At 35.3% G+C, this 72,089-nt stretch overlaps 5 protein-coding genes across 5 annotated transcripts; 2 read left to right on the plus strand and 3 right to left on the minus strand.

Moving 5' to 3' along the window:
• Positions 1-30,529: 30,529 nt before the first annotated feature.
• Positions 30,530-32,402, minus strand: LOC143078082 (uncharacterized). Its single transcript, XM_076253064.1, has 4 exons — positions 32,219-32,402; positions 31,551-31,642; positions 31,195-31,297; positions 30,530-30,857 (listed from the first exon to the last, which is right to left on the minus strand). The coding sequence occupies exons 1-4, from the start codon at positions 32,394-32,396 to the stop codon at positions 30,577-30,579; spliced, it is 654 nt and encodes a 217-aa protein (XP_076109179.1). The 5' UTR covers positions 32,397-32,402; the 3' UTR covers positions 30,530-30,576.
• A 181-nt stretch (positions 32,403-32,583) lies between these two features.
• LOC143078563 (uncharacterized) lies at positions 32,584-35,450 on the minus strand. The gene is made up of 4 exons (XM_076253423.1): positions 35,334-35,450; positions 33,749-33,829; positions 32,719-33,442; positions 32,584-32,595 (listed from the first exon to the last, which is right to left on the minus strand). The coding sequence occupies exons 2-4, from the start codon at positions 33,820-33,822 to the stop codon at positions 32,584-32,586; spliced, it is 810 nt and encodes a 269-aa protein (XP_076109538.1). The 5' UTR covers positions 33,823-33,829; positions 35,334-35,450.
• Positions 35,451-37,189: 1,739 nt separating this feature from the next.
• On the plus strand, positions 37,190-40,642 carry LOC143079361 (guanine nucleotide-binding protein subunit beta-like protein 1). Its single transcript, XM_076254634.1, has 3 exons — positions 37,190-37,270; positions 39,176-39,468; positions 39,843-40,642. The coding sequence occupies exons 2-3, from the start codon at positions 39,189-39,191 to the stop codon at positions 40,472-40,474; spliced, it is 912 nt and encodes a 303-aa protein (XP_076110749.1). The 5' UTR covers positions 37,190-37,270; positions 39,176-39,188; the 3' UTR covers positions 40,475-40,642.
• A 3,634-nt stretch (positions 40,643-44,276) lies between these two features.
• LOC143079363 (uncharacterized) lies at positions 44,277-53,775 on the minus strand. The gene is made up of 6 exons (XM_076254638.1): positions 53,691-53,775; positions 53,423-53,586; positions 53,042-53,209; positions 51,773-51,832; positions 49,949-50,527; positions 44,277-44,515 (listed from the first exon to the last, which is right to left on the minus strand). Exons 1-6 carry the CDS (start codon positions 53,706-53,708, stop codon positions 44,344-44,346), a joined length of 1,161 nt encoding a protein of 386 aa, XP_076110753.1. The 5' UTR covers positions 53,709-53,775; the 3' UTR covers positions 44,277-44,343.
• A 6,026-nt stretch (positions 53,776-59,801) lies between these two features.
• Positions 59,802-69,909, plus strand: LOC143079364 (uncharacterized). The gene is made up of 3 exons (XM_076254640.1): positions 59,802-59,957; positions 67,196-67,262; positions 69,433-69,909. Exons 1-3 carry the CDS (start codon positions 59,889-59,891, stop codon positions 69,519-69,521), a joined length of 225 nt encoding a protein of 74 aa, XP_076110755.1. The 5' UTR covers positions 59,802-59,888; the 3' UTR covers positions 69,522-69,909.
• Positions 69,910-72,089: the final 2,180 nt, after the last annotated feature.

Consider the following 72,089-nt stretch of genomic DNA (forward strand, 5'->3'; position numbering starts at 1 on the left):
TGAAAGACGGTATGAAAACTATAACAGTTCTTAATAGAATGAAATTCAAAACAGTGTGGCTGTGGCCATTGATTGACACATTAAATTCATCCATTAACTGGGACAATTTAGGTGAACGTTTGTATGTAACGACCACTGCTCAATATGTACTTTTTAAAGACACTTAAACTATGGGGTCACCAAAGGTTCTCAACACCTTAATAAAGTAATTCGAAAAATTAATCAGAAATAACACGATGTTTTGATTTATATCAATTATATAAATCAAAACATAAAGGTTATTCCTGATTAATTTTTCGAATTCTTTTATAATTAAAGGCGTTAAGAAACCCTTTGGTGACCCCACAGTTTAAATGTCTATCGTAGACCATGTACGTCGTGAACAGTGGTCGTTACAGACAAACGTTCAAGTAAATTGTCCAGGTCAATGGATGAATTTAATGTGTCAATCAATGGCCACAGCCACACTGTTTTGAATTTCATTCTATTGTTTTCTTTGGCACGAAAGACGACGACTCTATTTGTAATGAAGTGTTTTTATTTCAGGACTCACGAATACCCTTTTCCATCTAGGTACAAATAGTAATGTTGTTTTCAATAAAAGATCAGAGATCCAATGTCCCCCGCATCCAAGATACATTTTTATGTACAAGAGGGCCAAATTAAACAAAGCACTTTTTATTTTTTTTAAATTTATATCTAGAGAGCTTCCAGACAAATACAATGAGATTTGCATTTATAATTTATATTTCCAAGGGGCATATATTGGTTAAAAATATTTGATCAGGATTTATACTCGCATGTGTGAATTAAAGACATTGCTGCATGATGATATACGTTTCACAAAAATCTGGCAAGAATTGTACAAATGACAGGGATAACAAGACTGGACGGACGGACGCCCGGCATTTCCATATCCTCTCACAGCAATGAGTTAAGACAAGTAATCAAAACTCCCATTGGGAGGACGCAGTCAAATTCCAGGAAAGGAGGGGTGTCACTTCGGTTCCTATATTCCGACGTTCCATATACAGAAGTTCCGCTGTAATGGGTTTGTTTTTGAGATGTCAAATATAAGATTTGGTGTGAAACTTTTACATTAAATATTTCTGAATTTAATGACGTGTAGTATTGTTCATAAAATTCTGTTGGAAATATAATGTATACTGGTGGGTATTTTGGAATTAAACGAAAATCTAACCAGTATCGGATTCTAGGGAATACACCGACATGCATACAGGAAAAATTTAATTTTCTGCATAAAAAAGTCCCAAAAATTTTAGTTCGCATCCACATCGTTCCAACCCTGGCTACGCCACTGATTCCTTGTACTATTGGATGCTTTAGTTACATGAATGAGTTTTCAACGTATAGCCATGCTTACATGTATTATATTGATCTTCTTAGAGCTGTACGAACGAATGATATGATTATTCGGTCAAGTTTTAATCATTACTTTAAAGATATTTATATTTCTCAAATCTGATTGTTCTAATTACAATTTGTTAAACGACATAATATTGTCAGACAACTACCCAAAACGCTTTAACCAGTTTGCTTGAAACTTTTGGTGATTGTGGATCTATTGATTTTTTTTAAATCTTAGATTTTTCATTTCCAAGACTTTTGAACCAAACATTTTTCATCCAGACAACCAGATAATTAAAAAAGCACATTGAGATATACCAAACATTGCTACTTGGAAAATCATGCTTTGTGGGTTTGAAACACTTCTTTAACGATACGTACTGCCTATTGAAGAGTCCTTATTGCAACCAGTCAGCCATTCACTCAAACAAATGGACGATACACATAACTTGAGGCCTAGACAGTTCCTACAACTATCTTTTGCTTTTCAACTATTATCATTCATTAGTTCATTTTTCTAGATGTATGTTAATGTTAATTACAAGATTACAGCCTTGTTTATCTGTATACCACGACAAAACTGCATCCTACAAGTTTCATTTATATCGACATAGCAAAACCTTGCAACATTTCAAATACATAAATCATAGTTATAAATTATCTTTTATTGTATGTGTCGTAATTTATTTCTAGAAATTAAGAATCATTGACAAATAAATGTGTATACAATGTTATTAAAATTATTTCATACTGATAAATTTTTCTTAGTTAACTTAAACCAGGAGAATCTGAGGACATTTTCAAAGAAAAAATTATAAAGATGCGTAATACAACAAATACTTTTTTGCTGATGTAGAACAATGTGCATGCTTCGCTTTGAACTATTAGGGATTTTTTAAGAAACAATTACGAACATTTAAACAAAACCATTCACTTGTGATACCGGGTTGATGCTTAACTAAATTAATACATTGTAATGTACAGTTCCAAGTAAGAACTGACAACAACATCGACATAGATAGAACCATGCGTCAAGAAGAACATAGATCTACGTACTGAACCATCTTGCAGAATCACATAATGCGGAAATGCGAATATGCAGCTAATGTGTTCCTCTACTAATTTTGAGTTTTGCTATTATCCAAATGCACAGTATAACATTTTTAAAAGACTCATTTGGTAAACCCTACAACGTGTTTTAATATATTCTCCTCAAAGGCATAAATAACAAAAATTGAATGATCCACACTGCAAATGTTTAGTATTTCGTACCGGTCTGATATTTAGGATGGCTGTCACTGTAAAGCACATTTAAAAGATAGAATTCTAGGGACCAAAAATAATAGACAATTTTTTTGTCAGGAAACACTGTTAAACATTCAAACATACTATTGTTTTTGTACCATTTATTTGATTTTTGCTTTAGGTTCCAAAAAACGCCAGAATTATGGAACAAAATTATTATCAATCCTATACCTAAAGCAAACATGACAGATCCGCGCGACCCTTTGTCTTACAGAGGAATTGCATTAGCTTGTGTTTCCTATAAGCTTCATTGTAATATTTGAAACGAAAGGCTTGTGCAATGGATAGATGACAATAACATATTAGTCGACGAACAAAATGGTTTCCGTCAAAATCGAAGCACTATAGACCAATTGTCTTCTCTTACAAACCTAATTGAAGTCAGAAAGAAGCTTCGTAAATCTACTTTTTGTGCGTTTATTGATTTAAAAAGGCATATGATACCATCAATAGAAATATACTATGGTCCAAGTTAAATGTAATGGGGGTGGCTGAAAATTTTTGTGCTGCTATACAGTCTATTTATTCAAATATATTATGTTCAGTACGATTAAACGGCCATTTATCAGAATGGTTTAATGTTAACAGTGGTCTTAAACAAGGATGCCCATTATCTCCCTTGTTATTTAATTTATATATTAATGACCTAGTTTCATTCTTGAAATCATATGAGTGTGGTATTGATATTGACGATGAAAAAGTTTGTATTTTGCTTTATGCTGATGATGTGGTTTTACTTGCAAACGATGAAAAAGAATTACAAATTCTGTTAAATGCATTAGATATATGGTGTGGAGATAATTGTATGACCATTAATTCCAAAAAGTGTAATATTGTGCATTTTAGAACACCTTCTGTTGATAAGTCACATGTTGAATTTAAATGTGGGAATGATATCATTGAATATTCTACTACTTATACATATCTAGGTTTAGTTTTAAGTGAATTTTTAGATTATAATGTAACTGCTAAAGCTGTTGCAGCTTCTGCAAATAGAGCACTTGGCCTCGTTATTGCCAAGTGCAAAATCTTAGGTGGTGTTACTCATAATGTCTTTTCAAAATTATATGAGAGTTTGGTGCTTCCAATTGTTGAATATGGTGCTGGTATTTGGGGTTGCAAAAATTTTTCTTTTATAAATGCCATCCATAATAGAGCTTGCAGATTTTTTCTTGGAGTTGATAAATATACTCCAAATGCTGCAGTTGCAGGGGATATGGGGTGGATACCTATCTTTCAAAAACAATGGCAATGCTTAATTCGACTATGGTGCCGTTTGAACAATATGAGTTCTGATCGTTTAAACAGAAAAAATTTCATATGGGCAGACATTATGAGTAAAAAACATAAGTGTATAAAAATTTGGAATTTTTATGTAAGGAAAACGTTTTCTGAGTATAATGCAGAACATTTGTGTATCATTACAGATTATGTTGATAGTACCTCAGTTGTTAATACTGTTATGTCTAAAATGTTTAGTAAATTTGTCGAACAGTGGCAAGGCTATTTACAATCAGAGAAAGCTTTATCTGGTAAAGGTGGTAACAAACTTCGTACATATAATCTATTTAAGAACAGTTTTGAAACGGAAACTTATTGTAAAATTACAATGCCATTTTCGCAAAGGAGTTCTTTTGCCAAATTTCGATGTGGTGTAGCACCACTAAGAATAGAAACGGGGAGATTTGAAAAATTAATTTTAAAAGATCGAGTATGTGATAATTGTATGAATATTTTAGAAGATGAAGCTCATGTTATTTTATCGTGTCCTTTGTATGATGATTTTAGAAAAAAATTATTTGATGAAGCAACACATTTTAATAGTGATTTTATGTCTTATGATGATAAACAGAAATTAGTGTTTTTATTTACAGATAATAATATGATGCATAGCTGTGCCAAAGCCTGTAATCTTATTTTAAATAGACGTAGAAATGTTTTATACTGTAAATAATTTTAATGTCAAAATGTTTTATAATAGATGCATTCTTTATATAATTTTTATAATGACTAGTGTGGATCTAGCCGTCGATAGCAGTCGGCGTTAATATTCATGAGGCCAGCCTTCAATAATATTCATGAGCCGGCAATAATATTCATGAGATGACTTGCGTTCGAAGAAGTGTTGTTAGAAACTATGAACGATAACTATGATTAAATAACGTTCCTATTTATATGTGATATTACTTCAAACAGGTATGTCAATGGGTGTCTTCTTCGAGGTCCGCATTTACTAAATTAACTTTTGGTCTTCTTCAAGGATTTCTAGGTCTGCGTTTTTAAATAACATTGTAAATGTAATAAAAACAATGCAAATGCTTCCATAAATATAAAACAAAGTAATGGTCTTTTAACATTCTGTGATAAGAGAAATAATGTAAACTGAAGCAATAACAAGTTGAAATAAATATAATTAAATATAGAAATTTAATGGGACATTACAACAAACAAATAAAGTAAAGAACAGTTCTTATTAAAAGTTTGTGATTATTGAATTAATGTAAGCTACAATAAATAAAAAAAATGATTGAATACTAGTATAGAAATTTAGGAATTACAGAGAATTGCTGGTCATATGGGCATGCCATAATTTGTTCGTTGTTCGTTGTCTACAAATATAGTCCAATCATGAAACTAAAACATACAATACAGACAGTATTTTCTATTTAAACAGATCAGTAAAAACAGAAACATAGTTAATTGCAGAAATAAAAACAACAGAAAAATAAAAACTGTCAAGTACTATTTCAATGACATATAATTCTTCAAAATTACGGAGACCAATCTCAGTCATTAATCTTAACATTAACAATTTATATCATTGCCTTTAAAATGGCCCATAGCACTTATGCCCTAAACCCGTACGAGTTAGTCAGGAAAGGATAAAGGGGGGGGGTACCCTGGTATATCACAAATTCTAAAATGAACTATTGCCGGCTGGCCAAACAAAGAGATTCTCCACGTGGTCAATGATACCAGAGGAAGATGTACTTATTGCCTTTAAAATGGCCTATAGCACTTGTACCCTAGACCCGTACGAGTTTGTCAGTAGAGGGTTAAAAGGGGGGATATGGTAATCCGGTTTACAACGAATTCGAACTGAACTATTGCCGGCTGGCCAAACTAAGAGATTCTCCACATCAACCATCATACCAGAGGTAGAGGTTGGTATTGCCTATAAAATGGCCGATAGCAGTTATGCCCTAGACCCGTACGAGTTAGTCAGGAAAGGATAAGGGGGGTACCCTGGTATATCACAAATTCGAAAATGAACTATTGCCGGCTGGCCAAACGAAGAGATTCTCCACGTGGGCAATGATACCAGAGGAAGAGGTACTTATTGCCTTTAAAATGGTCCATAGCACTTGTACCCTAGACCCGTACGAGTTTGTCAGTGGAAGGTTAAAAGGGGGGATATGGTAATCCGGTTTACAACGAATTCGAACTGAACTATTGCCGGCTGGCCAAACTAAGAGATTCTCCACATCAACCATCATACCAGAGGTAGAGGTTGGTATTGCCTATAAAATGGCCGATAGCAGTTATGCCCTAGACCCGTACGAGTTAGTCAGGAAAGGATAAGGGGGGTACCCTGGTATATCACAAATTCGAAAATGAACTATTGCCGGCTGGCCAAACGAAGAGATTCTCCACGTGGGCAATGATACCAGAGGAAGAGGTACTTATTGCCTTTAAAATGGTCTATAGCACTTGTACCCTAGACCCGTACGAGTTTGTCAGTGGAAGGTTAAAAGGGGGGATATGGTATTCCGGTTTACAACGAATTCGAAATGAACTATTGCCGGCTGGCCAAACTAAGAGATTCTCCACATCGACCATCATACCAGAGGTAGAGGTTGGTATAGCCTATAAAATGGCCGATAGTACTTATGCCCTAGACCCGTACGAGTTAGTCTTGAAAGGATAAGGGGGGGTTACCCTGGTATATCACAAATTCGGAAATGAACTATTGCCGGCTGACCAAACGAAGAGATTCTCCACGTGGGCAATGATACCAGAGGAAGAGGTACTTATTGCCTTTAAAATGGCCCTTAACACTTGTACCCTAGACCCGTACGAGTTTGTCAGTAGAGGTTTAAAAGGGGGGATATGGTATTCCGGTTTACAACGAATTCGAACTGAACTATTGCCGGCTGGCCAAACTAAGATATTCTCCACATCGACCATCATACCAGAGGTAGAGATTGGTATTGCCTATAAAATGGCTCATAGCACTTATGCCCTAGACCCGTACGAGTTAGTCAGGAAAGGATAAGGGGGGTACCCTGGTATATCACAAATTCGAAAATGAACTATTGCCGGCTGGCCAAACGAAGAGATTCTCCACGTGGGCAATGATACCAGAGGAAGAGGTACTTATTGCCTTTAAAATGGCCCATAGCACTTGTACCTTAGACCCGTACGAGTTTGTCAGTAGAAGGTTAAAAGGGGGGATATGGTATTCCGGTTAACAACGAAATCGAACTGAACTATTGCCGGCTGGCCAAACTAAAAGATTCTCCACATCAACCATCATACCAGAGGTAGAGGTTGGTATTGCCTATAAAATGGCCCATAGCACTTATGCCCTAGACCCGTACGAGTTAGTCAGGACAGGATAAGGGGGGTACCCTGGTATATCACAAATTCGAAAATGAACTATTGCCGGCTGACCAAACGAAGAGATTCTCCACGTGGGCAATGATACCAGAGGAAGAGGTACTTATTGCCTCTAAAATTGCCCATAGCACTTGTACCCTAGGCCTGTACGAGTTTGTCAGTAGAAGGTAAAAAGGGAAGATATGGTATTCCGGTTTACAACGAATTCGAACTGAACTATTGCCGGCTGGCCAAACTAAGAGATTCTCCACATTGACCATCATACCAGAGGTAGAGGTTGGTATTGCCTATAAAATGGCCCATAGCACTTATGCCCTAGACCCGTACGAGTTAGTTTTGAAAGGATAAGGGGGGGGGGGGTACCCTGGTATATCACAAATTCGAAATTGAACTATTGCCGGCTGACCAAACGAAGAGATTCTCCACGTCGGCAATGATACCACAGGAAGAGGTACTTATTGCCTTTAAAATGGCTCTTAGCACTTGTACCCTAGACCCGTACGAGTTTGTCAGTAGAGGGTTAAAAGGGGGGATATGGTATTCCGGTTTACAACGAATTCGAACTGAACTATTGCCGGCTGGCCAAACTAAGAGATTCTCCACATCGACCATCATACCAGAGGTAGAGGTTGGTATTGCCTATAAAATGGCCCATAGAACTTATGCCCTAGACCCGTACGAGTTAGTTTTGAAAGGATAAGGGGGGGGGGGTACCCTGGTATATCACAAATTCGAAATTGAACTATTGCCGGCTGACCAAACGAAGAGATTCTCCACGTGGGCAATGATACCACAGGAAGAGGTACTTATTGCCTTTAAAATGGCTCTTAGCACTTGTACCCTAGACCCGTACGAGTTTGTCAGTAGAGGGTTAAAAGGGGGGATATGGTATTCCGATTTACAACGAATTCGAACTGAACTATTGCCGGCTGGCCAAACTAAGAGATTCTCCACATCGACCATCATACCAGAGGTAGAGGTTGGTATTGCCTATAAAATGGCCCAGAGCACTTATGCCCTAGACCCGTACGAGTTAGTCTGGAAAGGATAAGGGGGGTACCATGGTATATCACAAATTCTAAAATGAACTATTGCCGGCTGGCCAAACTAAGAGATTCTCCACATCGACCATCATACCAGAGGTAGAGGTTGGTATTGCCTATAAAATGGCCCATAGCACTTATGCCCTAGACCCGTACGAGTTAGTTTTGAAAGGATAAGGGGGGGGGTACCCTGGTATATCACAAATTCGAAATTGAACTATTGCCGGCTGACCAAACGAAGAGATTCTCCACGTGGGCAATGATACCACAGGAAGAGGTACTTATTGCCTTTAAAATGGCTCTTAGCACTTGTACCCTAGACCCGTACGAGTTTGTCAGTAGAGGGTTAAAAGGGGGGATATGGTATTCCGGTTTACAACGAATTCGAACTGAACTATTGCCGGCTGGCCAAACTAAGAGATTCTCCACATCGACCATCATACCAGAGGTAGAGGTTGGTATTGCCTATAAAATGGCCCAGAGCACTTATGCCCTAGACCCGTACGAGTTAGTCTGGAAAGGATAAGGGGGTACCATGGTATATCACAAATTCTAAAATGAACTATTGCCGGCTGGCCAAACGAAGAGATTCTCCACGTGGGCAATGATACCAGAGGAGGAGGTACTTATTGCCTTTAAAATGGCCCATAGCACTTGTACCCTAGACCCGTACGAGTTTGTCACTAGAGGGTTAAAAGGGGGGATATGGTATTCCGATTTACAACGAATTCAAACTGAACTATTGCCGGCTGGCCAAACTAAGAGATTCTCCTCATAAACCATCATACCAGAGGTAGAGGTTGGTATTGCCTATAAAATGGCCCAGAGCACTTCTGCCCTAGACCCGTACGAGTTAGTCTGGAAAGGATAAGGGGGGTACCCTGGTATATCACAAATTCGAAAATAAACTATTGCCGGCTGACCAAACTAAGAGATTCTCCACATCGACCATCATACCAGAGGTAGAGGTTGGTATTGCCTATAAAATGGCCCAGAGCACTTATGCCCTAGACCCGTACGAGTTAGTCTGGAAAGGATAAGGGGGGTACCATGGTATATCACAAATTCTAAAATGAACTATTGCCGGCTGGCCAAACGAAGAGATTCTCCACGTGGGCAATGATACCAGAGGAGGAGGTACTTATTGCCTTTAAAATGGCCCATAGCACTTGTACCCTAGACCCGTACGAGTTTGTCACTAGAGGGTTAAAAGGGGGGATATGGTATTCCGATTTACAACGAATTCAAACTGAACTATTGCCGGCTGGCCAAACTAAGAGATTCTCCACATAAACCATCATACCAGAGGTAGAGGTTGGTATTGCCTATAAAATGGCCCAGAGCACTTCTGCCCTAGACCCGTACGAGTTAGTCTGGAAAGGATAAGGGGGGTACCCTGGTATATCACAAATTCGAAAATGAACTATTGCCGGCTGACCAAACTAAGATATTCTCCACATCGACCATCATACCAGAGTTAGAGGTTGGTATTGCCTATAAAATGGCTCAGAGCACTTATGCCCTAGACCCGTACGAGTAAGTCTGGAAAGGATAAGGGGGGTACCCAGGTATATCACAAATTTTAAAATGAACTATTGCCGGCTGGCCAAACGAAGAGATTCTCCGCGTGGGCAATGATACCAGAGGAAGAGGTACTTATTGCCTTTAAAATGGCCCATAGCACTTGTACCTTAGACCTGTACGAGTTTGTCAGTAGAAGGTTAAAAGGGGGGATATGGTATTCCGGTTAACAACGAATTCGAATTGAACTATTGCCGGCTGGCCAAACTAAAAGATTCTTCACATCGACCATTATACCAGAGGTAGAGGTTGGTACTGCCTATAAAATGGCCGATAGCACTTATGCCCTAGACCCGTGTGAGTTAGTCAGGAAAGGATAAGGAGGGGGTACCCAAGTATATCACAAATTCGAAATGAATTATTGCCGGCTGGCCAAACGAAGAGATTGTCCCCGTAGGCAATGATACCAGAGGAAGAGGTACTTATTGACTTTAAAATGACCCATAGCACTTGCACCCTAGACCCGTACGAGTAAGTAAGTAGAGGGTTAAAAGTGGGGATATGGGATACCAGTTTACAACAAATTTGAACTGAACTATTGCCGGCTGGCCAAACGAAGAGATTCTCCACGAGGGCAATGATACCAGAGAAGGAGGTACTTATTGCCTTTAAAATGGCCCATAGCACTTGTACCCTAGACCCGTACGAGTTTGTCACTAGAGGGTTAAAAGGGGGGATATGGTATTCCGATTTACAACGAATTCAAACTGAACTATTGCCGGCTGGCCAAACTAAGAGATTCTCCACATAAACCATCATACCAGAGGTAGAGGTTGGTATTGCCTATAAAATGGCCCAGAGCACTTCTGCCCTAGGCCCGTACGAGTTAGTCTGGAAAGGATAAGGGGGGTACCCTGGTATATCACAAATTCGAAAATGAACTATTGCCGGCTGACCAAACTAAGATATTCTCCACATCGACCATCATACCAGAGTTAGAGGTTGGTATTGCCTATAAAATGGCTCAGAGCACTTATGCCCTAGACCCGTACGAGTAAGTCTGGAAAGGATAAGGGGGGTACCCAGGTATATCACAAATTTTAAAATGAACTATTGCCGGCTGGCCAAACGAAGAGATTCTCCACGAGGGCAATGATACCAGAGGAAGAGGTACTTATTGCCTTTAAAATGGCCCATAGCACTTGTACCCTAGACCCGTACGAGTTTGTTAGTAGAGGGTTAAAAGGGGGATATGGTATTCCGGTTTACAACGAATTCGAACTGAACTATTGCCGGCTGGCCAAACTAAGAGATTCTCCACGTCGACCATCATACCAGAGGTAGAGGTTGGTATTGCTTATAAAATGGCTCATAACACTTATGCCCTAGACCCGTACGAGTTAGTCAGGAAAGGATAAGGGGGGTACCCTGGTATATCACAAATTCGAAAATGAATTATTGCCGGCTGGCCAAACGAAGAGATTGTCCCCGTAGGCAATGATACCAGAGGAAGAGGTCCTTATTGACTTTAAAATGACCCATAGCACTTATACCCTAGACCCGTATGAGTAAGTAAGTAGAGGGTTAAAAGTGGGGATATGGGATACCGGTTTACAACAAATTCGAACTGAACTATTGCCGGCTGGCCAAGCTAAGAGATTCTCCACATCGACAATTATACCAGAGGTAGAAGTTGATATTGACTCTAAAATTACCCATAACACTTATGCCCTAGGCCCGTACGAGTCAGTCAGCAAAGGGAAAGGGGTTAATTGAACTGTTGCCGACTAGCAAAACTAAAAAATTCTCCACTAGGGCCACCATAACAGGGACAAAGGTAGTTATTACCTTTAAAATGGATAAAAGCACTGATGCCTTAGACCCGTAAGATTTTTCAGAAGAGGGTTAAAAATGGAAGTTTACTATTGTTGACTGGCCATACTAAGAGATTCTCCACGTTAGCCATTATTGGTTAACCTATCGCGGGAGCATAACGTCCGATTTATTGTACTTGTCCATTGTCGACGTCGTACTGTCAGTGACTTCGCCTTAGAATACGAATATGTATATTTAATGTACTGACTGAACAGTTATTGTAGTACATATTGCCTTAACTATCATCTTTATTTATGATACCGTGACCCGGATCTCGAAAAAATGAAATCAGTCAGATCGGAGAACAGAAGACAGAAGCGCTGTTACCAGACTGTTCCAAAATAGAATTACCGGAGAAATAATATCTCGGAAATACGTTGTGTGTCGCTTTCTCAAAGTCGCTTGCTACAGTAATCCTTAGAGTTTTCCGAAACGTGTTTATCCCAATTCAATCCACTTTTCCATAGATGTATGAGCTTCTTTGTTCGTATTGTGACCGGGCTAAGTATTCTAAGTGGATCGTATTTTTTCGAAGAATTTTCAAGATCTCACTTTTTGTTACAATGTCTAGTATTGGAATATCACATTTAGTCCGGCGGCCACAAGTATATTTCAGACGAGTTGTGCACATCCTGATATAAGCATGAACATTGGCATAGACCTTCCTGAAATATTGCTCTTTTATTTCAGATAAGAAGGCATTTGAAAAAAATGTCTCACTGCCGGTTAAATAAAAAATGGCGGACATCATACTTTAATCGGCCCAATATAGAAGGCTAGTACTATGGATTCATTTATTTTCGTGGGTACCAATTTAGAAGGCTAGTACTATGGATTCATTTATTTTCGTGGGTACCAATTTTCGTGGATTCAGGGAAACTTACATATTCGTGGATATTTAATTTCGTGGTTTTACCGAAGTCTGCATACTAGTACAAGCCTTTGTAAAATTTGTCATTCGTTGAACATCAAATTTCGTGGTTTGCCTGTACCAACGAAATCCACGAAAAATTGGTATCCCACGAATAATAATGAATCCACAGTATGTGAAAAGGATCTATCAGCATGCTGCTATAATAATATTTGGTACAAACCTTTGTTATGTAATACTTTTGGATATATTATATAGATAAAATGTCTCTAAAAACCCTAATTTCGGTAGAATCCAATATGGCGGACATTGACTAAAATAGCTTATTTTTTAGGGAGGGGGATTGAAATGTGTTTTAACGTATTGTTACTATCATTAAATTGTACAGGAACATTTCTTTGATGCTTCCAAGGGATACAATGTATAAGATATATGTCTTAAAAATCCTTTCTTCCGGTAATATTCAAAATGGAGGACATAAATATGTCATTTTTTTATTTTGATATTTATCTTTTTTTCAAAATGTGAAGAAAGTGGGTTTTTTTTGTGGTGGTCATCAACTTTAGGCTTTAATTTATCCTCTAAACCACTTATCATATTCTGTAGTTAGTATTTAAATACAAAGTTAACACTTCCGGTAAAAAAAAACAATATGGCGTAAATGTCAAAGATGAGTCCTCACTCCATATGTTCGATGTAGAGCTTTGGATAGATTGATTTAATCAAAATAAAATCACTTAAGTACTAAACCTTTTAAAAATTACCACTATTTGGCAAAAAAAACCTTGTAAATTCCCAGTTACCACCACATGCACACGACGCAGGGCACGGGAGACTTGATTTTTCTCATAAAAACATCCGCGACAACCTTTCTTACATCCACAATGTGCAAGCTTCTGACAACATGATGAGCCCTCAGAAAGAGTTTTTTTAAAAGTGATCCTCTTTGTCCCGTCGTCATCCATTAGCGCCTGGACTTGGTAGCATACGAGCCAATTTCAGGCTCGTCCCCTAAACACGTGTCTTAGTATATTGTACATTTTACATGCTGGAAAAGACTAGACTAAGTTGATAACCTCAATTAACCTACCCTTTTGCGTAAATAGATATTTCTTGCTTTGTTAACCATGCTAACCCCATATGATTATTTTTTGCTATCTTACAGTAAACACCGGTGATTTAGGCGGATCAATTATCATTCTTTAAGTTAAAGTCACATCTTCAAATGCTATCAATGTCTCCCAAACAGTCTTTTTCCCCCTTTTCAAGAAAACAGAGAACCGTATCACAACCGGAAAATGGATCACAATATTTGTGTGTGATCCCTAATCGCGAGTGCATTTGTAAGGTCATTTTTATATATTTATCCAAAGCTTTTCCTCCTCTTAAACGCAATCCATAGTTCGTCTACCCCTATGTCACGGAATAGCGAAACAGTAATGACAGCATCATCAGTAACGACTGTTCGAATAATGACTTGTTTAATTTCGTGTTTCACTGCATCAGACACATGCACCATGATTCTAGTGTCAGCCTTTTAATACATATGTATTAATATGGTGTTTAACTTGAAACGCATCACGGCGGTAAAGATAGAATATCCTGAACATGTGTTGCTACAACTGTCATATGCATCCAAGACTTTACCATAACAGTTTCATGCTTTTTAAGATAAGGGTATAATACCCTATCAGCATACTCGTTATGAAACAACTTGAAACTGTAACAGTGGATGAATGCATATATAGACAATACCGGTAGTTTGAATGCTGCCACAAGAAAAAAGAAATACACTTAGGGGTAAGAGAATACAAAGACGAATCCAGAGTCGAAACAAATCTCAAAATTGGTAAAGTTTTCTGAGAGATGACGACATTAAGAAAGAACTTTTTAGTTCTTATTCACAGGCGCTTGCTCAATAGATTTTGAGGAAGAGTTAGTTGTAGCAACAAATGCTCAGGATGTTTTGTGTTATTCACCACATGATGGTGTTTCAAGTTTAGCCCCATGTTAAAATGAATAGGCTTATACTATAGAATCAATATACAAAAAAAACATGTGTCTGATGCATTGATTCACAGACTTGACTGACTCATGACTTGAACAGTCGATACTGATGCTGCTGTCATTGCTGTGTCATTATTCCGTGACATGGGGGCAGATGAACTTTGGCTTGTATTTGGAAGTGGAAAAAGCCTTAGATATAATCTATCCGTGACCTTTCAAGTGCACGTTTACTTGAAAGGGAACTTCGTTGTTGACATGGATGGCGTTTGAAGATGTGACTTAATGATTTATATTGACTTTAAAATGACCCATAGCACTTGCACCCTAGACCCGTACGAGTAAGTAAGTAGAGGGTTAAAAGTGGGGATATGGGATACCAGTTTACAACAAATTTGAACTGAACTATTGCATGTCAACAACGAAGTTCCCTTTCAAGTAAACGTGCACTTGAAAGGTCACGGATAGATTATATCTAAGGCTTTTTCCACTTCCAAATACTATGGGCCATTTTAAAGGCAATAAGTACCTCCTTCTCTGGTATCATTGCCCTCGTGGAGAATCTCTTCGTTTGGCCAGCCGGCAATATTGATTCTATAGTATAAGCCTATTCATTTTAACATGGGGCTATATATATCTCCCAATTGATACGATATTCCCGTGCTTGCATTTCCTATCATGATTTTCTTGATAGAGGTTTGCTGCTCACAAGGAAGCTATTAAACCAAGAGTTCCAAATGGTGAAGTTGAAATCATCCCTTCGTAAATTTTACGGACGCCATCACGAGTTGGTTGACCGTTATGGAATAACCGTTTCACAAATGATATCGGATATGTTCCTTACGTCGTAACTACAATCCCCTTCCCTTTCATGAATATGACCTACCGAATTAGACTATTTACCGGATTTGTAATCACTTAAGCAACACAACGGGTGCCACATGTGGAGCAGGATCTGCTTACCCTTCCGGAGCACCTGAGATCACCCCTAGTTTTTGGTGGGGTTCGTGTTGTTTATTCTTTAGTTTTCTATGTTGTGTGGTGTGTACTATTGTTTTTCTGTTTATCTTTTTTATTTTTAGCCATGGCGTTGTCAGTGTGTTTTAGATTTATGAGTTTGACTGTCCCTTTGGTATCTTTCGTCCCTCTTTTAGAATGATGATTGATCAGCAAACATCACCAGATATGGATTTGATAATGCCATTGATAAAACGATACGTGGTTTTGTAGTAAGATCGAACAAACTTATCAGATGGGGTTTAAGAAGCCAGAAAACATGTTTTTGAAAGTGGAAAGACTTATTGATGATATTTGAACGACTCGGTCTAATGTTTTTCATCATATAAAACGTGCAATATACCATGGCGGGTGTGGATGAGTAACAAGCTTGAGATTTGGTTTCTATGCTTACTATTCCAGACGCTTATAATGGCGGGGAAAATATGAAACATTGGAACCCCTTTGGACAACTCTTTGTGAGGCCTCTTCACCTTATCAGGAGCTTGTACATTATTGATGTAAAAACCAATACCGCCGCCGTCTTAGTAAATGAGGAAAATCAGCTTTCCGATTGTGAATATTTACGGCCATAAATTATCTGTACTTTTAAAGATGTTTTAGTACTACAGTGATTTTATCTTATTTTCATCAATCTATCCAAATAAAAGCTCTATTTCGAAGATATGGACTGAGGACTCATCTTTGAAATTTACTCCAAATTGGTTTTATATACCGGAAGTGTTAGCTTTGTATTTAATCATTATCTATAGAATACAATAGGTGGTTTAGAAGATAATTTAAAGCCAAAACCAAATGGTAACTGACCAGCACAAAAAAAACCCAGTTTCTTTACATTTTGAAATAAAGTTGAATATTAAAGTAAAATAATGATGTTTCATGTCCGCCAGTTTGACTATAACCGGAAGTAATGCTTTTAAAGACATATGTCTTATGTATAATTTGTATCCATTAGCAGCATCAAAGAAAGGTTCCTGAACAATTTAATGATAGTAGCAATACCCTCCTTTAAAAATAAGCTTATTTTAGTACAATGTCCGCCATGTCGGATTTGACCGAAAGTAGGGTTTTAAAAGACATCTAATCTATATAAAATATCCAAAAGTAGTACACAACAAAGGTTTGTTCCAAATATTATTGTATCAGCATGATAAAAACCGCTTTTCACACACTTACACTAGCCTCTGATATTTGGATGATTTAAGTATGATGTCGGCCATTTAAGATTTTTACCGGATGTGAGACATTTTTTTCAAATGCCTCCTTATCTTGAATAAAAGAGTAACAGCTGAGCTGAGTCTATGCCAAATTTTATTCCTGTAGCATGATTTGCACAATTTTTCACAAAGCAGCCGTATTAATTTCTGGTACATCAGATTATCGAATCAGCTATTCCATAACATACCAAGTACTTTTGTGTTTTGTCCGCATATAGTAGTACTTTTTCCGTTTTAGCTAGCTTACATATATCCACACGGTTTGACGTCCAGGATCGTAGATAGAATCCAGTTTTCTCCATCATTGATCTCCCTTCCTTATAGTCAGCCCACCCTCGTTCTGTAAACTTAACAGAATGTTGTCCACATACAAATCAGTCATTCAAACTTTGCGAATTATGCGATGTCGACAAATGCAGTCGTAAACAATTTTGATAGGCATAGTGCTTGATTCCTTCTGTACAGGATGATAAGGAATGTAGTGATACTTTTCTTAAGTTCATCTGTTTCATCTACCTTCTCTATGAATCCTCTTTGTTCCTGTTCTTGTATAATGTGCCCGTACTTCTTTAACATATCTGAGTTTTGAGTAAGTCTTTGAAGGACGTTTTCTGTCCTTCTGTTCGTGACTGCTTAATTTATAGGCAATTCATCACGTTTTCAAGGTAACATAGCGGAATATTTGTTTTCTCAGAACTCAATTGATCTGTCCTGATAGACTTAAATATATGCATTGTCGTCTTCGTCTACCTCCCTACTATTTATTCCTATTGAATCTAAATTCCAAAATCTCTCCAGATTGAATTCTTTAACTTTGTGTGATACTAGAACATTACACATACTAGTCTTCGACGTGTTTGTTTTCTTACCGTATGTAAGTACCGAAAGCATTTATCCGATATTGGATTTCACGGCGGTCGGATCGTTTACACGGACTATATAATCTTTAACAATGTCCCCGTAGTGATATGCGCCTACCAGCAACGTTATCTCGAATGAATCGTGCTTTGTCACCGTGTGCGCTATCTTTAAACCACGCAAATAACCGTTCTGTGTATCAATATTACGTAAGTGATTCTGTATAGGCATGCCGATTATCTGTACTATCAGTACTTTGATTGACAATACGTGTCCTACATCGGTTTTCAGATAGATTGTTGACTTTTCTATGTGTCTCACGTTTTTCTCTGCACCTCCAAATGCCGATTAATATATTATTTATGTTCCCGCTATCTGTAAATTTAGTTAAGTTTTGCGTTTCAAAAGATGTTTGCCCTCCTTCGTCAAAAAGAATATCCGTATCGATAAAGAACTGATTTGAGCCTACTTGTGCCACGGCAGTTTTCAAAAGTACATTCGATTGCAATTCTGTCTGTTGAGAATACAAAATAGTAGTATTATGTTCCGTATCATCAATGTCATTCACGAGTTGAACGTTGGGCGAATTCGAAGATAGTGGGTTTAACGTGCATTACATTAGTTTGTGTGGTGTTTCTCATTACATTCGTTTAGTCTGTGATTACCAAGGTAGTTAAAGATAACAAATTTGTTCATACGGCATTATGTGTCGGCTGTTTTACTGCAATGAGTTGGTGGATGTATTTCGTGACATTAAACGCTAGGTCTAGTCTCAATATTCTTGTAAGATTTAGATTTCACCAATTTCGGATGTCGACTCTTTTGTTCTGTGTCCGGTATAACGATATCGTCTAATATGCTTTCAGGGAGGTACGTTATACCAACGATTTTGTTCTATGTCCTCGCGCGAGATATTTCTGACTTCAACGGGTAATTTGTAGACAATAATGGGAAGAAGTAGTGTGCCGTATGTTTCATGTGTCTTACCCAAAGTTTCTAGACCTTGACGCTACCTCCAATTTGATCGTAAAAAACTTCGTAAGCTTGTTTACTGATTTATAGGCGAAGGAATTTCTAAATCTAGTGCTTCGTGTTCTACTTCATTAGCTTTCAAGCAGTTACACTTTTGTATATTTGTAAGTAACTAGTTAAGATATACGGACGACTCACATGAGTCCCAGAAGGTTTGCCATTCTAAAATCGTGCCTTCGAAAGTTGGATGCGTAAGTTTTGGTACGTTACTCTGATTAAAAGTTGCAGGAAATGTACTTTATTGCGTGTTGCTTGTGAGAATGGCTTGGGCAAACTGGTTTTCAAACGACAGTGCGTTGTGTAGGTTTGCTATGTTTTGCGTTGAAACAAACGGTATAGTTTTTGGATTTAAAGTGTGCGTTTTAGTACTTTAGTATTTGATTCAATGTGACGGGACTGCAGGATTTTGGACATTTGTATGAACTTACGTACGTGTCAAATCAAGGTTATCATATTAACCGAAAATTCATCTGAATGAAATAATCTAATTTACCACATCTTCCGGTTCTGTTAACTTTCGAATTTGTTCATTCAAGTCCTAAAACAATGTTTGTGTTTGCACAAGTTTTCCTAGTGTTGTAATGACTTCTACTTGATCGAATTTTGTATTCTCCTTTGTTTCATCTAATCTTCGGTATACCTTGCACTACACGTATTTTGCGACTGACTATCTGAACAACGGAACCGAAATTACGTTAGTGATTGCGAAAAGCAGATTAGCGCAAGTGAAACCCCTTACATAACCGCAACTAGAACTTATTGCCGCAGTTATTGGAACTAGACTAGCTTTTCATGTAAAATCGACCTTCTAATGTAAAAACGTGGCTTTCTGGTCGGATAGCTGTATAGTATTGCACTGGTTAAATCATCGAAACTGTTTAAACGATTTATTGTGAATCGAGCGCGAGGAATAACAAAATCTACAAAATCAACATTAATGGAGATAATGCCCAAAAGAATGCAACCCAACCAATCTCTCAACACGAGGAATTGACGTCGATCAATACATCGATAGTGTCCTTTAAAAAAAGACAGAATTAGTTAACGGTATTGACAATTACAGAAAAAAACGAAGACGAGGAATTTCTAAACAATGAAGTTCATACTGATCACTATGATATCAGTAACGTTATAGACAATTGGAAATATTGAAATTTTCAGGAAAGTGATTTGAGTAACTGCTTACGTTCAGCGGTTCATATTTAACTACCAATATACCGATACACCAAACATCTGAGATAAAAACACAAGGCAATATCCTAGCACTAGACAATTGTGACTCTTCATAGATGACGGTAGCTTTTTGAGATGCAATGGAAGGATTCACAGCGGAATCATTTTCGAGAATACCAAATTTCCGTATTTATTACCTGCGAATCATTTACTTACCAAACTGATAGTGACAGACGCACACGAGCGTTCACTTAATTCGGACTCAATGCTACGCTTACTTACGTATTACAATCGTATTGGGTACCGATACTTAGACAATATGTTAAGGAGTAATTGATCAAGTTTTCGATGTTGTTAATCATTGTAATCTTACGTAAGTGTCACGTGTTGACATTATAGTCAAAATAGATATACATACATTCTATTCGCTTTTGTTATTGTTAGCTATATAGTTGTCCGATGTAACCTCTTAACGATATTGGTGTCAAGTGAACCTCTTAACGATATTGGTGTCAAGTGAACCTCTTAACGATATTGGTGTCAAGTGACCAGGATGAATTTACAGCTGAAATCGATACTAGCAGGACATAGTAGTGCCGTCTCCGGAATATTGCAGAAATTCGACGAAAAATGGGGAGAGCGGCACAAAACCTGTTGATTCCAATAACCTTCGAAACAGAAATCGTTAACTCTGATGATTATTTATTTAATTTAGAACAAAAATACAGCCAATAGCAAAATTTATCTAAGTACAAACATCAACGCTAAACACAAATGCCACAAGTTCGCAACATCACGCAAACGTACATGAATGCATAATTTTACATACCTTCATACAAGAGCTTACGTTATTTTTTACGACAAAATTGAAACATATGTACGTGGTTTAGAATCCCTTGGTCAGACAGAGAATACATATGACCCATTATTGGTCCCTATCATATTGAAAAAGTTACCGGGGACGTACGCATAAATCTTACAAGACACCATGAATCAAATAGTTGGCAATTAAATGAACTACTACATATACTATCTGAAGAACTCAATATTATGGAGAGAGGCAATTCCTCTGATCATACGGAAATTTAAACCACTACAGCAGCATTTCACACCAATGCAAAGGTACGTACAAAATAAATCAACACAAATAAACGTAAAATCATGTGTACTTTTGTAACGAATCACATGTTCCCGTTAATTGCACTAAGATAATTGATCAAACAGCAAATATTTCTGTTGTTAAACAACATCGTTTATGTTTTAACTATCTTTGACACCCAATATAGCTGATTGCAAATCACACAAAAGTTGCAGGAAATGTAAAATAAAGCAGCATACTAGTTTATGCAAAGACGAGGTTAAAAAGCTGAAAAACAGAGTAACACTAATGAATATATTACTAGTAACACAATTCAGTAAACACAACACAACGCGAAGAAAACGGGTACAGTTCTTCACTCACAGACACAGACTAAAAACTGTCGTAGCGCAAGTAAGTTCGGGCATTCAATGTACTTACACAAACACATTATTTGACAAGGGCGCATAGATGCCCTCATCACAGAAAAATAAGCTATAGAGCTTGATTTGACAATTACCAGACAAAAGACCATAAACTTGTCAGGATTTTGTGACACAAGTGATGGCACAGACAACGGCAAATTACCTATCAACGTTTTGATTGTACATGTACCAGAAATAGCTGTACCAATGAAGACTTATGTACGTAATATAACAAATTTAAAGTATTTGTTTGGCTTGAAATTAGACCATCCGGTCTCACATGACCCAATGGTTGAAGATTCTCTATTGAATTATATCTAATATTGTCGATGATAGAATAGTATGAGGAACAGGACCTACTACCGTCAAGTCGGAAATCCGTAACCTTCTGTCCGGCACAATCAATTGAATACCTGCAAATCCAGATCACACAATTACGTCAATGATGAACATATTAGTAGGTCACAAAGTTGAAGAGTAGAACTTTTATAATGGAGAAATTTATGGAAGTTGAAGCTGCTAGTATAAATAATAGTGACAACAAATCTGAAAACAGACAATTCCAAGATGTATATAAATCAAATGGTAGAGGTTACCATATGGAAACATAAAGATATGTTGATAAGTTACCTTGTAAGGAGGAACACCACACCTTACTAGACAACAGAAGTATTGAATAACGGAGAACAGAAAATGTCATTAAGCGTCTTAATCGTGAACTTACACTTTTTCAGAAAAACGGAAAAATTATTAATGAACAAGAAAAACGTAGATTTATCGAAAGAGTTGATGAACGATCAGCCAAAACAATTGTTCATTCCATACCGCACCATCATTTCCGTAAAAAGTCGTCAACCACGCCAATCAGAATTGTATTTGACTGTAGCTGCAAACCTTCACCTATTAATCTAAGCTTAAATGATTGTTTGATGGATCTTTGGCCAAACTTTAATGATTTAACCGGAATTTTTCTCCGATTTAGAATGCACAAATACGCCGTCTCGACCGGTATAGAAAAAAGCCTTACTTATTATGGGCTGGAGGAAGAGGATCGTGATGTTACCAGATTCTCTTATGCGTAGTAACCCGGATGACCCAAATAGTCAACTAACCGCAAACAGATTCAAGTCAGTATAATTTGGAGCAACTTTCTCTCCGTTTATCCTAAATGCTGTTATACGTAAACATTTCACTGCAATTCAACAGACTGGACAGCAATGTTAAAGAAATACTTTTATGTTGACAATATTATATCGAGCTTTAATTAACAAAGAGCTTTATTAGACCTCTTCCATGCATCACGTTTATTATTTGTTAATGATTTGTATGATGCGAGAGCATAAGAAATTGAACATTTATCAAAATCATCATGTAACCGAGAAGCTTAATCCTTATGGCACAATTTTGTTCGGTGGATGGTGGGAGAGATTGAGAGGAATAACCAAAAACTGCATTAAACGAGCACATATGGACAATAAAACACTCAACACGATAATGACTGAAGTAGAACGTTTACTCAGTGATCGCCCACTAACATACGTTTCATCGGATCAAACGCGGACGACGAACCCCTTACTCCGTCACATTTATTATATTGAAAACGGACCAAGACGCTACCGTATAACGGCCTTAAAGACTGTAGTTTACAACCAGGAACCAAAGACACTACGCATGAACCAGTAACTGGCTAGACAATCGAAGTTTCTTTCATTAATTCTTAAAAACTACATAAAAAGATGGAAGCAGGAATACATAAATTCGCTTAGGAAATATTACCGATACACAGATCGAAACACATAGAACATTAACGTCGGAAATATGTAGTTCAGATTCAGGACTATGTATCTAGAGTAAATTGGACTTTGGTGATCATTGACAAATTATTTTACGGCAAAGATGGACTTACACGATCAGCCATAATTCGAACAAAAACTGGTTTGATATCTAAACCAATCATCAAACTTGAATTCTTTGGAACTTGAAAATATAGCAGCTCAGAGTGAGGAAAAGACGAAAATAAAAACATAGACTAACATGTGTTAAATATAAATCGTGAAAAGTAAAATGATAACGTGCGATAGCCTATGGACATTAAAATGAATTTAAACCGTGGGCTGTTAAATATTTTACATATAAACTTTAAAATTTTACTAGTAATTTATTTTATTAGAACTTTAATAATTAATGTTGTGATCACTTTCATTTATTTTAAAGTAATTCATGTGCGGCCCAAGTATGTTAAGAGCAAAATCACAAACGCAACGTTCTCGCTGCCCATATTCATTGTAACTAACATGTGTGACATGTTGACATTAGAGCTTGAATAGAAAGAATTATTCACACGAGTCATTATATCAGAGGGAGAGGTATCCATTGCCTCAAAAATGACAAAAATCGTTAATGCCCTAGACTCGTACGACTTAGCCAGGAAAGGATAAGGTTGGTACCTTTATATATCACAAAGTCGAAATGAACTATTGCCAGCTGGCCAAACCAAGACATTTTCCACATGGGTCATGACACAAGAGGTATATGTAGTAGTTGTATAATGGCCCATAGTACTTATGTCCTAGACCCGTACGAGTTTGTCAGGAGGGGATAACAAGGGTTGTGGTCCTCCGATTCATCACGAAGTCGAAAAAAACTATTGCCGGATGACCAAATTAAGAAATTCTCCACGTGGGTCATTATATCAGAGGAAGAAATAGAAATTGCCTCTAAAATGACCCATACTACTATACCCTAGACCGTACGACCTAGTCAGCAAAGAGAAAGATGGGCACCTTTATATATCTCAAAGTCGAATTGAACTATCGACGACTTGTCAAACTAAAAGATTCTCCTCGTGGACCATGATACAGAGGTTAAGGTACTAATTACCTTTAAAATGACCAGCAAGTAAAAGTATGTTTGAATATTTTGATATACAAGAGTACTTCCCTTACCCTTTTCCTACCAATACGTACGGATCTATGATATACGATACATGGGCCTTTTTAGAGAAAACACCTACGCTAATCTTTTTGTTAGCCCACAAGGAGAAACTCTTAGTTTGGTCTTTGTGATATACAAGAGTACTTCCCTTTGCTGTTCAACAGGTACGGGTCTAAGACATAAGAACCATGGGTAATTTTCGAGGCAACATTATTCAATACATCTGATATGTTTGACAACGCAATCAGGATTAGTGCTATGGCCCATCTTAAAGGCAATGGCTACCTCTACCTCTGCTAATATGGTCCACGTTTAGATTATCTTAGTCGGTCAGCTGGCAATATTTCATTTTGACTTCGTTTGGCCAGCCGGCATACTATATCCCCCTTTAAACCGTCTGCTGACAAATTTGCACAGGTCTAGGGCATGATTATTATGGGCCATTTTAGAGGAAATGCCTACCTCTGCCACTGGTATAATGGCCCACGTGGAGAATCTCATAGTTTGGCCAGCCGGCAATAATTCAGATCGAATTCGTTGTATACCGTGACACCATATCCCCCCTATTAACCCTTTACTGACAAAATCGCACGGGTCTAGGATATCAATGCTATGGGCCATTTTAAAGGCAATAAGTACCTCTTCCTCTGGTATAATTGCCCACGTGGAGAATCTCTTCGTTTGGCCAGCCGGCAATAGTGCATTTTCGAATTTGTGATATACCAGGGTACCCCCCTTATCCTTTTCTGACTAACTCGTACGGGTCTAGGGCATAAGTGCTATGGGCCATTTTAGGGCCAATACCAACCTCTACCTCTGGTATAATGGTCGATGTGGAGAATCTCTTAGTTTGGCCAGCCGGCAATAGTTCAGTTCGAATTCGTTGTATCCGGGATACCATATCCCCCCTTTGAACCCTCTAGTGACAAACTAGTACGGGTCTACGGTATAAGTGCTATGGGCCATTTTAAAGGCAATAAGTACCTCTTCCTCTTGTATCATTGCCCACGTGGAGAATCTCTTGTTTGGCAAGCCGGCAATAGTTCATTTTCGAATTTGTGATATACCAGGGTACCCCCCTTATCCTTTTCTGACTAACTCGTACGGGTCTAGGGCATAAGTGCTATGGGCCATTTTAGAGGCAATACCAACCTCTACCTCTGGTATAATGGTCGATGTGGAGAATCTCTTAGTTTGGCCAGCCGGCAATAGTTCAGTTCGAATTCGTTGTATCCGGGACACCATATCCCCCCTTTGAACCCTCTGCTGACAAACTCGTACGGGTCTAGGGTATAAGTGCTATGGGCCATTTTAAAGGCAATAAGTACCTCTTCCTCTGGTATCATTGCCCACGTGGAGAATCTCTTCGTTTGGCCAGCCGGCAATAGTTCATTTTCGAATTTGTGATATACCAGGGTACCCCCCTTATCCTTTTCTGACTAACTCGTCCGGGTCTAGGGCATAAGTGCTATGGGCCATTTTAGAGGCAATACCAACCTCTACCTCTGGTATAATGGTCGATGTGGAGAATCTCTTAGTTTGGCCAGCCGGCAATAGTTCAGTTCGAATTCGTTGTATCCGGGACACCATATCCCCCCTTTGAACCCTCTACTGTCAAAGTCGTACGGGTCTAGGGTATAAGTGCTATGGGCCATTTTAAAGGCAATAAGTACCTCTTCCTCTGGTATCATTGCCCACGTGGAGAATCTCTTCGTTTGGCCAACCGGCAATAGTTCATTTTCGAATTTGTGATATACCAGGGTACCCCCTTATCCTTTTCTGACTAACTCGTACGGGTCTAGGGCATAAGTGCTATGAGCCATTTTAGAGGCAATACCAACCTCTACCTCTGGTATAATGGTCGATGTGGAGAATCTCTTAGTTTGGCCAGCCGGCAATAGTTCAGTTCGAATTCGTTGTATCCGGGACACCATATCCCCCCTTTGAACCCTCTACTGACAAAGTCGTACGGGTCTAGGGTATAAGTGCTATAGGCCATTTTAAAGGCAATAAGTACCTCTTCCTCTGGTATCATTGCCCACGTGGAGAATCTCTTCGTTTGGCCAGTCGGCAATAGTTCATTTTCGAATTTGTGATATACCAGGGTACCCCCCTTATCCTTTTCTGACTAACTCGTCCGGGTCTAGGGCATAAGTGCTATGGACCATTTTAGAGGCAATACCAACCTCTACCTCTGGTATAATGGTCGATGTGAAGAATCTCTTAGTTTGGCCTGCCGGTAATAGTTCAGTTCGAATTCGTTGTATCCGGGATACCATATCCCCCCTTTGAACCCTCTACTGACAAACTCGTACGGGTCTAGGGTATAAGTGCTATGGGCCATTTAAAAGGCAATAAGTACCTCTTCCTCTGGTATCATTGCCCACGTGGAGAATCTCTTCCTTTGGCCAGCCGGCAATAGTTCATTTTCGAATTTGTGATATACCAGGGTACCCCCCTTATCCTTTTCTGACTAACTCGTACGGATCTAGGGCATTATTGCTATGGGCCATTTTAGAGGTAATACCAACCTCTACCTCTGGTATAATGGTAGATGTGGAGAATCTCTTAGTTTGGCCAGCCGGCAATAGTTCAGTTCGAATTCGTTGTATCCCCCCCTTTGAACTCTCTACTGACAAACTCGTTAGGGTCTAGGGTATAAGTGCTATGGGCCATTTTAAAGGCAATAAGTACCTCTTCCTCTGGTATCATTGTCCACGTGGAGAATCTCTTCGTTTGGCCAGCCGGCAATAGTTCATTTTCGAATTTGTGATATACCAGGGTACCCCCCTTATCCTTTTCTGACTAACTCGTACGGGTCTAGGGCATAAGTGCTATGGGCCATTTTAGAGGCAATACCAACCTCTACCTCTGGTATAATGGTCGATGTGGAGAATCTCTTAGTTTGGCCAGCCGGCAATAGTTCAGTTCGAACTCGTTGTATCCGGGACACCATATCCCCCTTTGAACCCTCTACTGACAAACTCGTACGGGTCTAGGGTATAAGTGCTATGGGCAATTTTAAAGGCAATAAGTACCTCTTCCTCTGGTATCATTGCCCACGTGGAGAATCTCTTCGTTTGGCCAGCCGGCAATAGTTCATTTTCGAATTTGTGATATACCAGGGTACCCCCCTTATCCTTTTCTGACTAACTCGTACGGGTCTAGGGCATAAGTGCTATGGGCCATTTTAGAGGCAATACCAACCTCTACCTCTGGTATAATGGTCGATGTGGAGAATCTCTTAGTTTGGCCAGCCGGCAATAGTTCAGTTCGAATTCGTTGTATCCGGGACACCATATCCCCCCTTTGAACCCTCTGCTGACAAACTCGTACGGGTCTAGGGTATAAGTGCTATGGGCCATTTTAAAGGCAATAAGTACCTCTTCCTCTGGTATCATTGCCCACGTGGAGAATCTCTTCGTTTGGCCAGCCGGCAATAGTTCATTTTCGAATTTGTGATATACCAGGGTACCCCCCTTATCCTTTTCTGACTAACTCGTCCGGGTCTAGGGCATAAGTGCTATGGGCCATTTTAGAGGCAATACCAACCTCTACCTCTGGTATAATGGTCGATGTGGAGAATCTCTTAGTTTGGCCAGCCGGCAATAGTTCAGTTCGAATTCGTTGTATCCGGGACACCATATCCCCCCTTTGAACCCTCTACTGTCAAAGTCGTACGGGTCTAGGGTATAAGTGCTATGGGCCATTTTAAAGGCAATAAGTACCTCTTCCTCTGGTATCATTGCCCACGTGGAGAATCTCTTCGTTTGGCCAACCGGCAATAGTTCATTTTCGAATTTGTGATATACCAGGGTACCCCCTTATCCTTTTCTGACTAACTCGTACGGGTCTAGGGCATAAGTGCTATGAGCCATTTTAGAGGCAATACCAACCTCTACCTCTGGTATAATGGTCGATGTGGAGAATCTCTTAGTTTGGCCAGCCGGCAATAGTTCAGTTCGAATTCGTTGTATCCGGGACACCATATCCCCCCTTTGAACCCTCTACTGACAAAGTCGTACGGGTCTAGGGTATAAGTGCTATAGGCCATTTTAAAGGCAATAAGTACCTCTTCCTCTGGTATCATTGCCCACGTGGAGAATCTCTTTGTTTGGCCAGTCGGCAATAGTTCATTTTCGAATTTGTGATATACCAGGGTACCCCCCTTATCCTTTTCTGACTAACTCGTCCGGGTCTAGGGCATAAGTGCTATGGACCATTTTAGAGGCAATACCAACCTCTACCTCTGGTATAATGGTCGATGTGAAGAATCTCTTAGTTTGGCCTGCCGGTAATAGTTCAGTTCGAATTCGTTGTATCCGGGATACCATATCCCCCCTTTGAACCCTCTACTGACAAACTCGTACGGGTCTAGGGTATAAGTGCTATGGGCCATTTAAAAGGCAATAAGTACCTCTTCCTCTGGTATCATTGCCCACGTGGAGAATCTCTTCCTTTGGCCAGCCGGCAATAGTTCATTTTCGAATTTGTGATATACCAGGGTACCCCCCTTATCCTTTTCTGACTAACTCGTACGGATCTAGGGCATTATTGCTATGGGCCATTTTAGAGGTAATACCAACCTCTACCTCTGGTATAATGGTCGATGTGGAGAATCTCTTAGTTTGGCCAGCCGGCAATAGTTCAGTTCGAATTCGTTGTATCCCCCCCTTTGAACTCTCTACTGACAAACTCGTTAGGGTCTAGGGTATAAGTGCTATGGGCCATTTTAAAGGCAATAAGTACCTCTTCCTCTGGTATCATTGTCCACGTGGAGAATCTCTTCGTTTGGCCAGCCGGCAATAGTTCATTTTCGAATTTGTGATATACCAGGGTACCCCCCTTATCCTTTTCTGACTAACTCGTACGGGTCTAGGGCATAAGTGCTATGGGCCATTTTAGAGGCAATACCAACCTCTACCTCTGGTATAATGGTCGATGTGGAGAATCTCTTAGTTTGGCCAGCCGGCAATAGTTCAGTTCGAACTCGTTGTATCCGGGACACCATATCCCCCTTTGAACCCTCTACTGACAAACTCGTACGGGTCTAGGGTATAAGTGCTATGGGCAATTTTAAAGGCAATAAGTACCTCTTCCTCTGGTATCATTGCCCACGTGGAGAATCTCTTCGTTTGGCCAGCCGGCAATAGTTCATTTTCGAATTTGTGATATACCAGGGTACCCCCCTTATCCTTTTCTGACTAACTCGTACGGGTCTAGGGCATAAGTGCTATGGGCCATTTTAGAGGCAATTAAATGGACTGGTAATGTTGAGATTAAAGACTCTTATTGATCTCCGTAATTTTGAAGAATTATGTCATTGAAATAGTAATTGACAGTTTCTATTTTTCTGTTTATTATATTCCTTCAATAAACTATGTTTCTTGTTTTTCTGATCTTTTTAATTGTGTGATACTATCGTATGTATTGTATATTTTAGTTTTAGAATTGGACTATATTTGAAGACAACGAACAGATTATGGAATGCCCATATGACAATTAATTCCATTTAATTACCCTATATTTAATCATCTTGTTTTAATTACTATAGTTTACATTGATTCAATAATAACAACATTTTAATGTTCATAATTGTTTTGTGTTGTGTGAGGCAATGCAATTAAACTTTTCATTTACTTTCATTTTAAATGACGCGGACCTTGCAGAAGACACCTATTGGCTTACTATTTCCTAATTACTTTATATTGCTATAAATAGCATAACCATAATGGATATTAACAGCAAAAGTTATTTTATTGTCACAATCTAATAACTACCCTAAACATTTCATCGAACGCGGTTTTGATCTCATGAATATTATTGACGGCTAGCCTCATGAATATTAACGCCGGCTAGATCCACACTAGTTTTATAATGTTATAGTTTCTTGTAATTCTGTACAGAATGGCTCTCTTTTTATATTTATATATTTTTACATTTAATGTAATGTTGTATTATATACTATTGAGAGATGAGACTTAAATAAAATATTGAATTGAATTGAATACTATCCACACTGATCTGTGTCCACAATGTCTGAATATATAAAAAATAAGCGATGTGGATTACAAAGTGTGAAAATATTTGAAAACTATCTGTTAAAACAAAAGTAAAAAAAAAAATGACAAACAGCAACCACTGAATTACAGGTACTGAACTTGCTAACCATTATCATAAATCTAAGATTTAAACAATATAAAAATTTTATTAAATAATTGAACAACAAAAACATTTATACATAATTGTCAACATTTTCATTAGGTTTGCTATGACAACAAAATAGTTGACAGAACCACTGTCGAAATGCCATGAATCCACTGTTAGGTTTAGATTTAAAGCCAACTTCTTTCTCTATTGCAGATTCTTTTGTTTTACTAGGAATCGTTGAAACATGTATTTCTTCCACTAGTGGTGAAAAGAATGGCCTTAAATGTGGTCTTGGAGTTTCTTCTGTGTCACTTAAACTGATACTGAACCATTCACTGTCTGACGTCCTTGATGTGTCTGGTATATCTAAAAGAAAACGGAAGTTATTTATACATGTAGTAACATTAGTTGAAAATCAGACTGTTTTCTAAATACTCGCTCTTCACAATCTCATCTTTAAATACAGCAAAACTTCTTCGCGTGTGCATGTTGAAGATATAATTTTTAAAATTAAAAAAAAAAAACATTTTGTATTTAAATAGAAGATTTCAGTGTTTAATTTATAAAGTTTTCGTGTAAACTATTAATTACAGTTAGTCATGATATCCAACATTTGGCAACATTCAGTATGTATGGAGAAGCCACCAAGGTTAAAAAAATTGAAACTACGTTAGATAGAAAAAGGTGATATGATATAAATTACCTTCATCCTCAGTTATATCATCCAATGTCGACAAATCTAACTTTAGTTCTTCCTTTAACGCTAGCTGGTTATCATTGATGTCTTTTGCTGAAGGCTTGCTTCTCTGAAAAATAAATTAAAGTGAAGTGTTATTAGGTCCTTTTAAGCCAGTCACAACTTACTAAAAATTTGGAATCTCAGCTTGGAAAGACCATCACGTGAATCAACAAGAATATATCTGTATAATATTTAATGTAATTTTGACGCTATGTTTTAATGTGACTAGGCTTGTAGACAGCGTACATCAGTACATGTGAATCAATTTTGTAAAATTTCGTTTCTTCTTTTTTTGAAATTTCATATATTAAAAAAAATACCTTAAATACTTTGTTGACTATCAGTTGAAGAGAACTGAGTCTCCTCTTATTGGGAACAGTTTCACTAATTGTTACTGCTGTGTCCAGTTCTCCTGAAAAGCAAAGTAAGAATGTATCTCAATCAAAAACTTGAAACTCGATAATGCACACCGTTGTAAGGGTGCTACCATTTGATTTTAAGGGTGGTCGGGGGCTAGGACGAAATTTAAAATAAAAAGGCAGGACAGAAGGTTTGAGGAAAAAGAGCAGACTGAGGCACCTTGCAAAAGAAGGCAGGATGACATTTTATGTAAAAAGAAGTCAAGATAAACTAATAAAAAGACAGGACAGATATTGTACAACTAAAAAAAATGCAGGACAATTTTTTTTCATTTTACCCCCCCCCCCCCCTTTTTAAATTGATTATTTCATATGTCTGATATTTTATTATTTCATTCATTCATTGAATATAAATTTTCTAATAAGACGAGTCAATAAAAGCATCCTTTACTATATTTGCTTTATTCAAGCTTTCCGTAGAGAACAATTATTATGTTTAATTTTTCGGGGATTTTCTACCTGTCAGGCACGAAATTTTGTTTATACATGTATTTCCATTTGTGTTCCTCGATCTTTTTAAAATCCCATATTTTCGTACTATATAGAAGATAATATCTATATGTGCTTACTATTGATCGCTGCATTCCTCATGTCTGTACTTTGGAAGCTTTGATAATTGTAATGCTGTTCTCTCACAAATGATTTTATTCTTTCCTCTTTTACCGGTGAAAGGAAGGGTCCTTGTTGTCTTTTCTCTGCTTGTTCCACTTTAAGATCCAGTTCTTGTTGTGAAGTACAAGTATTCATTTCACTGTCCTTTGAAAAAAAAAATTATGAAGATGTGAAAATTACGAAAAGTAAACAATTTTTTCTCTATACGCACAATATTGAAACAGGTCAACTAAAAAAATATTAAAAGGAAAAGAAAAAATATGAGCTACTGATTGATTGGACGCTTGCTTCCAGAGGAGTACAAAGTCAAATGTTTCTAATGTTAACGTTGATACTATAGTTGTATATACAAAAATAAGCAGTGCTGTACTTTTAGTTAGAATACTACGTTCCTTATCACCTAATACTCAGACAATCATGTGGAAGAAACATAGAATACAAAAAAAAATGTAAATACCTTCTGGGAAACATGCCGCAGAGAATCAATGTCAGCGGCTGGTTTCCAGAATTCTTCAAATTGTTTCTTTATCTTTTCCTGTTCTCTTGTTATCCTATTTTTCTCCTTTTCTTCTTTGATTATATTTTCTCTGCCATATGATTCAACAAGTTTGTTGTATTCAGCATCTCTGACGGACTTGTAGAAAGCAGCACATTCGTCTTCGTCTGATATGACTTCAGACGAATCTACATTTTCTTGCTCTCTTGTTTTCATATTTGCCTCCTTTTCTTTTTTCATTATCCTTTCTTTGACATATGCTTCAACAAGTTTATTGTATTCAGTATCTCTGACTGATTTGTAGAAATCAGAATATTCGCCTTCGTCTGTTACTTCTTTGGCTGATATGACTTCAGCCGAATCTAACTTTTCTTCGTCTCTTGATATCCTCTTTCTCTCCTTTTCTTCTTTGATTATCTTTTCTTTTTCATATGCTTCAACAAGTTTATTGTATTCAGCATCTCTGACGGACTTGTAGAAAGCAGCACATTCTTCGTCTGTGTTTGTTGCTTCCTTTTCATCTTTAAGATCCAATGCCTCAATAAGACTGTTACTTTCTGAGTTATTTACATCCTTCAAGAAAGCGAATCTTACATACTCGTTTCCCTCCCTTTCTGATTCTCTGTTATTCTGAGGCATTTCAATCTCTTTGCAATTACGAGACATAACGTTAGCTTCTATTTCGCTGAAAGTGAAAACAATAACTAGTCAGAATTAATGTACCGCTGTTCATCCTGCAAAATTACCACCCATTCAACAAAATAATTCTCAAAGACAGTATAAAGTCACACTGAATGCTATTCTTTAAAAAAGGAATAGAATAGTTTTAAAATGTTATATAAATATGCGAATTTGACTTTTACAATTAATTCAAGCAATGGTATTCAGTCTTAGATTAAAAATAGTAAAACGTAATGCCAGAAAATTTATATCTATTCAAATTTAACAGCAGTGCCGACATATATCATAAGAAATGGAAGTGATTGCTTACCCGAAAGCAACGTGCAGCAACGATAACATTAAATTACGGACATTCCATTCAAGACTGCTACTATGGATCTCCATTTCAATTCTGAAAAAAATATAAGGAAATATTACACTAAAACTGGTTTATTTTCTCTTCTTTGTTGTAATTAAATCTCGTTTTCTATTTTTTTTTTTCTCTCTCGCTCTCATATCTGTTTTACTCTTTTGTGATCAATTAACTCATTACTAGTCTGGTTCAGTCACTCAAATGTTCTTTCGTTCCATCTCTTGTTTTTTAATATTTAAAAGAAGATGTGGTATGAGTGCCAACGAGACAACTCTCCATCCAAGTCCCAATTTGAAAAAAAGTAAACCAATATAGATTAGATTAAGTATGAATTTAACTTACCAAGTCTCTATATAACTAAATCTTCGACAAATGGTTAATTAAGTTCCAAATTTTCAAAAAGCGGGTACACTGTCGAAGTCAGTTTAATAAACTGACAACGTTGCCAAAGAAATACCGTAATTATGACGTTATGCCATCTAATGTCATGTGACACAGTTTGTATCTGTAAATGGATGGAGAGCTGTCTCATTGGCACTCATACCACATTTTCTTATATATATCGGATCCATGTTCTTAGAGTACTATGTGTGCATTGATAACTAATTGTATTCAATAGAAGGTTTTCAAGGGTTCAAACTCCCTTCAGGCAAAGTTGACCTTAAATGCCGTTCTTTTATGTCCTTTTGGGGTCAAGTAGCAGTTCCAAAAATATCGACGTATTTATACATCAATGATGCATTCGAACGTTACTGATGAAGGTAAATCCATGCATAAATTCGCTTATAGCGCACGATATTTATAAAGAGTTACTTATATGTTTTTATGTGTTTCAGCGATGATCCTTTTGTATTGGATTATATACTGAATAAAATTAGTTAGTTAGTTTACTTGTGTTAACTTATAAAATTTGGATTAAATGCATACTACTGCTAGAGAAAAGACTACGGTACCATCAACTTACTTTATAATTATTTTATATGTTTATGATGGACTTTAACACAAATTTACATGCAATAGTCATTGTTCTATATTCCAGAAAAAAAAAAGAAACAATAGCCAAACATAAATAAATCAATAAATAGATGCTGACGGCAGTGGTGGAATTGCTACTACTTTTCTAGAATTACAAGAGCCTTTTTACATGATTTCTTTTGGGTAAACGGTTCCATGAAATAACCAATATTGAAATAAATCGCTTATTTTAACTTTGCCGCTTTGTTGTCAAAGAGAGGCACAAGATATCAAAGGGACGAACTTATAAGTCGAAAATAAACTGACAATGCCTTGGCTGAATAAGAAAGGACCAACAGAAAAACAATAGTACACAAAACACCATTGCAACTATTAAGTTGGATGAACGTAATATGTAGATTCTCTTTGAGTTAGAAAAAAAAAAATCATATTGCAAAGTTGCATAAAATTGAGGTAGGAGAAATGAAATACTTGATAAATGGTATACAGGAATTATTTTTCGCTAATTTTGCATTAGATTTGCATAATTAGGGTGCATAACGTGTAAGACAAATAAAATTAGTCTTACCTCACAATGAGATGCCAACAATCTTCGCCAAACTTTCAAAATTCAACTTCAGATATTCAGCAGTATAAAAGCGGCAGACAGATAGGCGGCAACGTTCTAATCTGATACACGGTTGTCAGAGAGGTTTATGACGTTTCGACGTTAGATATCATGTGGGGTCATTTACGTTAACTGATTGGTGGTCAATAAACTCCAATCAATTCAACGATGGCGAGTCTTTGTGGATATTGCCGCCGAATTGTAGTATTTGCTTTGCCTGAAGTATAAGACATATTTCTTGCAAAATGTATCAAATTTTGGTTGCAGCCAACGCCCTGGTAGTAAATTTATAAAATTGGAAGTTATACGAGGAACGCTTTCTTGCTTTACACAACTATCATCAATCTACAAGTGTGTAGGCTTGTCTGTTGTACTGGATTTTTTGACAGTTAAACCCAAATTGCTACTGCTTACTTACACAATTTAGTTAATACATTTCTTATTTTATTTCATATTCGTGTATTTACAGTATTATCATGCATGCAATAGTTTAAGGCTTCGAATATAGATAAACTCAGTGTGCGACAGTAAAACAACCGATCGCCGTCTGTAAAGCTTTAAATACAATATAGATCAATATACTCTCAGTCTTAAATCATGAACTCGACACAAAAACGTACACTAGTTGTTTCAAAAACATAACGGTTATGAAATGTATGAATAAAAGTTTTGACGAACTCTAAGTTCAGTGTAATAAATTATTGTTTTGACTGTCTCGGGGGGGGGGGGGGGAGGGGGGGCCTGATTTATTCAGATTACGGTCGGGTTTAGCTTTGGAATAGCTTTTAGTGACAGCTATTACTCTTAGGTACGTACCTTGTATTGCTTTGTTTGCGTTTCGTTAGTTTTTATGTTAGCTTAGTGGCTTTTTGATGAATAAACTTTGTTCCAACTATTTGTTTTTTTAGAATTTCCTCTCTTGTGATTTTAACCATTTTTGAAACTGCCTCGCCAAATTCTATGTACGCTGTTTCAAAGGTTCTACGTGCTGTTCGCAGTGAATTAATATTTTTAATATTTCCCTGTTCAATAAATAGTTTTTAATAACTTTGTTATCATCGTCAATAACCACATTTAGAGCAGTAATCACACAGTTGACAATTATTTCAAAACTCTGTTTACTGTTCATTTATTTAGACTCGGAATCAAAGTGTACCTAAATCTGGCAGGTCTATAACTACTTTAAGTAATAATTGTTCGATTGAAAGAATCACATTTATCATTTTCATCCTGCAGATCAAGCAAGTTAAATTCTTATTTTATATTATATTTAGATTTCAGAAATCATTGTTTTCATTTGATTTGATCTGAGACTACTATAACACATATGTGTTATAGTAGTCTCAGATTTGATTTTTCATTTGGTTCCGTTCCCTTCTCATTCCGTTTCGCCCTTGTAACTGGTATTCACTTTTTAGTCCTTTCCTCTTTCATATCATATTTCAATAAAAAAAAATCAAAACATTCAAACTTTCAAAAAAAACCAAATAATAAAAACTGTACGTCCAGTTTTAGTATTATTAAATTTGGTAGTTTGCTATTTTAAAACTTTGATAAAAAAATCCTAAAACTAAAATTTGAAAACTTTTTTTTTTTTAATTTGGAATTGAAAACATAGCTCTATTGACAGTCCTTTGAATATTTTTTTTGCCATACATCTATGGTTATCAAATATCAAAATCATCAAAAGGACCTAAGAGCTACGTATGAATTCACAGCATACAAGAACCCGAAAAGATGTTGATCCGGTAAAAGAAAATCATGTCATGTCCGTAATTGATGATTATTTAGACAAACTTTCACATTTCCTTTGAAAATGAAAGTAGAACACATGGATAAAGTGAAAGTTAAAAAACTTGAGAGAAAATTGTATGTAGACAGAAATTGTGACTCTGCATGCAAGTATTCTTTATACATATACAGATCACTTAGTATTCCATTATTTAACCACATTTTCTGTTGTTTCTAATAAAACTAGGCATCTCATTATTGTCGGACAAATATAGTTATTAAAGATTTGGAATATCTTTTTACATATATTTATAAGTATCAGAAAAATGCTCTTAACATTTGTAACATTTCTTTGAAAATAGTTTATATACAAAAAAGAAAAGTAGATGTGGTATGATTGCCAATGAGACAACTCACCACAAGAGAACAAAATGACACATAAATTAACAACTAAAAATGTATACATGGTATAGGTCACCGTACGGCCTTCATTGATGAGCAAAGCCCATATCACATAGTCAGCTACAAAAGACCCAGAAATAACAATGTAAAACAATTCAAACAAGAAAACTAAGGGCCTTATTTATGTACAAAAAATGAACGAAAAAAAATATATAATACATAAACGACAACCACTGAATTACAGGCTCCTGACTTGGGACAGTCACATACTTTCATAATGTGGTGGGGTCAAAAATATAAGTGGGATTCAAACCCTCCCCCTAACCTCGGACATTGGTACAACATCAGTACGAACTATAAAAATCAGTTGAAAAAGGCTTAATAACTCATCAGATGGACAAAAATACAATTGGACGTGGTGTAGGTGGTTTATGTTTATTATGTTTATAATATTTATCCTTTTTAGAAAAACTAACAGGGTGTCACATTTGAAAAAAATTAAGACAATTAATATTCGTACATAATTAAGCTGGAGGTAATTTGAGGAGGGTCAATATGTGGTCCGAGTACACAGTTATCGTCCTTTGATTTTCATTGTCCACGAATATAGTCCTTAGTGTGGACAGTGTGTTACTTGCCAATTTTTGTTATACCCCTTCCAAATTTATTTCTCCATGTTTTATTCCTCATATAGCAAGTAGGGGGGTGAAATGACACTAAAAAAATTTGGGTCATAAATATTAATGTAAAGTAGTGATTAGGTCCACCTGAAAAAGGTCCAAAATTAGCACTTTGGATGCTGTCAAAAGATTTCAAGACCCCCTTAACATAAAATTGTCCATATTTTGAGTTAGAGCTGATGAAGTTTTCTATAATTTTGATATAATTTGTCCCAAAAGTAGTACAACACACTGTAAAAATATTATTGAGAAAGCGCAGGTGGGATTTTTTTTATTTTCATTTATTGTCTAAAAGAAATGCACTACGAAATAACTGTGTACTCTGACCATGTTCTTGTTATCAAGCTGACAATTAAAATTCATCTTTTCCCAATTTGTTATATTTTCTAAAGTGGAACTGAACATCCCTAAAATAACTTGTTACCTCAGCATCGATATTGACTCCAATAAACTGAATTGTATGACCTTAATTAGATATCATAAGATTTGGTAAGTGTGCCAATGAATCAACTCTCCATCAAAGTCACAATTTGTAAAAAAATAAACCATTATAGGGCAAAGTATGGCCTTCAACACAGAGAATTGGCTTGGCTTAAGCATGTTTTAAAGTGACCATAAATTTTGTTCTTGAACAGTTTTTTTTTTATGTTATTGTAGTTTCGTTTTTGTTTTGTCAATATTTTGGTTTTTTTAGGGGTGGGGTGGGGGGTCATGTCACTACCCTCATATTATAAATTGTATACATTGTATATATACATTCATTCATATAAAACAGTTATATTTGCTCCCATGTTTAAGTCCAGTAAATCATTTCTACCCAGTTATCATGGTTATGTTTTTGTTTCTTTGCCTTATACAAAAATGTGCAAGCATGGATGACCCTTGCTGCCTCGTCAGTGTTTCGTCAGTTTTCTACTTGTTGTGGTGATTCTTCATGTTCTTTGGCAGAAAAAAGTATGTGTGATTGACAAATATTATATAATTTTACAGTTTTGATTACACAATGGCACATGGACCAGATCCACTTTACATATTACGTGGAAGTGAGAGTGCTGTGACGTGTTTAAAGCATTGGTCTAACGATGTTCTCTACTCTGGTGATCAGAATGGGAATATATACATCTGGGACATGGAAACAAAGCGTCCAGTTAATAAGATAATCAGTCATTCTGGACATTCTGTGTTATGGATAGAGTTTATAAGTGATTGTACAATGGTTACACAAGGTAGAGATGGTTTTATACAGTTTTGGAATAAAACAGAAGATGTTTGGACAAAATCAGGTAATATGAATTTTCAATTTAATGCATGCAGTCCACGGTCGGAAAACTAGAACAATTGATGATAATACAAGATTAATAAAAAGCTACTTCTTAGAACATTTAGTTGAATATTTTCTTGCAAAATAAATTGCTAATTCTTCTTAGTACCTGGTATTGTGATTTTTATCTTGTTATATTTATTTGTTAACATTAGACTAATAATTAAGTGAAAACAAAAATTAATTGGTTTAATATTGAACATGTTGAAGAATTTGAAAAGTATCATCCATACTAGCATGACTAGTTGGTATGTGAATTGACTTAAGCAAAATTTGTCATTTAATATTTACTTATAATTAGAAATGTTATTTTAGGATGATTTATTTTTATTACAGATGTCATAAAATCCACAAGTTTTGGATACTGCGCCTGTTCCATAGTAGACAATAAAATTGCTATACCAACTGAAAGTACCTCTACAGTACAGTTATATGACATGAGTACAATGCAATGTATAGGAGAACTGAAACCAGATATTTCAGGGCAAAAATATGGAATGTGCATGGCTGTAAAATCTGTTGAAAACAACATTTTCATTGGATATGAAAATGGATGTATTGCATCATGGGACGCTAAGACTTTTAAGATGGCCAACAAGTCACAAATACACAAAGAATCTGTCATGTGTCTTGATTACTCATCACAATCAAACTTAGGTATATCAGGATCAGCTGATGAAAATCTTGTGTCGTGGTCAATTAGTGAGAATAACACAATAGTAAAAGGAAAAGAAATAACTGTAAAAAATCCAGGATTTACTAGTGTTTCAATAAGACATGATCAAAAGATATTTGCCTCTGGTGGATGGGATTCTAATATCAGAATTTATTCTGTGAAAAAATTAAAACCTTTAGCCGTACTGTCATACCATAAAGAAAGTGTTCAGTGTGTCACATTTTCATCTGATAATATTTTGGCATGTGGATCTAAGGATGCCCATATTAGTTTATGGGACATTTATAGATAGTTTTATTCTTATTAAACACATAACCTTCATAAGAAAATTGGAAAATACCATTTGAAATAATACAAAAAAATGACCAGTGATATAGCACAAATATGTCCCTAATGATTTCTGACTGATGAACAGCTTGATAATTACCCCTATCCAGGTGTTAAAGTGAACCACAAACATTATAGTATGTCACATCCAGGATTTGTATAGTAAGATACTACGATGTACTATACAAATCCTTGATGTGACATACTATAATGTTTGTGGTTCACTTTAACACCTGGATAGGGATATACTATACAAATCCTTGGTCACATCCAGTTGCTTAATACAAAAAAAGGGTTAGAAAAATAATATTTCCTTGAGTTTGACAGTTGTAGGAAATTAATCCTTCATTTCATTGCAGTAAAGAAATTCTGAGTCATAAACATATATCATGTATATCTTGGGTGTTTCAAAACATCATTCTTTTTTTATTATAAATTTTTTGGCCCCCTATTTTCTCATTTTATAAATTTTGTTTTGGAAAGCTACTTATCACGTTAAAATATTCCCTTAGGTTTGAATGAACTTCAAAACCATTAATTTCAGAAAATGGGTGAGATTAGGAGGTTAAAAGGGCATCAAAAACGTCAAAAGAAGAAAAAATAACTATTTTTGGCCATTGTTTCTTAAAATTAAACAGCGTGCGCCTACGTGACCCAGAAAAAATTATGGCAATTTAGACAACAAAAACAGTTCTCAAGACATTGGAATAAAAAAATTCCTGGGTCACATTGGCGCAGGAACTAAAAAAAATTAAAATTTGTGGTAAAATTACCTGCAAAATGAATAATAATTACAATATTTGAATAATAACAGAAAGTTAACCCCTCACCTCACCAAGTTGCGAAAATTAGTGGTTTTGAAGTTCATTCAAACAAACTTCAACCCTTAGGGAATGTTTTAACATAAAAAGTAGCTTTCTAAAACAGAATTTGAAAAATGAGAAAATAGGGGGACCAAAAACAGGCCTTTTCGTAACTTGTCCTTTTGTCTGTAATGTAGTACTGGACAGGATAAAAGTGTAATCATGCCAAGTATTTATTTATTTGAAACAAAGATAAATTCTGCATATTTTTTTTAAAAGTGCATATATTGGAAAAACAATGGTGGTGTTATACCTCAAAGCCACCAAAACGAGACCATGTTTTTCTATTGAAAATATATTGTCGCTGGGCTTCTAAATGTTGTATATGACTTTTATGGCTAAAAATACTTTTTGACACCAATGGTCTGGGCGGGAGGAAATCTTTGGTATTCCAAAATAGCATACAGTTAGACCAATCAAAATGTGTGAAATAAGACATATTACAAAATTTCCTATGTCAGTTGTTTGTAAAGTTTGCTTCCAAAATGTTGTATGAAAACTTGAAAATCGTTGTAGAATGGCTTTATTTCTGTGAAAATAATTTAAGTTCTTAGATAATCCAGAAATGTCAAAGTTTTTATTTCACTGCTATTTACAAATATGTTCAAGTTCACATACAACATTTTGGAAGCATGCATTTTGCCAAAATTTTCAAAGCCTGTTTGTGAAATATTTTTTTCTTGAAATTTTGTAATTTACAACATTTTAGAAGCCCAGCAACGATATGTATAAAGTTGAAGATTGTGTGAGGCCCTCTAGATGTCCTATGATAGTACATGAAGTTACATGTGTAAGTATAAAAAAAGAAGATGTGGTATGATTGCCAAGGTCTATTTAATATTTTCTCTAAAAATGAGAAAAATAATTTTTGTAATTGACACCAAAGCACTTTGCAAGATAATGAGAATGGTATGTTTTCCATTATTTCATATGTGGATATCAGGTGATCTTTTGTGGTCCTTTATATATCGTCTCATTCTGATAAAAGAAATGGTGATCTGTAACATGTGTTACATCGATATATAGGTAAAGGGTTGTATAGAATGGTAATTCTCTATGGTAAAACTCTGTGGTGCTGTTAATAATGTGGACAAAGATGGAAATAATCGAACACATCAAATGTAATGTGATGCGAGACGAAGCAGACTAGATTACGACGGTGGCTTCGGCAATGTAAACTCTCGTTTATGTAGGCAATGATTGGGATCTTTGCAGGATATAAATGAGAGGCAAAATATAACTAAGGGGAATTCAAACTCAGAATTTGAAAACAAACTAACGATTTTATGCTGGGTTGATTTCAGGTGGTCAAGAGGGTAAGCAGATTCTGCTCCACATATGGCACCAGTCGTATTGCTCATGTACACACCCGTTGATATTTCCAATATAATAGGTCATTTTTAAGAAGAGAGTAGTAGGGGATTGTGGTTACGGCAATTGGAAAACCTGTCGTCTGTGAAACATTCAATGACGGTCCAGTAGACATCCGATTCGGGATGACGTCTGTAAAATTATGAAGGGACAATTTCAACTTGACAACTAGGAACTCCTGATTCATTAGGTTTCTTGTAAGAAGTGACAATGCTTAGTCTCTATCAAGAAAATCATAGTAAATGAAAGCTCTGGAATATCTTATCAACTGAGAAATACATAGTGTATATACAGGCGTTGGTGTAATTTTGCTACACAAAAATGGAAAGTCCACACTTGTGAAGCTGAATTCATCCCTTTAGTCGATCGACCGATCCTCATGGTCAATTTCTAGATGTAAGTCAAGATATGAGGCTAACTTTACTGTATCTGTTGTGTCCTTTATTTCAAGTTCGATGTATAGAAGCTTTCAGAATGGTCACCAAACTTTCGGAATAATTTAGTTAAAGTGCAACATCTATATGCTGTAATGTGAAGTTAAAGATAATGCTACCTTCTTTTCGGTCTTCCTAAGAAGCTCCTATATGCAATCGGTTACATATGAATAAAGGAACAAGTTGACAAGAAAAAAGATCACAGATGGTTCCCATAGGAATGATTAACACGTCCTCCTTAGTGTCCGTCAGATAGGGCCCAGCAGACCTCAACCTGATTTGATGGGTCTGTAATTGGATTAATTTTCATGGTTTATTGGCCTATGTAAAGTTTTTATGGTTTCGGCAGTTTCTCATGTACTTTACGCGACATTTTAGCAGTGGTTTGGTGATATGGAACGATTGTAATGTTGGCAAGTTTCATGAGACATTGACCTTTTTTTAATGCTTAATTTGATTTATAAACATGCTAGATCATGTTGGTCTTTATCTCAGATACTTTAAGCAATAGGGACATTATATTTGGTGTTTGGAATAATTGTAAAGTGTACTTGTCTGTTTGGCAGCTTCATCTGGCCACTTATTTTGATGGTTGGTTCGTCAATGTTGAGTCTTTTTAGTTTTTTCTGTTTATCTGATGCTATAAGCAATAGGCCAATTATATTTGGTGAATGGAATTATTGCATGGTGTACATGTTGTCTTTCCGGGTTCATCTGACCTTGGCCAATTCTTATAGTTCATTGGCACCGTCAATGTACAATTTTTCGTAATTAGTTTTGTTTCTCATATATACAATAAGCAACAGATAAATGGTTTAAGAAATTTCTGTCGCATTTTTCGTACAAAATTTGTACATTTTGTTTTTTGTCTAAAATAATGTATGACATTAATTGTACTTTGCCCTTTTTGAGTCTATTTAGAAATAAAACATAGTCTATGGTGTGTAGAAATTATGCATACATAGGAGCATGGCCTGCAATAATATATGAATTTTATAAGTACAAAGAATGCACACGTGGGACTTAAAAATACTGCCTCAAAAGATTAGCCATTAACTGTAGGTAGAAAATCTCAAAAATAAAATAAGATAAAACCACATTTTCAATACATTTCAAAGTTCTCCCAATGAATAATGTTTTATTAGTAATGTGTAAAGTAATTCGAATCAACAAGTCCTGCATTCACAATTGTGAGCTAAATTGAACGCCATTTTTCGATACCTTTCACCAGGCTCTAAATTTGGACAATAAAACCATATAACGTGTGTAGAATGCTTTCCAGGATAACAATGGGACTGCTTCCTGAATAATGGATTTGATGCATGACACACTCCAGGCCTGAAAAGAATGAAATAAAGATTATATAGATGTTCATAAAAACTACTACCTAAAGAACCGTGACTGCATGGCTTTGAAATAGGACTCTTTATCAAATTCCTTTCACTGAATCAATCATACTTTCACAATAAATCACTAAATCTTGACTATTATATCTGTAGTATTTTATTGAAGTTTAAGAAATAAATTTTCATTCATTGGAATATGTGACGAAACTGCAAGTATCCTCAAACAAAACGAGAAATAATCAGAATTGTGGGCTCTAAATGCAAAAAAAATAAAATCAAATGCATCGCTATATGCATTTAGAACAGAAATTCAAGTATAGTTACAGGTGTACCGTTTGTCATAATTTTTGTAATGCAGATATTACTGCGAAAAATCAATTACAAAGTCTTAAAATCTTGAACGATCACATGTATCTTCGACATTTTCGCGCACACTTTTGAAAATGCCCCGGCTATCGATACGGCAGACACAATATGAATCTGTGTTCCCGATTGCTATCAAAATAATTGTGTTGGCTATCGTGTAAATCAGATTATTGTCAGTGTTTCCGATTGCCTTTGCAATTACAATGAATTTTGCTGTCATGTTCAGAAGAGTGTTGTCTGTGTTACCGATTGCCATTGCAATTAAATGAATTTTGATGTCGTGTTCAGCAGATTGTTGTATGGTTTCCGATTGCCATTGCAATACAATTGATTTTGCTGTCGTGTTCAGCAGATTATTATTTTTTGTCGATTGCCTTTGCAATACAATGAATTTTGCTGTTATGTACATCAGATTGTTGCCTGTGTTTCTGATCGCCATTACCACGGTGGGTATGGTTGTCCTGCGAGAGAACGTACTGTGCTGGTGATTTGGTCCTGACGGGTGCTGGTGGGTCCTGATTCTGTGCTGGTGGGTTTGTTTACATTGTATCAGAACGGCAATAAAACGACTGTTTTGTTGCTTAGTTTTTCTCTGATGTGTCATAAGTACCATGCAAAGTATATTACAACAATATTATATTGCAAAAGTCGTGCAAGTTCGTTAAACGGAATTGTCCTGACGCTGTGCTGGTGATAAGAAAAACGGTCCTGGTTCTGTGCTCCTATGTCCTGGTTCTGTGCTTTTATATTTAAGTTAAAAGTGGCATATATTCAAGAGCATTGATGCTGTGCTGTTGTTGACTAATTAGCTGTTGTCTGCTTTCTTGAAATTGACATTGTTGTGAATCTGTTTACTGCTATTATGAGAGAAAAAATACCCCTATTTAAAAAAAAAAATGAAATTAACTGTAATCTTATTTATTGGCCTGTTAATGGAACCCTTCTTGCCCCCTTTTAAGATAAGAAAATATGTTTACGATTTTCGGGATTACGATCATTTTGCAAGATCACCAAAATACGTTGTAATTTATACAATACTTAATATAATGTAGATGATGTGGTATGTTTGTTGTCAATGGACAAATTTCCATAAGAAACCAAAGGAAGTATGTGTTAACAACCATACGTCATCGTACGACCTTCAACAATAACCCATAAAATAAAAATGTGAAAGGTTTTGCATAAATATAGAACAAAGAACTTTCTGAGCGTTTGAATCATGTCTTTAGCAGCTTAAAACACATTTGTTTGTGAACAATTGAGTGTTGACTATAAGAATGACAATAGTATTGCGGGTTTGTTTGTTTGGTGTTTTTTTGGGGGGAGGGTGGGGGAGGGTGGGGGAGGGAGGGGGATAAGTTAGAGCGAGGTTACAGTGAAAGCTTGGAATAGTTTCCCGTAAAATTTTAAAGGTGGATTGTAAAAGAAAAATGTATCTTATATTAGCCTTGGTCACACCTTACCGGATAGCTCGAACGGACGCCTAACGGATAACTTTTTCTCAATCCGTTCATGTCCTTTGGACGTCCGTTCTTATCCGTTAGGCGTCCGTCCATATCCGTTGCATGTCCGTTAAGCGTCCGTTTTATCCGTTGACGTCCGTTCTGTCCGGTGGAAAATTTTTAGCATGTTCAAACTTTGAACGGACCAACGGATAAAATGTCCGTTGAACGTCCGTTAGGCATCCGTTTTGTACGGTACTCGTCCGTTTTGTATCCGTTACGTATCCGTTATGCATCCGTTGGAGATCCGGTAGACCAATTCACCAACGGATGTCTACCGGACGCCTAACGGATAAAACGGATATTAACGGAAGGATAACGGATAAAACGGATGACTACCGGATGTAAAATGGACAAATGCCAATTGAAATTTCTCATGGTTTATTGCCTTTAATTTTTAGATGGTTTATTGCCTTTAATTTTCAGATTATTTTGTTCATCCGTTTTATCCGTTACGCTTCCATAGCGGTGTCTGTTTTATCCGGTACTCGTCCGTTGGATGTACGTTCGACATCCATTCTGTCCGGTACGTATCCGTTTCACGTACGTTCAGTGTCCGTTGTGTGTCCGTTTGGCATTCGTTACATGTTCATTAGTACACCAACGGACTCCCAACAGATACAAATTTTGTCAACGGATAACTTTTTTTTTATCCGTTAGGCGTCCGTTCGAGCTATCCGGTAAGGTGTGACCGAGGCTATAGCTATTAAGAATCACTTGCTGTAAGATTTTTCCAACATATTTTTTTTGTCTAAGCGGTTATCAGGTATTTGTTTTTCGAAAATTCGATAAAACACTAAAAAATCACTATTTTATGAAAGGGCAAGCTAGAATATGTCAGAGAATGAAGACGAGATAACCTAGAAAACACTAAAAAACCTAAGATTTCTTAGCTTTTTCATTTCAAAATAAATATTTTTGATAAAGAATTACGGGGGAGGAAGTGAACAATGTGTCCTACTTTTCTATATTTAAATATTTTTCATGAATAAAAATCAAATGTGCCTTGATTATAATTGAAAATGAGTAAATGGAAAAAATACCCAACTAAAATACACTTTTATTTTAATATTGGTAATATCACTAAGCTTTTAAGTTTTGTGTGTCAAACACACCATCTCTGTAGTTATGACTCCTTACTAAGATATTTCACTTCATTCATTTTTTTTCTGCATTTTTTTATATTGTGAATTCATAGAATTATTATATTAAAATGTAGCCTTAATTTATATTTAAAAAACATAAACACGCCTGGAAAGTAAAATGCGTACTCGGCTGTCTGTAATCGACCATTTTTAGACACCCCAGGCTCCTAAAAAACAAGCCGGGGTGGGGGTTCAAAGATGCAAATTAAGTACTTATATCAATATTTTATCTTTTCGTGTACGGTTTATGACAATGTCAATTACGAAATGTCATATATCAAGGGGAAACTTCTTGCAAAGCATTATTATTTATTATAGTTCATTATTGTATTTAGTAGAAAAAAGAGAATTTAGTGAAAATAAAATCACTATTTTTGTAGAAAATTCACAGACCTTTGTACAGAGATTTTTGTTATGTTTACCATGGGATCAACGCAAGGGTTCATTACCGAGTAAACAAATCAAAATGTCTATCTACCTTGCACATTTCAGAAAATTCGGATCAGATAACGAAACTAGGTCCAGCAACATTTATAAGCAATTTAAGATTTTGACCCTCACAGTTTCCATTCACCACAAATATTCTCGTTACAACGAATCATTTTAAATACAAAAATACCAGTTGCAGCCTTTCGTTTATCTATTAATATATGTATACGGATGAAGTTATGAAAGGCAGCAGGGTCATCAGGGTGAGAAGTCCATGTCATCTGAAATAAATGCTAAGCATAGATCTAGAAAGCGACAGATAATCATGACATTAACTTAAACTCTCTTCTTTTCGACTTTTTTCGAACAAATTGACACATAAAATGAATTATATAGTATTGTGGAATTTTTAACTTATTTTAGATACTATATATTGTTATCTGATATTGGACGAAAGATGTTGCCCTTTTATGTTATTATGTAATACAAGTTAAGATCATTTGAAAACACATATTAAACAGCCAAATGGATGCACAAGAGCTAAAATAGGAGTCATAGATCCTGTTGGCAACAATTATCTGCCCAATTTTATTGATTTTGTAACATTTGTTTCAAATATGACCAACTTCTTATCCAAAATCACCAGCACCGTATCAGGACCCACCAGCACAATGACAGGACCCACCAGCACAGTATCAGGACATGCATAAATTGAGAAAATGCTAAATTTTAAGAAATTGCAATGTTTTTTCACAAAATTGTTTTGTCGTGTGGATTGCGGTATAGAAAGCGGACTCTATGAGCATTTTTGTTTTATTTTTTCAGTTCGAGATTTTCTGAAAATGAGCATTTTTGTTTTACGCTTACTGAAACAGTTTAGAGGGTCAATTTTTTAATGGTTTATATATGAACCCATAAGAAACGAAATTGAAAAATCTCTACTGTTTTCTTCCATTTTTTATGAGTGAAAACGTCAAAAATCATCATTTTCGTCTTTGTTTACATTTTTTCATTGATCACCAGCACCCGTCAGGACCGAATCACCAGCACAGTACGTTCTCTCGCAGGACAACCATACCCACCGTGATTACAATACAAATGATTTTACTGTTGTGATCTGTAGATTGTTAAAATTGTGAATGGAAATGGGGGAATGTGTCAAAGAGACAACAACCCGACCATAGAAAAGACAACAGCAGAAGGTCACCAACAGGTCTTCAATGTAGCGAGAAATTCCTGCACCCGGAGGCGTCCTTAAGCTTGCCCCTAAAGAAATATATACTAGTTCAGTGCTAATGAGGGCCATACTTAACTCCAAATTGTACACAAGAAACTAAAATTAAAAATAATATAAGACTAACAAAGGCCAGAGTCTCCTGACTTGGGACAGGCGCAAAAATGCGGCGGGGTTAAACATTTTATGAGATCTCAACCCTCCCCCTATACCTCTAGCCAATGTAGAAAAGTAAACGTTGTCTGTGTTTCCGATTGCCATTGCAATACAATTTGTTTTGCTGTCGTGTACAGCAGATTGTTGTCTGTGTTTCAGATTGTCATTGCAATACAATTTGTTTTGCTGTCGTGTACAGCAGATTGTTGTCTGTGTTTCCAATTGCCATTGCAATACAATTTGTTTTGCTGTCGTGTACAGCAGATTGTTGTCTGTGTTTCCGATTGCCATTGCAATACAATTTGTTTTGCTGTCGTGTACAGCAGATTGTTGTCTGTGTTTCAGATTGCCATTGCAATACAATTTGTTTTGCTGTCGTGTACAGCAGATTGTGGTCTGTGTTTCCGATTGCCATTGCAATACAATTTGTTTTGCTGTCGTGTACAGAAGATTGTTGTCTGTGTTGTCGATTGCCATTACAATACAATTGATTTCACCCCCATATCGTTCTTTTTATTTTAAGAGAAGGTTTTGTAACTGTATGGTTTATTCGTGTGAAATCCGAGAAATATATATATGGAATATTTACTTACATGCAATTTGAAGAATAGTAAGACTTTCGAGAAAACTTTCCCAGCACCCAACACATGTCGTCCATGTACTCAACAATGTCCTTGAACCAGAATAACTCATAATGAGGAAGACATGCAGAATGTCCAGAAACTGTGTGGTCAACATTGCGTAAAGTGAAAATCTGCTCTGTACTGCGTTTTCGTCTTCCAAACGATACCACTTTGGATGAATGTGGATCGACAAAATCCCCTCCATTCCACTTAATAATTTTAACGTCTGGGTGTGTGTCGTCAGCTGGTGTCATCTTAGCAGTATTGTCTGGTTCTACAAAATCCCAAACTTTTGCTTCTGGTTTATTAAATGGTTTTTCTTTCAATTTTGTAAGGACCTCTGCTGGTTGATATTTTTTCACATTTTCTTTCTTCTTTTTCTTCTTCTTTTTCTTTTTCTTCGCCGGAGTAACATCTTTAACACCATGTGATGGAATAAAGGTTACACCTTCATGAACTGGAACAGTGTCGCTCCTTTTTCTTTTTCTTTTCTCTTGTTCTTGAATTACTGTTTCTTCGTTGGTTTGATCCTGGTCGTTACATATACCCCTACATAAAAGAGAAATAAAAAACGTCAAATGTTATAAAGATACAAGTATATTTACTATTGCATAGAACACGATAACATAATAAATTTAAAGTCCAGTGCCGGATCCAGAAATGTTCTGGGGGCCCACTGACTGCCTAAGAGGGGCCCGCTCCAGTCATGCTTCGGTGATTCCCTATATAATCAATCAATTTTTCCCAGGACTGAAAGGGACCGGGGCCCCTCAAAATCCGCCTCTGCAAACCGACAGCATAACTAAGGGCTTCATAATAGTACACGACATACAACGAAAACACATAATGTTCTTACTATATCATAATTTTGGAAACAATTATTTGGTGGAATTCCCATTTGATTTTGGCAAACGTAAGGATAAACCCCCCGAAAAAGTTTCAAAATTTGGAAAACCATGCGTTCAAAATGTGATTTTTAACAAGTCTGACTCTCTTAATTATAGCAACAGAAACCGTAACAGCTAGCACGGAAATGGATTACAAGGATTAAACGTTAATATTTAAACTAAACGAGGTTAAATTTCTTAAAGTTGGCCACTTCTGGACCCTTTTGAATATTGGGTAGTAGAACTATCACGTATAATATATCGATATAACACATACATATAGATTTCCTTGCAAACAATTACACCAAGGAAATCCTAATCAAAATGCTTTACATGAAATTACATTTTGTCGCTCTTGTACCTCTTTCCCGAATCGGTTAGAGCCATCATCACTACGACTCAATCTAATTAAAATATTGATCTCTGATTACGTTATACTACATATGAGCTCATATGTTACTACATATGAGCTCATATGTACTACATATGAGCTCATATGTAGTATAACAGAGATCAATATTTTAATTAGATTGCACTACGACTGTAAGTGTTTTGTTCAGTTGGTGTCGTTTTTGTCAATGTAGAGTGTTTTGTTCGTCGTATTTTGTTCATCTGCAAAGACATGATTATTTTTTTTTTTTTTTTTTTTTTTTTTTTTTTTTTTTTTTTTTTTTTATAGTTTATGCTCAAAGGCATTGGTGGCCTTTCATTTCTGTAACACATTCCTTATTTCCAATCTCAATTTTATCGCTCTAATTTTTCTATACTTTCAAATTAAGCTATGAAGGTTTATAATTAAGTGCTTTAAAACACACAAGGAACAAGCATAATACTAAAAGTATATAAAGTATTTCATTTGCCAGTCAAGAAAAAAGTGGTAAGTATCGCGGGATGAACTGCAACTTACATAAATCCTCTTAACATCCGGTATGCTGTACTAGGTAAATCTTCATCCCATGGGTTACCTCTGAAAATATAAGCAACATGCACTTACTAAAATTGAGAAAGAAAATGGGGAATATGTCAAAGAGACAAAAACCCGACAAAAGAGCAAATATAGTCGAAAAATTCTAAAGTTTGTCAAACTCTCCATGTGAAAAAGAATATTACCGATTACGGAGAACTAACATTGAATTTTGTTACTTTGCCTATGAGGCACAGGCACTTGTCTCCGATTTTCCCCCTTATGTACCTTAATTAAGCCAAGGTACATAGGGGAAAAAATTCTGATACAAGTGCCTGTGCTATGAGGTTAGTATATAAAACAATATAAAATGTACATGTATCATGTATCTGCATGTGGATATCTTAAAAGTCACGGTATATTTCTTAAATGTTCATGAATCCAAAAGACATACTTCCATAAACAGATCAATGGTTGGTGAAAGTCCAAGCCGGAAGGAGCATGATTGGGTGAAAAAAAACACAATCGGGGTTTGTAAGTTAAGCCATTGGGAAAAAACCTACGTGAAAAATAATCAAGGAATATGCTAATCTACTACCACTAGTAAATTATATCAACTTTTTTTTGATAGTTTCATTCATTCGGTGAAGTTGACAATAATTATTTATTTGCCTTAATTTTAAGTTTGAAATAATAAAGTTTTCTAAAATGATTACAATTAAATTCCCCTAACGAGAAAGACAAGCTTAATGAAATAATGAAGATGACGAGGACAAGTTTAATGAAATAATGAAAATGACGATTGACGATTTGTCATCGAGATTACTCATTTTCTACATTAGAAACACGACAGATGCTACATGTGGAGCAGGATCTGTTTACGCTTTAGATACACATGAGATCACCCATTTTATGCTCTGGCGTTTTCATTTTTTTCTTCGACTTATCAGTTTGAATGTCCCTTTGGGATCTTTTGCTAGTCTAGTAGTGTTTATGTTTAACCAATAATACTAGGACCGAGTGGTCTAAGTACTACTATAATCACTAGTCAGTCAACACTGAGAATGTGATTTCGAACACCGCTCGTGCGGGTACACTCGAGTCCAATCTTAATTGAGTAGGATTGTCAGTTTTCCTATCGAAGGTCGGTGGTTTTCTCCGGGAACTCCGGCTTTCTCCACCAAAAAAAAAAAACTGGCCGCCACGAAATATCCTAAGTGCGGGGCTTCAAAGTGGCGTTACAATCGGCAACTATAATAAGTATGCCCTTACGTGTCTTTTTTGTCATTACACACTTTATCCAACACGTCTGAATCTGGCACATGTGTACTTCTTTTGTGGCGTGTATGCGCACTACTCATGCTTCTGACATATATACCTGTTCTAGATTCATTAACTAGAACTTCCAGATCTTCTATGAAATCATGGACTGCCTTTTCTCTGTGAATACAAAAAACATCTAAAGGTAAAGCTGAATCGCTCATCTGCATAGTAGACATATGATAATAACGTAATACTGAGTCAGGATAAAAAATCTTCACAAAACCTTCCCCTTCTTTTGGAAACATAATGACATTATCTTGACTCTTTCAGCCCTTTGTGATTTTTATTTCTAAAAAAGATGTATACTGACTCGAGAAAAAAGAAACACACCTTGGAAACCTCTCAGCAGAACCAATATTTCTCGTCGGTAGCAATGGCTTAGCGGGCCAGATGACAACACCATTGCATAAACGGGCCTGTTTGGTATATGGATCAAATGCTGATGTAAAAGTCCTTTGACTGAAGAAAATCACCAACACACAGACACTCTGAAACTGAAACAAATGAAATATTTAATGCTAGGTATTCCACATTTCCATTTTCAATTTTATTGTTATTATTTCAATACTGGACACAAGAATTTAATAAAATGTCTTACCATCCGTTCAGAGATCATTGCAGTAAGAAAATTTCAACACCAGTCTTTGTCCATATTGCCTTCTGTGTAATCCCTTATCTCTGTAAAGATAAATTTGAGCTATTCATGTCTAGTCGTTTTTTAATATAAACAAGAAGAAGTTGTATGATTGCCAATGAGACAACTCTCAAATAAGAACAAATGAGGTAAAAGTTAGCAACTATATAAAAATGTATAAGCCAACCTACGGTCTTCAACAATGCATAAATACAACATAGCAAGCATATAAAAGATCCCGAAATGAAAAAAATAGGTATAACTAGTCATAACATAAATCTGTCGGCCTAAACTAAACTAAAAAAACAAATATGCGATACAAAACGAACGCTAACTACTGAATTACAGGTTCCAAAATTGGGACATGCACACTCAGAACGCAGTGGAGTTAAACATGTAAGCGATTGCCTTTTTATATGTATTCGCTCTATAATTTTCTTTATTTATCATACCGGTACCATTTCGGATAGTAATATAGGGTAGATACTGTTTACTCTTATTTTTGAACACAGCAAATTTAAAGATCAACACAAAACGGGGAGTCCTTTTTATGGATGTTTCACATTTTGGCTTAATAGAACCGCAAGACAAAAGTATCATAGTATATTTCATCATTAACCGATCAGTAGAAACCAATATATTTTAAGAGGGTATCGCAATAACAATTCTTTCAAATTCTGTATACACCCTTTTGTTACTTATAGTTAAAAAGAAGACACATTCTAGAAATTAGCATATCAGAATCAAGTTCTATGTACTATAGTAGTAACAATCGTTTAAGGGATTCCCCCTTCTTTTTAAAATTCCTTCATCCACCCTTGATTTTGGTTGTAGCATAACTTTGCTTCATTTCTCAGTAGCAGCATTTTAGCCCAAATTAGCATAATGACTCGGGTGTATAAATGGGGGGAAAATTACTGTGGATGTCGCTGCAGACAAAGCAGCAAACAACATCACAGTTACATTACACTGTTTGATAAAAGGATAACTATAGTCATTTACCATACGCTTTGTAGTTATACGTTAATCTCCGGTACACTCATCATAGTGGGTATTGTGATTAATCACAGGTCTGTTCTATATTTTTTTTTAGAAATTTAAGCTAAAGATGAAAAACTAAATCTCCTTTCACTTTATTGGATACCTAAATCACTTAAGCGTCTTTGTGTCCTTACAAACAACGTTCTATTGTAGGGTCTTCCCAAGTGCTTCTAAAAACCTCTGTCTAAACTATCAACATCAATTGTATCGACAATGAAAGCCGGGCTTCCGAGTTATTATGAAACTACCAACATTATATACTCTAGGTGTGGTGTGAATTTAATGTGGATACTTGAAAAGTCCATCAGCGGCGTAGGAGTGGACTGAATCGTGTGGGAGAGTGCAAACTTCTGAAAGTGACAACAAATAAAAACACAACAGCTTTTCTATTATAAGTACAGGAGTTAGTCTTTGTACTATTTCATATAGAGGATTTAAAAAAAACTCTGAATTTACATAGGAGTAAACTCCTTGTTGATGTGTTCCATTTAATGCTTACTTTGTACAGGAGCTTCTTGTGAAGAGTGCAAAGAATCTAAACTTATCCTTTAACTTTACATTCCGCTGTATAGACGATTTTTTCTCACGAAATATTTTAAATTTGATGACTATGTTAAACGCATGCTATTCCACCGATCTTGTAACAAATGATACAACTGATACAGGTTAGTCTGCCTCATGTTTTGACTTGAATTTACAAAAATTGTCAATGAGGGTCAGGTAAGAAAAAACTCCACAACACACAAGAGTTGATTTCAGTTTCCCAATAGTTTATTTTACATTTCTATGTAGCAGCATTCAAACAGCGCCTGCATTCGAGTATATATCCCCAAGTGGATAAGACATTCCAGAGTATGCATTTCCTATCATGATTACCTTGATAGAGAGTTGCAGAGTCGCTATTAAGCAAAGGGTTCTAAATGGTGATTTCAAAATCATCCTTTCAGAAATTGTATACAAACACTATCATGAGTTGGTTTCAGATGACGACGATGTTCCAATTTTGTCGGTACCATATAAATCTCGTCCTCATCTCTCCTTGAATGTGACATCACCGATGATTATACTTTTCGTCGAAGGTGTACTTAGACGAATAACAGGAGTGGTAATACATGGGGAGCAGGATCTGTATATCAATCTGAATCACCCGATATCACACCCGCTTTTTGGTTGGGGTTCGTAATGCTCAGTTTTAACTTTTTTATGTTTTGTTTTGTAGATGTTATTTTTCTTCTGGTCGGTGTTTGCAGGCTGTCTTCGATTTGATAGCTTGGATATCGATCCATGTGTTATCTTCTGCTTCTTTTTAACTTCCAATTGGTTCGGTAAAACGTTTATCTTATATCAAATTTCGTTTTAGGAAAACTGGTATTCACTTACAACATGTATCCAACTGACGGCTAACCTCTCAAAAAATACCATTTAAATGAGATTAAAGAAACAACCTTACCTTATCAATAGACAACAATGTCTGAGAATTACATTCCTAATGTCTTACCTCGCCGTTCTACCTCTTACGGGGACCCATGAATATTGTACGTGATATTCTTAACACAGGTTCTCACGAATAATTTCGTTTAATAAGTTATAATTTATTTATTCTGATTTTATATAAGTTAACATATGACAATTTGAAAATAATTACTAACATTAAATACATCACATAAAATTATCCGGATTTTACCGCGCAGACACAGATGTCATGAGAAGTAACAAAGCAAGAAATTTATTCTCTTACGTATATTATTATAATTCTTTTGTGCGACATAAATACAAGAATCTCAGCTTATATTTCTGCTGAGGTTCATGAAAAGTCGACACATTTCGTACAGGCGTATGGATTTTATCTAGAACTATAAAAAAGAAGATGTGGTATGATTGCCAATGAAACAACTATCCACAAAAGACCAAAATGACACAAACATTAACAACTATAGGTCACCGTACGGCCTTCAACAATGATTAAAGCCCATACCGCATAGTCAGCTATAAACGGCCCCGATAAGACAATGTAAAACAATTCAAACGAGAAAACTAACGGCCTTATTTATGTAAAAAAATGAACGAAAAACAAATATTAACACATAAACAACAACCACTGAATTACAGGCTCCTGACTTGGGACAGGCACATACATAAAAAATGTGGCGGGGTTAAGTTGAACTACTCCGTACACACAGACCGGTCAATGTTTTCATTTATTCTGCTATTTGCTGTTATGAATTGATATAGGAAGATGTGGTGTGAGTGCCAATGAATGGCTTTTTTCAGTTCGGGCCAAGTGAGGTTTTCTTATCACTTGGTGTTCATCGTCGTCTGTCGTCGTCGTTAACTTTTAACATTTTGAACTTCTTCTAGAGAACCACACCATAGAATGGAATGAAATTAAACATGACATGAATGTTCCTTGTGAGGTGCTTACCAAGTGGTGTATCTTTGAAGCCGACCAATCATCCAAGATGGCTACCATGCGGGGAACTTCGTTTAACAGAGGACTCCGAGTGTGGACAATACAAACAAATGCATGTCTGCTTTGAGAGAACCACTAAATGGAATGGAACCAAACATGACATAAATGTTCCTTATAAGGTGCTGACCAAGTGCTGTTACTTTGAAGCCGATCAATCATCGAAGATGGCCACCAGCGGGGAACTTCGTTTAATAGAGGACTCTGTGGACAATACAAACAAATGTCTTCTTTTAGAGAACCACTGAATACATGGAATGAAACCAAACATGGCATGAATGTTTCTTATGAGGTGCTGACCAAGTGTCGTTACTTTGAAGCCGATCAATTATCTAAGATGTCTGCCATACATGCAGTGGGGAACTTAGCTTAACAAAAGACCTTATGTAAAATACATTTAAAAGTTTCTTTTGAAGAACCACTGAATATGTCAGAGACAACAACGCAACCAGAAAATGTTTTAGAAAATGCCAAATACACTTTAATCTATATATTCTAAAACTTTTTATTTTATTTTATGAAAATAGTGACGTTTTCTTTTGAAAAATTGTCGATATATTTCTGTGTGATATTTGAGGCTCCGAACTAGCAACAAATAATTTCAAACCACGATCATAGATACAACCTCCGCCCTCATTGATTCAGAATCAAAATATATACTAGCATATACATTTTTTATTAATGTCTTGTTGTATTGCAGGTGTTCGAACAATGTGCAAAAAGGACGTGTGATGAGCAGAACCAATATTGAAGGCATTTCCCCATGTCTTTTTTTGTTTTTTTGTTTTTGTTTATTAAAATAGAAATTATGGAAAACTTTTTTCCAAATGCTAGGAGATATTAGGTGATCAAAATTCCATGCATACACGCACGTCCTTGTCTAGCATTTCAACTTGTTGATATATTCTCCGTGTAAGAGCGGTTGGAATGTTGCAACATAGAAATTGAAAGATTTGACTGAACAATGAGAATTACAAAATCTGTTTGTCGTAAAGTTCAGTTTACAACCCATTTTCATTGTCAATATTGTTAACAAGTTTTTGTCACAAACTAATTATGTATACGAGGGTATACATTTTTTTTTTTAATTATAGGTTTTTGCTATTTTTTCACTATAAATGAGTTATATTATCATATACTTGAAGGAAAAATAAAAATAAAAAAATGGGGCCACCGTTCATTTCAGGTCACAATCTGCCTTCGAAAGACGCATGCATTTTTGTAAAGGAATGTTTTTTCTGTTGAACTAATAGGAGAAATAGAGGTAATATCAAAATAAAAAAAAGTATTAAATTGCAGAAATAGCTTAAATTTAAAAATTGTTTAGTTAAAACTTATTTGAAATAATTAAAAATATAGGTCACCGATGAGTCAAAATGATAAATTTTTGGCACCAAAGAGCAGTGGCGGATCCAGCCATTTTAAAAGGGGGGGGTTCCCAACCCAGAGTAAAGGGGGGGGGTTCCAACTATATGCTCCCATTCAAATGCATTGATCGGCCAAAAATAGGGGGGGTTCCAACCCCCGGATCCGCCACTGAAAGAGAGCCGTGATAATTTTCTATGTTGCGTCTTCTGTACTATTATTTGTCTGTTTGTCTTTTTATTTTTAGCCATATGGCGTTGTCAAATAATTTTCAATCTATGAGTTTAACTGTCCCTCTGGTATCTTTCGTCCCTCTTTTGGAGCTTTTTCAATCTGTAACTGTTATCGTAGTTCGGCAATCAAGGCACACCTCCATTCACATAGAGGAGGGGGAGGACAGGGGTAAGGGAGACAGGGAGAAAGGGGGTAGGAGAAAGGAGAAAGGGGTTGGGAGAAAGGGGGTAGGAAAAAGGAGAAAGGGGTTGGGAGAAAGGAGAAAGGGGGTAGGAGAAAGGAGAGGAAGGCTGGGAGAAAGGAGAAAAAGTTGGAGAAAGGAGAAAAAATAAAATATCTCTCCTATTAAAAAATTGTCTAATATTTCAAGAAAATTTTTCTCAAAAGGAGATGTTTTATTCTAATGGGAGAAAGGAGAATAGGGGTAGGAGAAAGGAGAAGAGGGTTGGGAGAAGGGAGAAGGGTACCCCCCTGTCCTCCCCCTCATAGAGGAAAGTGTCAATACACAATATTTTACAATACAAGTCAACGCGCATCACTTAATGATATATAATAAAATGATTTTAAAAATCATCTCACGATGTTTGTGGTTGATTTTTGTACGATGTCATAAAGTAACAACTGAATTAGTGTGATACATAAAATCAGAGACATATAATACCATTTGTATTATATGTCTCTGATAAAATTAATTAATAAAAATTAATATTTAAATTTTGCTGAAATTTATGTACCCTCGAGCCTCCTTAAATGACAGTTTACTGAAAGAGTAGACCATTATCTATTTCTATTTACAGGGGCGCCGCGGATCCAGCCATTTTTAAAAGGGGGTTCACAACCCAGAATAAAGGGGGTCTGCATTTCCAACTTTGCATGCTCGATGAATTTTGTAATTTCCCGCCAAAAGTACTTGTAGACGATAAATCTAAAAAGCAAGGGGACAGTACTCGTCAGTCTAAGAATACTCCGAAGTGTTCCGAAAGTATACTATAAAGCTTGATTATCAACAATTTTCGTCTTCCTGTTTATATTTTCCTTGGAAGAACAACACTAAAATGGATCAAGGCAAAGATTATATGTCCAGTGGTTCTGATCCTAAAAATGTTCAAGATCTAACAGCTTTTGTAAGTATATTCTCATTTATAACAAGATCGATTTGAGTGGGTTGTGATTTTGCAATTTTGCATTCGTGGATTCATGTTTCAACTTGTGACAACTTTACAAATTTTTCCTAACAAAATTTAAATGCTGATAATATTAATGAGTTCCCTCTTACCAATCATACGACTGAGATAGCTTTGATTCATTGATAACTATAAATTGAATGGCTATTCCAAATTATAGTTATGTTTTCTTGTAAGGCTTTTTTTCAGGCCTTTGTCAAAGAAAAACATAAAAAAAAGACACAAATTTAAGTTGTTTTTTACGATTATTTACAAGTGAGGTCGATTGGCATAAACAAAGCCATCATCCAACAGCCTCTTACACAGGTACTTGTTTCTATCAATGTTTATTTAAATATGTTGATAATTGGTCTTCCCATAGTTAGAAACAAGTGCCTGTGGCCGCTTAACAGAAAGTGGACGTTTGAAATAACATTTATTTAAGCATTTTTCTTGCTGCATTGAAGAGGGTAGTAATGTCCTTTACCGCCAGGTGTCAAATGGCCATTTTTGGCTACAGTTAGCATCAAATTGATTAATATTTTACTGTGACTCGTCAATCCCTATTATGATTCATCAGAGGTGTCAAATAATTATCTTTATCATTATTTTTGGAAAAAAATTAACGTGATTCATCAAAAGCATTTGATTTTTTTATCATCTAAAAGAAAGTGCATATTTATTGTCATGCACCAAAAATTACTGTTAACGTCATTTGGCAAGAATTTTTACCATTATTTGTCTTGAAGGCAGCCCCATTACCACCCTCATTGAAGACCCATTGGTGGCCTTCGGCTGTTATCTGCTCTTTGGTCGGGTTGTTGTCTCCTTTACACATTCCCCGTTTCCATTCTTAATTTTATGGTAACATATATATGAAGTTTATAAGAAACTTTCATGAACTCCAAAGTAATCTATAGCTATGGCATTTCAAGATGGTCACAATTATTTTTAAAGTATTCAGGATTTCTACCTCTACGTCATACATGTAACTTTACTTACCAAAACATATACATTGTATACATTTGTACTTACAGCACTAACTCCGGCTCATTAGTAATTTCTTATTCACTTACATTTATATGTTGGCAGAGAGGGGTTCCTAATGTTGACACCAATAGCATTATTAAACTTTCAAAATCACTAAATTTGGAAATTCCACATTCAACTTAATATATAACTTTGAAATCATAGACATGTACATTTGGGTCAGGATCCCTAATAGACCTTGAGATGAGGAACTCAGATGACGTAATTAAAAAAAATATTAGTCCGCCATACAATTGTGGATGCTGTGATTTTAAAAATGGACATAAATGAACAATAAGAACTGTTTTATAGAGCTGGTGTGATGAGAAAAGAAAGATGTAGATTTGACCTGAAATAAATTATTAGAAAGGACAATTTTTTTATTGAATTTTATGATCAGAATTTTGGGATTATTTCATGAGGAGAGTGACATTTTTCACCATCTTCCGGGGTCCATCAATTTGCGAAAAAAGTAATCTCACTTGCCACCCCGAAAATTTAACCAGACATGTATAAATGTATCAGCTTCGATATGAGCCATCATACATGTTCAAGTAAACGATATGGACTGAGCAACGGAGGAAAACGTTACCATTACGGCCTATGGAGAATTAATTGTAAATGTATACCCATTTGTACAACAGTTACAATTGTCCAATTTGTTAAGCTTATGTTAATCAGATTTTTATATTGTCCATATTTAAATTATCAGCATTCTTTTTTACACCAGGATATTTTTTTTATTATAAGAATTACAAATATAAACCTTTTGTACATCAGTTCTTGCAACTTATACATAGGGGATGCAGGGGCTGGGGTGTCTGCTCCACTTTTGTTGGAAAAGTTTGGTTGATTACATAGAACTACTGAAGCATGACTGTAGCGGGCCCCTCTTATGGCAGTCAGTGCCCCCTCCTCCTTATAAAAAGTTCTGGATCCGTCACTGTTGCATGTAGGTCACTATGCATGAACATTAAGCTTCTAAAGGTAGAGTTGCAGTTCAACACAATACTATCTTTTTTTGGGGCAAGTCTTTATCATGTTTATGTTGAATTTAAAATAATTGTTATGTACATGTATGACTCATTTATGCTGTTTTGAAATTCTGGTGACTCAATTTTGATTTGAATATTGCATACATTGCATTTGTATTTGTTATACAACTTGTTTCATTTACATGATCCCTTGAAGTTCAAAAGGTAAAATTCATGATGTCAACATTTGATAAAAAGTTAAAGATATCTTCCTGTCCATAAAGGTAACATATTGTATGTACATGTACCAATTGGTATGTACATGTAGTGTGCATTGTGTCTTTTTATGCCCCACCTACGATAGTAGAGGGGCATTATGTTTTCTGGTCTGTGCGTCCGTCCTTCCATCCGTCCTTCCGTCTGTCCATCCGTTCGTTCAGGTTAAAGTTTTTGGTCAAGGTAGTTTTTGATGAAGTTGAAGTCCAATCAACTTCAAACTTAGTACACATGTTCCCTATGATATGATCTTTCTAATTTAATTGCAAATTAGAGTTTTGACCCCAATTTTTTGAAATATCACATAGAACAAGTTGTTTTATGTTTATAAAATTATGGAATAATAGTGAGTAAGAGTTGATTTTACTTTACAGTTAGTAAATGTTAAAGCCATTCTTGATTTTTATATTGAAAACCTAAAATGACACAAACTGATCTGTCATATCTGTAGATAAATAAAATTTCTAAAAAAAAGAAATAACTCTAGAAAAGAGTTTTTCACCCCTGAATACCTTTAAATTCTTATTTCAAATTCATGAAATGGAGTTAGATAAAATTTAATCTTAAATTACAATACTCTTATAGGATTGTGTGTACGAAATACTATTGTAGAGAACCTAAACCATGTTGAAATATTCCATTTAAATGTAACATAAGTGGATTGTATGTAAAGATTATTGATCTTTAAAAGTCAAACAAAAAATTCATTAAATTTTGAACTCAGAAATGAAAATAAAGCACCTTTTAACTTTTATTTGACAATAGCAAGCTTTTGTTGTGGCCATTTATTACAATTCACATAACACATTGTAATACCCCCATTTACTTTGTCAATAGAATCAACATGCACAAGTTTATGTATCCAACTTAATTCAATGCTTTTATAAGGGTCTACCTGGGGTTAACAAGTATAAAGAATATAAATGGAGCAGTACTATGGAAAAAGGGGTAAAAAAATAAAGAATAGAGACTAATTGGATGCTATAGCCATGATAGTAAAAAGAATAGAGAATAATGGGTCAAATGTATACAGAATAGAGAGAAATAGCTTAAAAGTAGAGAATAGAGACCCTCATAAATTTGATATAGAGAATTTCATTAACAATAATGATCTTAAACCATTAATGCATTGTATTTTAATGTAAATGCAATAATTGGGTGCAATATTATAAAGAATAGAGAAGAATTAAGCACTATAAATTTAAGAATAGAGAACAATAAAGTGAATAATTGGGTGTGATAGTATAAAATATAGAGAACATTGAGAATGATTGGCCAAATTTCAAGAGAGAAATGGCTTAAAAAGTAGAGAACTGAAGGACACCTAATCCAGACCCTCATAGATTTGATATATACAAAACCAGATGTTCCGCAGGGCGCAGCTTTATACGACCACAGAGGTTGAACCCTGAATGGTTGGGGCAGTATGGACACTATATTCAAGCTGGATTCAGCTATAAATTTGGATTGTGATTAAATAGTTGACACAGCATAGGTTTCTGACACAGAATGAATGTGGTCTAATGAACTTAAATTATTTTTTTTGCCTTTGAGCAATTCACTATGCTGTTGAATATTAATCCTCTCAAAAAAATGTTTGAAGAAATTTGCTTTTTATTTATGAAATCTGAAATGAGAAAAATTTACGCCCCCCCCCTCCCTTTCCCTTTTTCCAAAACTGATCTCAATTCAAATTTCTAATGGAGTTTGCAACAATAACTACTCATTTAAATACATCATAAAATATTAAAATGTAAAATAAAGTGCTTGTTATCACTGAATGGTAAAGATTGTTTTAATTTATCAGTTGGTAGTAAAAGTGAATATACATTGTATATTGTATAAAACAATGATTTAAGTTGATTCAACTACTATTCTGGACAAAGAAAGATAAGTCCAATTGAAAATTTCTTGGTATTGCACAATATTGTGCAATTAGATATTTCTTGCTATTGCGCAATACTGTGCAATTGAAAATATTTGCTATTGCACAATACTATGCAATTGAAGATTTCTTGCTATTGCGCAATACTGTGCAATTGAAAATTTCTTGCTATTGCACAATACTGTGCAATTGAAGATTTCTTGCTATTGCTGAATACTGTGCAATTGAAAATTTCTTGCTATTGCACAATACTTAATATAATAATTTTGGATCCTGATTTGAACCAACTTGAAAACTGGGCCCATAATCAAAAATCTAAGTACATGTTTATCTTCAGCATATCAAAAAAGCCCAAGAATTCAATTTTTGTTACAATCAAACTTAGTTTAATTTTGGACCCTTTGAACTTTAATGTAGACCAATTTGAAAACGGGACCAAAAATTAAAAATCTACATACACAGTTAGATTTGGCATATCAAAGAACCCCAATTATTCAATTTTTGATGAAATCAAACAAAGTTTAATTTTGGACCCCGATTTGGACCAACTTGAAAACTGGGCCAATAATTAAAAATCTGAGTACATTTTTAGATTCAGCATATCAAAGAACCCCAAGGATTCAATTTTTGTTAAAATCAAACTAAGTTTAATTTTGGACCCTTTGGACCTTAATGTAGACCAATTTGAAAACGGGACCAAAAATTAAGAATCTACATACACAGTTAGATTCGGCATATCAAAGAACCCCAATTATTCAATTTTTGATGAAATCAAACAAAGTTCAATTTTGGACCCTTTGGGCCCCTTATTCCTAAACTGTTGGGACCGAAACTCCCAAAATCAAACCCAACCTTCCTTTTATGGTCATAAACCTTGTGTTTAAATTTCATAGATTTCTATTTACTTATACTAAAGTTATGGTGCGAAAACCAAGAATAATGCTTATTTGGGCCCCTTTTTGACCCCTAATTCCTAAACTGTTGGGACCTCAACTCCCAAAATCAATCCCAACCTTCCTTTTTGTGTTGATAAACCTTGTGTTTACATTTCATTGATTTCTATTTACTTATACTAAAGTTATAGTGCGAAAACCAAGAAAATGCTTATTTGGGCCCTTTTTGGCCCCTAATTCCTAAAACTTTGGGACCAAAACTCCTAAAATCAATCCCAACCTTCCTTTTGTGGTCATAAACCTTGTGTTAAAATTTCATCGATTTCTATGCACTTTTACTAAAGTTAGAGTGCGAAAACTAAAAGTATTCGGACGACGACGACGCAGACGACGACGCCAACGTGATAGCAATATACGACGAAAAATTAAAATTTTTGCGGTCGTATAAAAAATCATTGAGAATAACAATCTTAACCCAGTGCATTGTATTTTAATGTAACTGCATATTTTTTGCAGAGTAAGCCAAAATTTCCCAGTAACATAACTAAATTATTGATATGAAACTAATGATGCATAACCCTGTGTAATAAACAACTGATCAGTTCCAAACAATGAAGTCATTATCTTGCAAAACTATATTGATTTTAATAAATAAATAAGAAATTGTAAACTATGTAATTAAATATTTATAATGTGAAAACATAGACATTGTTCACAGTTCTTGTCTTGGCATGTATTTAATAGATGAAAACTGAGATATCAAATTTAGATTTAATCTACTTGTTGAAAGCATGGTTTATTTAAAACACTTCACATGTCAAAATTAGACAGATTAATAAGTATTGGTTGGTTTATTATTGTACAGATATTAATTTTTGTTCTAGACATGCTAGACTATTGATTTTATACTAATAAAAATTATAAAAGTATTGAGAAAAACATGATATATATGTAATTAATTTTGGGGCAACCAAATGGAGGTCTCAGACGCCCCTGGATCCACCACTACTAAGCTTCTATACATGTACCTACAATTAAGTACAATTGCTAAACAGCAAAAATGGAAAGTATTCTATAGATCTGTACATTTTTGTAAATTTTAAAGTAATAATTGATTTTGTTAATTTAAGTTTACATACGTTGATGATTTATTTATTAGCAAATATAACTCAGAAAAGAATTGATTTATACTCAGTCTGATATAAAACAGTATATTTCACTTGATTTTAATTGCTGTAGTCTGTAGGCTTCATAATAGGACAGGAGTATTATATTAATTTGATCAAAAGTAATTATCCCAGATACATTTGTACATGTACATTCCCTTGACTTTAGAATATATACATTGCATGAATTAAGTAAACAGAAAAAAATAACAAGAAATTCTGAACTCACTTATTATGTGGAGGGTCAACAATCAAATTCTAGAGGACATGTACATGTTCATAACATACCATACATGCAAATTAGACATATTAACACTCAGCAGTAATACGGACCGGTGGCGGATCCAGAACTTTTTGTAAAAAAGGGGGGGGGGGAGAGACACTGACTGCCATTAGAGGGGCCACTACAGTCGTTTCAGTGATTCCCTATGTAATTAACAAAAATTTTCCCACAAAAGGGGGAGGGGGCAGGGCCCTCCCCAAGATCAAACAATGCGTACAAACAAAGAATGTTCACAAAAACTAAAGCTATGGGTGGTGTAAAGTCTCACAAAAAGTTGATGTGTATCAGATGTTTTGGATGAACAAAAAGTAGGCCTTTTCAACGATACATTTATAAAAAAAAATATACCTTACTTATATAATCTTGGTTTCAGTGAGTTCATTTCTTAGGGATGCAAAATATAAGCACTTGTTTTTTTTTTTTTATTTGATGCCTACAAATCTGTAGTAAATAAACACTAAAATAACACACAAATTAACCGAGTAGATGGTAGAAGACATGTGTTACTCTTACGAGATTGAAACAAAACCACACTATGAACATGATGCAGAAAAGAGATGTGTAATTTTTGTTGAGATATTAACTCAACAAGACAAGTTAACTTTTTAACCATTGAAATAAAATGTTTTTAGATCAATGTTGGTTGAGGATGATTGACTACAAGTGTAATCATAATTTTTTTTTTCATTTCAGGTACAAAATCTTCTACAAAATATGCAGGACAAATTCCAGGGAATGTCAGACCAGATCATCAATAGAAATATCCTTTTTATTAGTTTACCTCTTACAAGATAGTCTTTGAAATTGTTAAAACACATGATAACCATCATATTTATAAAAAATTAAAAAGAAATTATTCATAACCATGACAAACCTTTTCGCATATAATATTTTATTCAGATTTTAGCTATATACTATATATCATATTAAACTAAGGCTAATGACTTAATGTATATGTTTCGGACTATATGAATATTTGGACCATACGCGTATGGTCATGACCATATGGGTATATACTCATATGGTCAGGGTAATTAACACTCTGTTACAGTTTACTTTTAATACTTCTAAACTCTTCATATGGTATGACCGTTCATTAAAAAGACGCTATCATATAGGTTATTTTATTATTATATTATAATAAATAGATTAGCTAAATAACAATTAGAAATTTCACATAGTTAATTTTACTTACTTGTCAAAACTATAATAAACACATTTTATACCGATGGTCATTACCGATTTGTTATAACTAGTGAATGGCAATATGTCGACCTCAAAATAATAAATTCGAAAATTTTCTTAATGAAGTCACTGGAAGTAACATAGTTTATTTAAGTTGTCTTGTGAATATAGTGTATTGCAATCATGTTATGATATTTGAGATCTAGAGCTTCTTAAAAACATCGTAGAAATATCGGAATGGCCAAAGACCTCAATATCATTGTATGCAGCTACAAAAAGGCTAGCTTTTCACTCATAAACCAAAGGTGTAAATAAAAAGGATTGTGCACAACCAAGACTTGCAAATGCAAAAAATCTATGATACCATGAGGAAGTAAATGTCACCCACAGCCTACATGCTGTGGCATCAATATTTAATTTTTACATAGTATTTGAAACATAAAAATAATACATTGTCATGTAACCATGCATCATTGTTTTTTTAAGATAAAGTTTTTGTATTATTGAAACTTTTATAATGTAATTTAAAAAAAAAAATACCTATATGGTCCAAATACTCATATGGTCCGGCCCATAATTAATAACCAAACGAGTATTATACTCATATGGTCGGACCATATGAGTATACGCATATGGTCATGACCATAAGCTTATGGTCCAAATACTCCTATGGTCCAGAACATATATATCAAATGAGTTTATTATTAAAGAAAGTTGAAATTTACCAGCAATTAAATTAGGATACCAAGTTAATTTCATGACAAAACATATCGAACATATCAATGTTTGTGTTGACTATAAATCAATAATATTTAATATCAGGTGTGAAAAACCATTTATGGTCTGTTAATAACTTCTTATAAATAGATAAGGAGATTTAACAACATTAAATACAGTTATCATCAATCAAGGGTACTTGATGTCAATCAAAATCCAAAAGCTGTGATAGACTACAACTACCCAAAATGTTCAATTCTTTCAAGGTTTAAGTAAATTACTATTGCAGGACATTTATACTGAATTTCTATAATAAGTAGTTTATTATTCCTATTACTTTATGTACAAAACATTAACCTCATCAAGGGGAATATAAATTGCGTTTTACAATATACATGGAAATCCAATCCAGATTATTATTAGATAAAAACCGAAAATCAATAAACTTATGTTTCGGGTCAATGGGAGTCCAAATTAAGCTTCAGTGAAGGAAAAATTTCTTGGGCAAATATCTTATGAACTTATTAAAGCCATAAATATACATCATATGGAAACTGAAAAGTTTCTCTTATCAATCTTTCTTTGATTCAGGAACCCATTTCTTCAATTGCTGTCTGACTTCATTAAAAAGTTATAAAAATTACAATATACTTTGTACAATGATTTACGATGAGTACCATATTTGGAAGGGTTTCATTGATACTAAAAAAATTGTAGTTTGGAAACAACGATTTTACATGTGCTATGATCACACATGTCAGGGCAACACAAGGAGAACTTTTCAGAAGTATATCTTCTAACAAACAATTCTTACCATTGAATCCTATTTCTGTTTAGATAATTTCTTTGATTTTAAATGTCTTGTGTCATTCTGCACAAACTAGAAAATTTGGATGTATGCCTATATTTATACTTTGATAATGGTCATATAGTAATAATAATTTATTGGGTATTATCAATATTTATTAACATGTATTCAATTTATTAAACTATTTCTGTATTGGAATTATTTCCTTAACCATTCTTACTTGATGATATGGGCAGTCGGATTGATGACCTTGAAAAGAACATTGCCGATCTGATGACACAGGCAGGAGTTGATGATGGACGGGCATAACATTCCTCAGACCTAAGATGACGCATCTTGTGTGCCTTTGCGTGTCACAGCCATTATTAATTAATTTAAAAAATCGCAGCTCATATTTTTCACAAATTTTACGATAGCTTCTTTGTGTTTTTGTCTTGCCTCTGTAGATAGTGTACTATTTATTAGGTCGTCAGTGTTTGTTGGACCAAGTTTTAAAGACTTTCTAGATGTGATGAATTTAGGACTATGCATATAACTAACAACAAAGACAAAAGTATTACTGTACACATTCATGTATTTAAATATTTATTGGGTGTAAGAAGTTTTATTTTTTGAAACATTATATGTAATTGTGATTTTCTTTGTTAATCAAAGTTGTAAAAACACGGAAATAAATGTGATATTTGTAGAAAACATACCAGTAGTTCACTAATTTTTTTATGGCCTTGCAACAAAGTTTTTGGGGTTTTATAGTTTTACCCTTAGTCTGCCATTCTGCAACAAACCATAATAGAGTTTTTTTTCTAAACACCTTCAGATATTGGGCTGATTTTTTGGTATGTGAGTTAATCATGATGAGTTATTGATCAAGTTTTGTTCTGCCTGGTTAATTTTTAATGAAATTACAGTTAACCATGACCAGTTACAGATAAAATATAAGTTTTGTTAGGCTATGCTGATTTTCATGTTGACTCAATACATTTGTTAGATCTGCAGTATATCCACTGCCTTTTTGTTGATAATTTGAAATTCAATTATGCAATGATAAAGGAAATGTTTGTGTCCACAAGTGATAAGATTTCATATTTGTCAACTTTTAAAGACAGGGCCATTCATACCATTCTGTTCATCTAGTTCTTTCCTTCTTTTTTATTATGCAGTTAAGCTGCATTATGCGAGCACCCTAGATTTGTGTTCTACCCAATAAATGCTGAAATACTTGCCATTGTTATTATCTAGCTCGCTACTATGTTATATATAACTAATTGAACACTTTTTTAATACTTTTTATTCTGGATAACAAAAAATATGACCAGAAAAACCTAAAATGATCGTCGATTTATCCAAAAGTTTTAAAGTTACACATAGGAAGTAGTGCTTATTCAGAATCTTTGTGTAGTTCATTATGACTTGTGCTTTTAACTAAGATGTCAAAGAACAACTGTATGAAATATTTAATCGCCGAAAATCTCTTAAGACAAGTAGTGATTTCCCAAATGACAAAAGTCGTAGGAATATTGTTTGTCATCAATACGTAGTACAAGTACGTCAGTAGTCTATTATATAATAAGTTCAACTGTTCATGCTGTTGGCGGCAATTTCAAATTAGAAAAAGAAATTTTCGTAGCTTTTCAATTTGGAGGCAGGTGTGCAAATTAGCGGTGGTCCGAGGTCCGCGACCTTCCACTTTTGCAAGCGGAATTTCGACTAGGATAGTGGGTTTTTTAGCTATGTCCGACGTAGTCACCTTCCACTTGAAAGAGAATAAGAAATTACTTTGCAAACCTTTTCACCATGTTCACCAAAGTCTCCAATTAAACGAGCTAAAAACTTATTTTTATCATTATTATTCATGACAGCGATGTTCATTTTGTTCAACCGCTAGCTTTATACAGAAAATCGCCGACAAATATTGTATAAATTCGAGTAAAGTCGTATCTGATAGACAAAAAAACAACATTGTAAACATAACTTCTTTTTCTTTTTCTCTGTATTAGCTTCCTTTAAATAGGAACACCTCTAATATATATATTATTAGAGTATTTGGGGTAAATTTTGAAAGATTTTTTCTGGTTGTATGTAGATAACTATGTACAGCACACTATGTAGGAGGTTTTCTTTCATTTATAGGTTGTTTTTATATATATATACAGACTGTTTTATTTTGTATCTTTTTATTTTATTTTTATTATAATAAAGGAAATGTGCACCATAGCAGTATTTACATGTGAGGGTCTTATATACATGTTTTTGTTTTAAAACTTAACCATACAATATTTAAAAGTTGTACAAAAACAAAATAAGTGTCTATAGTGATAGTAGTTATATATATATATAATTCCATTTTTTATAAAAGGATAGAGTTATAGATTAATTTTCTAAAATGAGGTTACTTAATTATTTTAAAAGGATCAAGTATGTATTTTAATAAGTAAAAATATATATTGCATCAATTTTAATATGATAAAATATCTCATAATAGTGAACATCAATTTTCTTGACTGGCGATGTGGAATTTCATTGATAAAAACTAGAATCTTTTATCTAATTAAAAAGCTAAAAAATAAAATAAAATAAGACAGTCATTAAAAACAAAGTTCTTATTCTTAGGTTCAGTATCATGTAATAAATTTACTTTGTTTTAAGTGGAAAATGTGGTTAAAAATATTTTGGCATCATATAAAATTATCATTTATAATACAGGAGCTTGTCATTAATTTTAATTATTTTAATTATATGATAGCATTTCTCATTTTATAGAGATTGTAAATTTAAATTATACTCATAATTTAGAGCTGAACTCGCATTCGGGTGATTATCAATTCAACTTGATGAATATCCTCCTTTTGTCTCCTTTACTAACACATTTATTTGAAT

Source organism: Mytilus galloprovincialis, chromosome 6, assembly GCF_965363235.1.
Source record: "Mytilus galloprovincialis chromosome 6, xbMytGall1.hap1.1, whole genome shotgun sequence".
NCBI classification, from domain to species: domain Eukaryota; kingdom Metazoa; phylum Mollusca; class Bivalvia; order Mytilida; family Mytilidae; genus Mytilus; species Mytilus galloprovincialis.

What these genes read in the sequence shown, in the direction of transcription:
- LOC143078082 (XM_076253064.1), bottom strand. Translation starts at nt 32,396, where the DNA reads ATGAATACTTGTACTTCACAACAAGAACTGGATCTTAAAGTGGAACAA. An exon ending in GAGGAATGCAGCGATCAATA is followed by an intron (nt 31,643 to 32,218) that starts GTAAGCACATAT and finishes TTTGCTTTTCAG; the next exon opens with GAGAACTGGACACAGCAGTA. An exon ending in TAGTCAACAAAGTATTTAAG is followed by an intron (nt 31,298 to 31,550) that starts GTATTTTTTTTA and finishes TTTATTTTTCAG; the next exon opens with AGAAGCAAGCCTTCAGCAAA.
- LOC143078563 (XM_076253423.1), bottom strand. Translation starts at nt 33,822, where the DNA reads ATGGAGATCCATAGTAGCAGTCTTGAATGGAATGTCCGTAATTTAATG. An exon ending in TTGCTGCACGTTGCTTTCGG is followed by an intron (nt 33,443 to 33,748) that starts GTAAGCAATCAC and finishes TTTCACTTTCAG; the next exon opens with CGAAATAGAAGCTAACGTTA.
- LOC143079361 (XM_076254634.1), top strand. Translation starts at nt 39,189, where the DNA reads ATGGCACATGGACCAGATCCACTTTACATATTACGTGGAAGTGAGAGT. An exon ending in AGATGTTTGGACAAAATCAG is followed by an intron (nt 39,469 to 39,842) that starts GTAATATGAATT and finishes TTTTTATTACAG; the next exon opens with ATGTCATAAAATCCACAAGT.
- LOC143079363 (XM_076254638.1), bottom strand. An exon ending in TCTGCTGAGAGGTTTCCAAG is followed by an intron (nt 53,210 to 53,422) that starts GTGTGTTTCTTT and finishes TTGTATTCACAG; the next exon opens with AGAAAAGGCAGTCCATGATT. An exon ending in CGGATGTTAAGAGGATTTAT is followed by an intron (nt 50,528 to 51,772) that starts GTAAGTTGCAGT and finishes TCTTTTATGTAG; the next exon opens with GGGTATATGTAACGACCAGG.
- LOC143079364 (XM_076254640.1), top strand. Translation starts at nt 59,889, where the DNA reads ATGGATCAAGGCAAAGATTATATGTCCAGTGGTTCTGATCCTAAAAAT. An exon ending in TTCAAGATCTAACAGCTTTT is followed by an intron (nt 59,958 to 67,195) that starts GTAAGTATATTC and finishes TTTTCATTTCAG; the next exon opens with GTACAAAATCTTCTACAAAA. An exon ending in AGACCAGATCATCAATAGAA is followed by an intron (nt 67,263 to 69,432) that starts ATATCCTTTTTA and finishes AACCATTCTTAC; the next exon opens with TTGATGATATGGGCAGTCGG.